Source organism: Impatiens glandulifera, chromosome 8 (genome assembly GCF_907164915.1).
Source record: "Impatiens glandulifera chromosome 8, dImpGla2.1, whole genome shotgun sequence".
NCBI lineage: Eukaryota > Viridiplantae > Streptophyta > Magnoliopsida > Ericales > Balsaminaceae > Impatiens > Impatiens glandulifera.
Window position 1 is genome coordinate 2665266 of NC_061869.1, and position 71245 is coordinate 2736510.

Sequence of the window (71245 nt, forward strand, 5' to 3'; positions counted from 1 at the left end):
ACTGGTAATTTAAAGTATGATATAACTAAAGATGTAGTAGCGCTAGAAGGATGTCCAAGTCGTGAATGCCAAATTTGAGCTGGAAATCGAATACCAGTAAACACTTGTTTATTAGAACATGTTGAAAACGAACTTTCAGTAGGTTCAATGCAATAAAGTCTGTCCTTGAGTAATCCCCTAAGAAATACTATCTTCGTATATCAGTCTTTAATAAGACAAATATTTGGGTGAATTCAAAAATATGTTATTATCTAATAAAAATCTCACGACACTCATCAAATTTTTAGTAATATTCGGAACGTGTAAGATATTACGTAAGGAGAGAGATTTTTGTTGAATTAAAATTTTAGTGGTATCAACATTATAAATATTCAGAGGCATACCGTTTCTGACTTTAATAGTTTGAATACCCGTATAAGGAGTATGTACGTGTAGATTATTAAGATCAGAAGTAATATGGTCGGTAGCACCTGAATCTGAACACCAAGTTAAATTTACAATATTAGACGATGTAACTAACATTGTTGTAGGATTTTTAGAGGGATTAAAACGAGGACACTTGAGAGCACTATGTCCTTGTACATTACATATTTGACAAGATGGATTATAAAAATAACTTTCGGAGCGATGACCAATTTTATGACAAAAATTACATTGTGGACGATTATTGTCTCGGTTCTGTCTTTGGTTCTTTCCGCCTCCATGTCCATAAATATAAATAACATTCGCCGAAACGTTTGAGGACGAAATATTTTCATAATGAAATTTTCTTTTCTTGAATATGAGTCGTTGTTCATGATTTATAAGAATGTATGTCATCTCATTAAACGATAGATCTTGTCCGGAAGTTAGAGCACATATCATCGACTCGAACTTGTCTCTAAGCCCATTGAGTAGAGTTAGTTGCAGATATTGATCAGAAACATATTGTCCGTTAGCGATAAGTACATCTGACAGGTTTTTGATATGTTGAATGAAGTTAAGAAAAAAGTCACTACCTTTCTGTGCGTTTAGGAGTTGACTCCGTAACTGAAATAGTCGACTCTTTGATTGAGAAACATAGATTTTCTCTAGGGTTTCCCATAGTTCTTGCACCGAAGATGATTTTGAGACTTGTTGACGAATCTCGTCTGTCAATGTTGAAAAGAGCCATGCAAATACCCTTTGATTTAAATTGTATTATTTTGATCATCTGTTTCATGAAAATTTTGGGAGAAGTTTCAAGATTCTCTTCTATTATATCCATAAAATCATAACCTATCATGATGGGAGTAATTTGTTATTTCCAATAGATATAGTTATGTTTATCAAACTTTACGTTTCTAAATATTATTGGTAGAATTGAGAAGTGATATTTTTCTTCTATTGAAATTATTTTAGGATTTTCTTTTATAAGCTCTGATACCAAATTTGATTTCTAGAATTAATAAAATAAATAAGAACTAGATGTTGAAAAGAAAGATTGAAATAATATTAGTTTATCTATTTATAATATTTATAATAGTAATAAAAAAGATAACTAATTTGAGAAAACTTAAGATTTAATTATTATATTTATTTAAAAAAAAAATAATTCTAATGGTAAGAATAATTATAAGAAAGAAGAAAAAATAGAACAAATGTATTTTTTTTTTAAAGAACTCCATATATATCTAATTAATTGTATTGTAAAAAAATATTAATGAGATAATGATAAAAATGTAAACAATCAATCAAATTATATAAATATATTAATTAATTAAGTTGTGATACTAAGTAATTACAATCATTATGAATAAGCAAAACTAGCTGGTTAGTTGTATTAATTTCTTAAAATTATATTATTATTATTATATGATTAATAATTATGGCAGTCTACTAGTTTCTGGTTCGTCTAAACGAACTAGAGCGAACCAGAGTTTAGACTCGACACGAAAGCTCCATAGTTGCACTTTCATACCTTCTTTGAGACCGCTACTTTCGACCAAGTGATTCCAACCGTTCAAAAGATTATATACAACTGTCTTCCCCATCGTCCACTTCTTTAGACTCAACTCTTTTTCCAGAATATTTCCATTCGAATCGATAATCTTCACCGCCATACTGTTAAGAAGTGTCTTCTCCTTCCTCTTCTTCTTATTGTTATTGTTATTTTTATTCTTCTCTTTCTTTTTATCCTTTTTTGGTACTTTTGGCGGTAGTATTTCGTCCAACCATTTTTTCTCCGCATCGGATAAGAAGAAGTTTTTAATTTTTTTCAATGGTATCGATAATCGACCATTAGATTTCTTAACATCTGTAGAATACAATTTTCTTTGAAAAACTACTGCCACATTCGACCCTCCCATCTCTTGGATCTTACGGAGCATCCAAATAGGCAACTCGGAATCCTTACTATCAATGATTTCAGCAGCATCATCACTTTCCCTATTTCTCCTCCTCCTCTTCTTCGTACTTTTGTCATCATCGTGATTCTCCCCTGAGTATCGATTTGGAATTTTTGCAAGTAAAAGAAGAGCTTCTACAGCTATACGTTCGTTTTCATCAATACCATCAAGCTCATGCAACAGGGGAGACTTTACTACTGCGGATCGAGAAGAAACACATACACAAGGACGGACCCAAGATCCTGGATTGGGGTGAGCTCTACTTAGATCCGTCGTCCTTTCACATGTGGAACGTTTCTTTCTAGGCACATTAGCCAAAAAACAACCTTGCTTTTCAAATGCCATGATATTATGATAGAAAGAGTGGCAACAGAAAAAATATGTTTTCAAATAATTGGAACTATATTTATATGAAAATCTTGAAAGAATATCTCAAAGTTGTTGTTATGAAATTATAATGTAATAGCCAATTGGATTTTAGTTTAATATTTAAATTTGTTATTAATATTTATTTTAGTTTAATATTTAAATTGGCTGTTGATGGTTGGCCAAAATTTTATTTTATTTTGAACAAGTTAAGTTATGATTGACCTTGTTTAAGTTAAATTTAGAATGAGGAGGGACAGTGAGGGGAGATAATTTGGGGATCAAATCTAAGAATTTGGTGATCTAAAATTTATCATTTTCATAAAATATGTTGACTTTTCCTTCTCTTTATTTATTTGGACTCATTCTATTTCTATGAAATGACCAATTATAATTGTGAAAAATATTGAAACATCAAATCTAAACCGATCTAATATTTAGGGATTAGAATGACCAATTATAATTGTGAAAAAATATTGAAACATCAAATCTAAACCGATCTAATATTTAGGGATTGTCAAATCCTAATATTTAGGGGTTGTCTATTTTTTTATTATTGAATTATGCCCAATCCTAATAATATGATTTGTAATTAAATAAACAAATTTATATATTAAAAAATCAAGATAAATGAAATATTTGAGATTATTTAAATAATTGATATCAAATAATCATTACCCAACCAAATCTACTATTATGAAAAAAAAATGTACATAAAAAAAATTAAATAGCTTAAATTTTGTATTATTATAAGTTTGCCTTTATATTTTTATTAATAATTATTTTTTTTTAAAATGATCCATAAAATTTTATTATAAAATGATAATAGTTTAAATACAATGAGCTCTTCGACTGAATTTGTCAGCTTCCCACTTCGGACCTCACATAATATTAAGATGAAAGCATTGTGAATGATTCACGTTTGATCGTTTGAGATTGTTAAAGGTTCTACGATTTCTCTCCAACCAAACTATCCATCAAAAAGTAGTGGGGATATAACCCAATTGTTTCAGGTCCGCAAATTTAGTTATCTCAATCCACGTTTCCCAAAACGCACCAATAGTTCATGGCATAACCCAATGAATACCAGTAATACTTCAAAGAAGACTCAAAATACTAACGACACCTTTATAATGTAAAAAGAGATGAGGGGTTGTCTCCACATCCTTAAGACACATACGACATCCACTAACTAAAATAAGACCCTTGCACATACATCTATCATCACTTAGCTAGAATACCACCGTGGATCGCACTCCACCCGAAAAAAGTGATCTTAGTGGAAATTTTAGACTCCCATAATTTCTCCAAACACAACTCAGTTTGAACGAACGACTCTATTAAATATATAATTACAATGTCCCACATCAAACTTGTACAAATTTCTCCATCGCATCGTATCCTGGTTCAACGGAGACACCCTTTAATTTGTTGGCTACTAATGATAACAATCTATCATGAGAAGAACTTTCCTCCAATTATAACCTCCTTTTATATCTGATACGATGCGTAAAACCTTGAGAGTGATGATCGTACATATCTTTGATTGTGGCTTCTCTATAAATAATAATAAATGTCAGCACGGAGAAGAGAATAACAAAACTCTTACTCCCACACCATGCATCCTCCAAAAAACGGATAGATGAACCGTCATCCACGGTAAATAAAGAATATTCACGATAAGTTTTCCACATGATTGAAATTTCACTCCATATGCTACATCCCACTAGACGACTGGACATTTTTGTAAACCAACCAGACTAATTCAACCCATATTTTCTTATGATCATACTTACCCATAGAATTCCCTATTATGAACCAAAACGTGCACACCACTTTGATAATAATGCCTTATTAAAAGCACAAAGGTCACAAAACTCAAACCTCCTTCATCTTTGGGCATTTTTATTTTGTCCCAACTAACAAGATGTGAAAATGAAGACTCAGAAGACCCCCATAAAAAATTACACATCAACCTCTCTGTTTTTACTACCACGCTTTTAGGAATCACAAATAATGACATCATGTAAGTAGGCATAGATTCCAACACGCTCTTGATGAGGACCATACGACCTCCCTAAGAGGTCAACTTGCTTTTCTAGATAGGGAGCTTTTTCAATATTGGAAATAATCGGTTCCCAAGAGACTTTAGATAAAGCCTTTACACCTAGAGGAATACCAATATACGTGGCCGAAAAACATCCAATGAAAAATCCCAAAATACCCTCCAAACAAGATCTTCTCCTTGTTGACAAAAAATTAGAGAAGAAAATTTCAGATTTTCCAAGATTAACTCGAAGTCCCGAACAAGCGCCATATAACCATAAAATATTACGAAAGTGCTTGAAATTTCTAAGGGAAGCCTTAATCATACATAGCGTATCATCAGCAAACAACAAGTGAGAAATGGAAAATGGAGCTCTCCTCGATTCGCAATCAACTCCATGTATACGCCTGTTATATTCAACGAAGACCATCATCCTAAAAAGAGCTTTCATGACAATGACAAACAAAAATGGGAACAATGGGTCACCCTGCCTAATCCCCTTCGAACTATCAAAAAAGACTTGAGAACTATCATTCTCAATAATAGTAAATTTAACTATGGAAATACAAAATTTTATCCAACGTATCCACTTTTCGCCCATTCACATCATAGCTATTACATCGAAGATAAAAGTCTCAATTAACATGATCATAAAAATTTTCAATATCAAGTTTGACGAAATCGCATTGAGCACCATTAAAGTTAGTTGAATCAATGCACTCATTGACAATCAACGTCGCATCAAAGATTTGACGCCCTTTAATAAGCGTTATTTGTTTAACAGATATAATTGATTTTAACACTACACGCAACCTATTTGTCAAATATTTTGAAATAATCTTGTAAAAAGAGGTGACTAAACTTATAGTCCTAAAATTTTTTAGGTCTATAGTTCTTGAAGCTTTGCGGATGAGAACAATCAATGTAGAATTCTAACTTTTTTCGAAAGAAGAGAAATGATAAAAGTGTTCAATTTTTACGCCATAACATCCCCTTGAGGAAGGTCCAGGCCTTTTTGAAAAAAGCCAAAGTGAAACCATCGCTACTTGGAGCCTTGTCACTACCGCACGCATTCATAACATCTTCCACCTCTTGCACCGTAAAACGTCTCTCAAGAATACACTTCTGTTCAGAACTAATAGCCACAAAATTTATGTCGTCTAACTTTTGCCTTATCGATAAACGGTTCGAGAAATAGATTCTTATAAAATTGGATATTTTTTGCGGAAATAGTTGGCTCACTCTCATGAGTAACCCCGAGAACCGAGATAGAATTAATCGCATTATTTTTAGTCCGAGCATTTGAAACACTATGAAATAACTTTGTGTTCTTATCTATGCTCACGAGCTCTGATTTCATGTTCCTTGCACAAAGTTAGCAATTCACTAATCAAATGAATTTGAGAGCTAATCTATTACAAATTTTAATATATTTTAGAGAAAAAAAAGACTATCTTTCATTGAATTTTTATAATTTTTTTTAATAAATTTTTTTAAAATTATTATTATAGGGTTGCAAAGGAATGATTGGGATATGGAGTCATTTTAAAATATGATTGACTTTGAATGAGTGATGCCTGAGTCAATCGTCGATTATTATTATGTCTGGATAAAATTCGCGAACTCGATCAGATTGAATTGAGTTCACATTCCTATTATTTTCTAGTGGACTATTTGATTTGAAATAAATAGTAAGACGTTCAGTGAACGCGATCGACCGATACATTTACTCCACAACGTTATTATTATTATTATGAAGATTAACAATATTTTTTTTTGAAAAATCCATAGAAATGGTTGGTGAACTCTTTTTTTAAGATATTTGAACACGTTAAAACTTAATTTTGTGTTATGTTTGTTCGTTTGTAAGTATTTTTTATTTATGTTTCAATTATTGCTCGACAATAGCTAATTTCGCTGTGTTTCCTGTGTTAAGTGATTAGGTGAACATTCATATTTTAAAATAATTTTGTATTATATTTTAGGACTTTTTTAAAAAATAATTTTTATTATAGGAACAATACAAATTTTAATACTAAACAATAACTCATTTAATATTTGAGTTAGTTTATTTGATTAAAATATATTGGTAAAAGAGAAGAGTACGGATAACAACAGCTGTGTTTGAGATATGCCTCTCTCATCTTGACAATAAGTTGACGTTACCATTTAACCCTCTTTCTTCTTCTTCTTCTTCTTCCTCCTATAAACTTCCGATCAGATCTTTCTTTTTTTATTTGGATTTGATAAATCCATGGTGCTTTTCTCTATCTCCATTTGAAATCCTGATAATCCTCCCATTTTTGCATGGCAGTTAGATTCCTAGCTCGCGAGGTATCAGATATGTGCCTAGGGAAGCCACAGCTACGGCCATTGCCGATATCCGCATCAGTCTCCGACGCATTGTCCGCCTTAAGAACCACCGGCGAGAGCAGTGTCAGCGTATGGAAATGTGAACATTCATCGCCGAAGAAGACCGCCAACCTAGATTCTTGTCGGTGTGTCGGCAAGGTTTGCATGGTAGATATCATTTGTTTCCTCTGTAGAGAAGATAACCTTTCTTCCCCCTCGATCGCGCTTCAGGCACCTATTTCTGATCTCATAGGAAATAATGCCAGACTCGTCAAACATTTAGATCCACATTCTAGGTCGGTAATTGCATCTATTTTTCTGATAAATATATGATAAATTTGTTTGTCAATGGGAGCAATCTATTGAATGTTAAGTATATGAAATGATTTTGTATTGGTGCTTCAATTGATGAAATGTTTGGCTGCATATATCTTTCTTGATTTCCCAGGCTATCTGAAGCAATAGATTGCATACTGGATGGAGCTCAAAACCTAATTATTCCGATTGATAACAAATTAAGCAAGTCGAGAAACAAGCAGCCAACCACCACCCTGCACAATGGGCAAGAATTCTGCTGGCTAACCCTAGAAGATGTAGTTCGATTCATACTGAATTCCATTGGAGTTTTCTCTCCAGTATCAGCAATGAGTATTGATTCGCTTCACATAATTGACCCTCATGTCATGACTATCCACTATGAGGAACCTGCTTCCTCTGCTTTGAACTACATATCTCGATCCCTAATCGAGCAGAAATCAGTTGCAGTAGTAGATGAACATATAAGAATTATAGGCGAAATATCTCCCAATACATTAGGTTGTTGTGATAAAACAGTTGCAGCTGCAATTTCGACTCTTTCTGCTGGTGATTTAACTTCTTACATTGATTACGGTGGCCCTCCAGAGGATTTGGTTAGGCTAGTGAAGGTAACATTGAAGGAGAAGAAACTAGAGGGGATGTATTTAATGATGGAAGAAATATCTACATCATCAAGAACAACAGCAACAACTAGTGGTTGTTCTTCTTCGTCGGATGACAAGATTGGATTGGTGAGGAGGAATGGAGGAACGGGTCGTTACCCTCAAAAGATGAGAAGGTCCGAGGCGATAATATGTCATCCTTGGAGTTCATTGGTGGCTGTGATGGTTCAGGCGCTTGCTCATCGTATGAGCCATGTTTGGGTTGTCGGAGAAGATCATTGTTTGTTGGGAATTGTTACGTTTTATGGGATCTTGCATGTTTTCAGGAATATTGCTAGGCATAAACCTGAAGGAGAGACTTCTTTTAGGCTCTAATTGATAATCTAATACCATACTTTGAAACAAACTATCATAAATCTATCTACATTAATGTTTAATCAAATATTTATTCCAATAACAAATTCTATTATATTAATATCAATTTTGTATAACTCTGTTTAATTTATTCATTTGACAAAGTTATTATTTTTTAATTTAAAAGGTTATCAACACCTCCCAACTTCAATTTAGTAAGTTTCTCAATAGATACATTGGGTATGCCTTTATTTATTTATTTATTTATTTATTTAGGTGAGTTTCAATGAAAATATTATTATTTTTAAACAATTTCATTAAACTAATGATGAGAAAGGAACTTAAAACATTTTCCTAATTTTGGGCTTTAGTTCTTTTTAGAATTGAACAAATTTTGCGGAAAAAAATAATGAATCGGGACATTTGATCTCTTATGAATCACTTTTTGTCCATCTTATTTATTTAGTTGGTTTTTTTATAACATGTAGCTTATTTTCATTATTTATAGTTTATTTTCATTATTGTTGAAAATGTTTAATACATTGGTAGCCTATTTCTCTAATAAACAAACTCATCTTTTGGAAGACTATTAAATGTGAAATCCTCCGATCAAACTAGCTGGTGTGGGGTCTTTTTTTTCTGAATTGAATGGCCAATGAAAAATTTATCAGTTTTTTAATAAATAAAATCAACTATGATATATATATGTGGTAATCTATTTAACATTTGTTTACTTTATATTAAAATAAGATATGATTGTGGTATTATATATTTACCTCAAAAACAGTTTAACTTCTATTTTTATATTGACTCAGATAATAATTACAATTAATAAATTTTTGAAATTGTTTTACATACCTATATTTTAATTCAGAAACCAAAAATTAATAATTATTTCCAAATAGAAACATTGAGTTCACATACATATTCAAAGTAAGTTTTAATTTGTAGCTAGTAGGGTATTATAAGCATTTGGTCTATTAATTAGAATGAAATTTGAGAGATAACTCCATCAAGAGGAATTTAAAACTACCATCATAAATAAATTATTAATGATACTTTGTCCACTTAAAAGAAATTTCTTCTTATATATAATTATAAAGTAACAAAATAAAGTAGATGTCTATCATTTTATCATTTATTAATGATAAATTACTATAAATAAGGGTGAGGGTATAGATATTGGACCAAAAAAAAAACATGACATTTTACCAACTTTTCAGTAAAGAAGAGTGCAAGTAGATTGATTTTAATTCAATTTCTAAATTAAGAGAATTTGATAATTAAGTTTTTGATTGAATTAAATGAAAAGAAGAAAAATGTTATCTCAAATTAACACATAAATGAAGTATATTAACTACAATTCTATTAAATTTTTTTAATAAATTATTAAATATGATATAAATTATTGTCGTTTCAGCGTAACTATAAAATTGTACAAAAATACGAGTGTTCACCTTGTTACTAAACATACTCGAAACACAATGAGATTAACCATTTGAATCAATAATAATAAAAAATAAGCTAAAATGCTTACCAACAAACCTACCTACATAAAATTTAGCGTTAACGAGTTCAAATATCCGAAAAAAATCAATGAATTCACGAACCAATTTTAAAGAAGAGATCTCAGCAATAGTCAAAATCATAGTGTTTGGCGGGGGAGAAAATGCATTGACCCACCCGCGATCACCCGTTCATTTCAAGTGTAATAGTCTACCAGAAAATAACTCAATCTAAGTTCGTGGTTTCTATATAACCGATTATTGATTTCCGGCATCAAATTTCATTACACAATTGTTTAGCTTTCCAAAGTCACAAGGTTAGTGCCTCCGCATTATATGCATAGAAAAATACTCTTGTGCATGCAAATTCCATGGATTAATCCAAATTAATAACTCTCACCTTTATAATTAAATTAATTCTTAATTTCAACTACTATAAATCATTGAACATCCAAACAAATACTAACACAAAAACAAATCATGTCGATATCATCCAAATTATGTCTCCTATTTCTCATTACAATATTTCCTCATTGTTCTCCACTCAGATTAATTACACCGCCCATCCCTTCTACCGATCCCGATCCCGATCACCACCACCACCGATCCACCGGCGCCGCCATCGGATGGTCAGGTGGGATCGAGATTGACTTTCCATACCCTGGTGGCGATACCTCAAGTGAAGGCGGTTTTCAGTTTGAATTTTCCTTACCTGGTTTTGGGTCAGTTGTCGTATCTGGAGGCGGTTCAGTTAGCGGCGGTCTTGCGGTTCCTTTTCCGACATTTCCACTGCCGCTAATTCCGGTTCCTTCTGGCGATCCTTTTCATTGTGCGCCGCTAAGCTGCATAAGGGGAGATGCTTTGGGATGTCAACGTAGTTATGGCGTTACTCAATCCAATTTCATGCAAACGCCACAACACGTTTCTCAATTTGCGGCAGCCGAGCCGGCGATTGCGGTTATGGCGGCCACCCCATAATTAATAATTAACTACGATCTCCCCCTTTCCCGACGCTATATATATATTCCAATAATAAACGCCACATGATAAATATTGTTATTTTCTACTCATGATGTACGTAAATAAAGTGGGATGGCTAATAAGTGTCACTTCATTATTATATATATATTGGATTATGATTTATGAGTAGTTATAAATAAATAAATTTGGTTCTATCAGTCAAATTTATTTGTTTATAGGAAATATGTTTGTTTATGAAATGTGCCATACTTGTTAAGTTATTATTTGTTAAGTTCGTAAATATAAGTAAAATATTTTCGAAACATAAGTAAATTCGACACATCGAATCAAGTTAGTATCATTATGAATACGTTTAATATATTATCATGACTTAGGCGAATTTGAATTTTTGTTAGATCATGAACATATTAGACTATATTGAGATTTTAATCCAAAACTCGATATTTTCCCTTTCTTTCATTTTATAGCCATCACTATTTTTATTCATCTAAATATTAAAATAAATTTTATTTAATATCTTGCTCTTGTCTTTATTAATCTATTTAAAGGTAGGATGATCATTAAACTTAAGTCAAATAATTTTTTTATTTAAAATCCAGATAAAACCCAAGAAAAAAAACTCCTTATGAAATAAGCTCTTCAAATATCAATTAAACTATTGGAAGTAATTAAAAAAAAAACATTTATTATAGAGAAAATGTCTTGGTAATTAAAAAAGATAAAAGCTGTGAAATTGAACTCCTATAACCATGATCTTTGAAGATTCACTTGGTCAAATATTCCCAAGTTCTTCTAGAAACAGAAGTTTATTGGAGCTTGTAGTCTTACTATGATTTTTCAAACTCAACTGTAGTACTAGGTTGTTGTAGAAATTGAGTTAAAAAAGAAGAAAAAGAAATTAGCTAAATATTTTAATTAATTATTATGCATGTGTTGAGAAAGGCAATCCAAGAGCTTCATTTGAAGATGTTTGAAATGAGCAATTTGCATTTCAAGTTCATCTTTCTCTTTTTTGAGGCTCTTGTTCTCCTCCTCTATTAGAAGTAGCTGTTGATTCTCTTCCTCCCGATCATGATCCTCCGCTGCAGGATTAGTGTCGCTGCTCGAGGCCTTGAGGTACGCCGGAAACGCACTCGGTTCACACTTCTTGCGGCTGATTTCCCTAAGTAGATGCCTACTACCTTTTTGAAACTTTTCATGATGAAATTCCCATCTTTTAGATGCTGCCTTCTTGAATCCCTTCCATAGAATTAGAGATAGAGTTTAATTAGTTCCCATCAATAAATAATTTAATTCACATGTATTTTTGTTACAAATCTTATAAAACCCTTTACATAATTACATTAACATAATTTTTTCAAACATTGAGTAAGGCCAAGTGACAAGAAGTGTTTTTTAAGAGATCAAGGTTACGATATTCGATTTATGCAACAGGAGGAAAAATATTTAAATTATACCAAAGCAGTCCCAATTGGGGTTCCTACAGACTCGGGGAACAAAATTGTGCCGCCATCAACGAAAGTTGGTGTTCCCAAATTGGAGTGGGCTAAACCAAAACAAATCTCAATCACAATGGAGAAAAGATGGCCAAATGGAGGATCTAATCCCTCCCTCCCTTCTTGACTGGAGGGGACACCAAAGGCCTCTACCCTTCCATCCGATAGAGAGGGAGGGCAGAGCTTTTGGTTTTTCATGTTATCAAAGAGTTAGTTGAACAATGGTTTTTTCGTGTTGTCAAAGAGTTGAACAATGAAAATAGATGGCGAGTGCCTGATCGAATTGACCTTAAGTTAAAGTGAAAGTCGGAACTAGGATTGAAATCTACCTAGACTATTTTTTTTTACAAATTCTACTCGGGCTGCAATTATAATAATAATAATAACAAACAAAATTACTTATATCAGTTATATATACAAAATATTTTGGGTCATTCGACTATAACCCAAGTAGTCCAAGGTGTTGAAATTAGGCTAGCTTCCAACCTTTAAAATAAAATAAAATAAATACTTTTTATAGTGAGATTCCAACTAACTTGGTAAAACCCATAAAAAAATTCATGTTTACCAAAAACATAGCTTAATATTAAATATTTATGTAGATTAATAAGAGTGTTACAAATTATTTAGTGTTCTCTAAACATATTTAATTACATCTTAATTCAAAATGAAAAGCATGTAGATCAATAAAGGTGGGCTTGCTTAGTCAAAAGTAAAGATCAATTGCTTGAAAAGAAGAAAAAAATTCAAATCAATTAATTAAGAGAAGTTGATTAATATTTAAAAAAATAAAAAAGAAAAGAGGTTGATTATTATAACTAAGTAAGTATCTTGATTTTGATCTCTAAATTAACATGATCAAGTTCTTACAGCGGATTTATATACAATGCTAACACAATAGTAAATTAAATTTATTTTGTTTCGTCGTATATTATTATCATTCTAGTCCGAGTAGGTTTTGCGAACAGTTTTTAGCCAAATAAAAAGTGAACTTACATATGTATTTAGTTGGCGGATAAAGCTCGAGAAATTATTGTGCTTGAAGAACCTTGGCAGCATGACCTCTGAAAATTCGTCGGGTGACCAAACAACAAACCCCGTCCCCTCCTCATTCCACGACACCAGCCGCCGTCGGCCGCCAAAACCGCCGCCGCTGCCTTCTTCCTCCTCCAAAAGATCAAAAGTCTTTGACAAAAATGGGGCAGGACCCTTAATTCTCCCGGATTTTCGCGACTGGTCCAGCCCCTCTTCTTCTTCGGCTGTCGACATGGATGTAGTAGTCGCCGGCGGCCAAACGGAGCCAAGTTATAAAAACATTGTTTTTGATATATTGGTTCTTTTGTCTCTCACAAAGAGAAAATGGAGTGCTATATGCTATTATATATTAAGGACATGTTTTATTCCGCCATCTTTTTTAATTATGTAGGTATGACTTCTGGTCTACTTCATAGAATCTATTAAGTATTAACCACCGTTACATAATTAATAATATATCTTCATAGTTAAATTATTTAAAAAGTATAAGGTATTATTAATTTGATCTTAGTACATAGTTTTTCAATGAAATATAGGTTTGTTTGGAAACCCTGAATTATTAAACGAAAAAATATTATTGAATTGGTATATACATAATTAAAAAATATATTTATATATTATTTTATTTAAATTAATATTCAAAAATAAATTAAAAATATATATATTTTTTGCTAGGTCTAAACTCAAATGCAGCATTTTCAAATTGGGCATTAATTTGAGTTTAAAATATTACAGTTGGACGACGTGACATGCCGTTTATGTTTGTTTTAGATTTTTATTTTAAATTGGTTAAATATCAATTGTCAATTATTTCATTTATTTGTTATATTTTAATATCTTATTTATTTCACTCCAAACAACTGCTCACTTAAGAGACTTATTATTAAAATAATTTATTTATTTTACAATAAATTGGGTGGGTTCTTGATAGCTTTATTTAAAAAAAAAAAAAAAAAAAAAACAGTGTCAAATTGAAGAATAAATATATGAATATTATTTAAAAAAATATTAATTGGAAACTGAATTTGAACAAAAACAAAATCAATAAATTTGTTCAAAATATTTATTTTACATTTATGTCATTCTATTATAATTTAAATTATATATTTATTAATTAATCAAATATATATAAAACTTCTTATTCCAATACACATTAAACAAAAATCAATTAACTTTTTCATATCCAAATTAATCAACACGTGCAACTTTAATGATGTAAAGAAAATATCAGCGTGCTTAATTTGACTACTACTTTGGCTTTATTTTTATTTTTTTATTATCTTTGAAAAATAATGTTTAAAAATGACCAATGATATTTATTAAATATAATATCAATAAACCAATTTTATATGTATATTAAAAATATATTTTATCTTTTGATATTAAAAATCACGGATAAAAAAATTTAATTCTAAAATCACTTAAATTTAAGTAGTTATAACAATAACGACTTATACATATATATATAACTTTTTTTCCCGCCAATTTCTGATCAGTATTATTTGAATAATTGAAGATGAATACTAAACCAGTACACAACCACAGAAGAAGAAGAAGAAGAAGAAGACGAGCGAAGGAGAAAATGGCGGCGAGAAAAATCAGCTCAAAGAAACGGTCGTCGGAGACGGCACCGGAGGCTTTGAAAACTGACAAGCTGAAGAGAAGCATCTTCGGCGAGGAAGATGACGTTGATCTGGATCTCTCCAGGTTCATATTCCATATATGTGCATTAACATTAGCAATATCTACATCAGTTTTGATTTCTTATATTGTTTTCTACATTTGATTGAAATTCACAATGATTTGCAGTGATATCAAAGGGATTATGTCAGCGCTGCAGCATATCAGAAGCAACGCGCAGAAGGACGGACAGAAGAAGAATGAAGAGACTATTTCAAGGTATTGATCTGGAAATTCTCTTGTTTATTTAACATAACGAAGTTCTACCTCTCTCTGTACAATAAATGTGATAGATCAAGTGTATGATATTACGGTGATGAAAATATCTATTTCTTCTGTATGAAACATTTACAATCAGTATGTATGCTTGTTGATTGTTTCAAAATAAACAGTTCTAGACGGTTTGCTTTCTCGTGATCATTGTCGTTCTCTCATGTTGTTTGATTTGTGTTGATATGTACCTTCATGATTTCTCTAACTAAGCTTTGTAATTGGATCTGCATTCCTGATACATCTGAATTTGTAGAAATAAAAGAACTGAATACATTCCTGATGATTATGCATAAAAGTTATATTAGGCCACTTTTATTGTTTCCTTGTTGAACTAGGTCACATTATTGTCTCTGTTGTTTGATTGGTAATGATTATGCATATGAAGCTTCTTTTGGTTCAGACATTTTCAGTTCTTTTGTGATGAAAACATTGTCATGAAACACTAATCACAGTTTCGGGTTAATGACAGTGTGGCTTCAGAGGTAAAATGTAAACTGGATGAGTTGAAAACTAAACTTGACAAAGATAGGTAAGAGTCTTTAAAAGTGTAGAAGACTATTCATCTATGATTCTCCATTGATAATAAGGTATCAATCTATCTGTGTTGTGTCTTTCTCAGACAAGGTTTTATCAAGTCACTACTGAAGAGTTCAAAAGAGGTGCATAGATAAAATTGGTTTTGGTTATTAAGATAATCTATTGTATCTATTTCATTTTATATGAATTAGTATGAATGTGCAGTTTGAAAACTTGTTGAAAGGTGAGACCACCAAGTTCCAAAATGTTACTGAGAACTTCAACAGGGAAAAAGCAACACATTTGCAGACCCTGAAAGGTCAATTCTTCTTAAATGAACCAATTTTAGATTTCTCTTGAGTTTCAGTGAAGTTAACTATGAAGTTGTTGTGTTCAGATAGCATTTCAAAATGCGAACAGGAGAAGGAAAGACTTTTTCAGCGATACGAACAACAGAGTAAGCAAATATTGGACTGTTGTATTTGTGAATTCCATTGAGAAGTTAATATCATAATTATTGTTCTGTTACAGAGAAGAAAGAAAGAATCCACATATCTGATCACGAGAAAGCTTGTCTACAGAAAATTGCTCAACTGGAAGAATCATTGAAGAAGAAGAAACAGGTGCACTATTTAACTTTAGTATATATTCCCTTCCCTGATATTAATGGTTTCTTTTGGAACATCAGAATGGAAAAACTTTCAGCACTTTAAGGAAGAAACTAGGATCGTTCATTGGAAACGCTTCAGATGAGGAGTTCATAGGAAACGGCTCAGATGAGGACTTCCCACATGACGATTGACATGATTATTTCCCTTACCAAGGATAAAGAAGGTATTTTCTTAACCAACATATGAACTCATGTTTCTTATGTTAGTTACGTGGAGACTCATAACTCAGTAATAGAGCGTATGAACTCATGTTTGTATGGTCTCAGGTTCACCGCAAAAACAGTATATCCATGTTTGGGCATTGATTAATGAAAGGAACTTTTTATTTGAATACAAATTGTTCTTGATCATATTGCAGGTAACAACACTAAGGAATGCAAAAGAAAAAAGGTAATGATTTTTTTTTGTTGCATGTCACTCATATTATACATGTAGTGGACCTTTTCTTAAATAACAATTTGAATTTGGAAATGAGCATTTAATATGGTGTTACACAAGGAGTTCAAATTGGCTGAACAAATTAAAATGTTTATGTTTACTCATACATTACATAGAACCCATTTGCATATCCTTTTAATTCTTTCATTTGTATCTTTAACTTCCTTATCCTTTGTCCATGTTGCATTGTTTGATATATTTTTTAGACATTGTTTTGATTACTTAATCAATTTCTCAATGTTACAATACTAATTCAAGTTTTCATGGCAAAATAAATTCAAAAGCTGAACTTCTTTGAAGCTTATCATTGTCTTCTCTATTAGAATAGGAAAGAAATCGTAATATTTCCTTTAATTTCTCAACTCCATGCACTTGACTTAACAAATTCAATAACCCGAATTTGTACTTCGTAGAATCTCTTAAATCAAGATGTTAAACTCATGATCTATTCCCCGAAGATTCTATCAAAGTCTAAAGTCAAGATGTTGAATTTGATAAGTTAAGTGCATGAAATTTGGGAGATTAAAGTGAAAAGAAAAAAATTGATTTACTTCCTAAAGTTTAAAGGTGAGTAAATTCAAAACAAAAGCACAAATCTGTTGAGATTATGTTTTACTAATTCTTTCTCATATATAAATAAGTACATTACTTTTAGAACAACACAACTATCTAAAGATGTGATCAAATTAGAAATAGAGACTAAATTTCCAAATCCAATTCCTATCGGCTGAATAATTTATTGATTCCATTTTTTTTATAAAAAAATAAATTTTATAGATTAACTGTTAAGCTTATTGCAATAATCCTACTTTAGATAGGATAAGATTTGGTTGTATTTAATTAATCATGTGTTAATCTTGAAAGTTTTCACAGTCAACAATAATAATTAAATAAATGTTCATAATATTTTAGATCAACGTGTAATTAATAAATTCATGTTTACTCCCACTTTTTTTGTATCCTCATTCAAAATCCACTTTTTGACCACTAGAAAGACTAAAATCTTGTAGATCAGGGTGTTATTAGATCTAAATATTAATATTGAAATTTGCATATCTATATATATAATCAAAGTTATATTTGAGTAATCATAAATTATTTAAGAATAATTGAGTAGAAGGTACATGCCTTAAGTTACACATTGATATTGCATGTAATATAATAGGCTTAAAGGAAAAAGAATAAATAATTAGTCACTAAATTGATAACAAATCACTTATAATCTATTCATACAACATGAATGAGACGAGGAAACATCCAATAACTAATTAACAAAATACAATATGAATTTGACCATTGACCGGTTATATTCAACTCTAAATTAAATAAATTATGTTTATATATATATATATATATATGTATAATGTACCAAAAACTAATTAATCAATCAAAACAAATGAGAAACTTTAAGATATTCTATTATAGTTAAAATTTTGTTTTGAATATAGAAATTTAAGATGTTCCAAATACAATAATTTTTTAATATATATACAATTTTAATTTATAGTTAATATATCTAAATATTTTTCTTAATAATTAAGTTCTTAAAATAAATTTAAATATTTGTTATTTATTTTTCAAATTAAATATCCATGTTAGATATTTGTTTTCTAATGAAATAAATATTGAATAATTATATATATATATATATATATATATATATATATATATATATATATATGAATTTGTTTAATAAAAAAAAAAAGCAAGCTCTAGAATCTAAGTTAGTGGCTGAATTGTTGGTAGGTCTGCAAAAAGGGTATATTGGGAATTTTGAATTTGAATATATAATTTGATTGATTCCCTCTTATTACTTTTTTTATTTCATATTATTATTATTCTGAATTCTCTTCATCTTCTTCTTTTGACTTTTCTGAAAAGTAGGACCCTCATTTTCTCTCTCTATATCTCTCTTTCTCTCTCTCTCCAACCGCCCTCGCGGCTATAGCTACGGCAGCAGTTCTGGGTCCACGGATGACCGGGCCGACGCACATTATCATCCGTATTCTCCACGACTGTCCTTTTTGATTCTTCATTCTTTCATTTCATTTCAGGCCGACGCCATTTCGATTCTCTCTATACTTTTCTCGTAATTAAGGATATCATCGTCAGGAGGATGAAGCCGTTTTATTGAATGCGTCTCTCCAGTAAGTCTTCTTCTTCTTCTCCTTGTTTCTGAATTTGAATCGCCAATGATTGAATTTATTTATTTATTTTATTTTCACCACCAATAGAGAAATAGAGAGATTGCTTGTTTTTCATTTTTTATATTCTCCACTTGTTTATATAGAATTGCCAGGGTTTTCCAGTAGTATTCAGTTTACCTGATTTCTCATTTATGAAGTTTGACTAGTTCTTATAATGATGATTGTCTTTTACAATTGTTAGTTGTGAAAAGAAGAATATAGATGATGGAGCAGGAGGCTAATTCATGGTTAAGGAGAACTAAGTTTTCACATACTGTTTATCATGGATTGGATTCCGCCAAATTAGTCTCAGTTCTTTCTCTAGAACCAAATCATTGTTATGGAAGTGCCAGAGAATCATCATCTTCGTTTTCTCGTGATTTGAAATCAAGCAAAAGTCTAACTACTAAACAGCTTCCACGAAATCCAGCACCTCTTAAGCAAAGATCTGTCTCACCTCATCCTCAAACAACACTATCCGATGCATTTAAAGAAGCTAGATCATCTAACAAGAGATTCTTAACACCAGCTCCTCAAAGAAGAGATTCCAAGAAAGAAATTATAAAGAAGAAATCATCTAAAGAGGATTTGACAAAGTCTGATTCAAGAACAAGTCCACTTAAGAAATTCACTTCAATGAAAGTCTACCAAAGTAAGAAATCATCTTCTTCATGGAAGAAATACTTTGATCATGGTGGAGGAAGAGTTACTTCTGTAGATACAGTTGACGAAACGATGGTGGATCTATCTCAGTTATATTTCGGTCCGAAATTCGCTCATGGAGCTAATAGTCAGCTTTATCAAGGAATATACAAGGATAAACCTGTTGCAGTGAAGATAATTAGAGTACCGGATAATGATAATGATGATGATGAAAATGTCGTATTAACAGCTAGATTAGAGACACAGTTCAATAGGGAAGTCATGTTTTTATCGCGTCTTCACCATGAAAACGTCATAAAGGTAATGAATTCTTATCTTATTCCATTCCACTATTTTCCTTTTTTTCTATAACTAACTAACATGATAAAACAAATTATGGCAGTTGGTTGCAGCATGGAGGAATGCACCAGTCTTTTCGATAATCACAGAATATCTATCTGAAGGATCGTTAAGAGGATACCTTCACAAGCTCGAGCACGATGATCATTACTGTCTTCCGTTAGAGAAACTTGTTGAAATAGCTCTGGAAATCGCGGGTGGAATGGAGTATATCCATTCTAAAGGAGTGGTTCATAGAGACCTTAAACCAGAGAATATCATTATTAATGAAGATTTCCACATGAAGATTGCTGATTTCGGAATAGCTTGTGAGGAATCATCTTGTGATTTATTTACAGATGATCCTGGTACATACCGTTGGATGGCACCTGAGATGATTAAACGTAAACCTTATAACAGGAAAGTCGACGTTTACAGCTTTGGACTCATTTTATGGGAAATGGTAGCAGGAACTATTCCTTATTCGGACATGACACCTATCCAAGCTGCTTTTGCCGTTGTAAACAAGGTATGGAAAGGAAAATGTAAATGGAATGATTTTCTTCTTCTTTGGTACGTTAGATTAATCCGTTTTGTTTGTGTATTCGACAGAATGTAAGACCAGTTTTTCCTGTGAGTTGCCCGGTTGCAATGAGATCTTTAATTGAACAATGTTGGTGTTCACAACCAGAGAAGAGACCGGATTTTTGGCAGATAGTTGAGGTATTACATCAGTTTGAATCTTCTCTTGCCTTTGATGGAACACTAAAACTAGTTGAAAAGAATCCCATATCTCATGATCATAAGAAGGGTCTTCGTCATTGGATACAGAAGCTTGCACCGGTACACTCCTCCAATATGCCTAAACCTAGATTTGCATGAAACCATTTTGTTTGTATCACCCAATTCAGAGTATGTAAATGAAAAGAGATCTCTTTCTTTGCTAGTAGCATGTACAATTAGAGGATTTCACAGTCAAATTACATTCAATTTGCCTATTTGTTATAGATCCACAATAATTTGGTCATTCTTATTCTTCATCATGTTCTTAATTTTTTGTATTGTTCATCTATTTCATCAAATTATAGAAGGACAGATGAATTTGGTCTTGGTCCCCCCACCATATATAATTGCATTAACTTTCTTTCTTCTTCCCAATTGGGTTGTATGTATGATCTTATCATGTTGCAGAAATGTGTTTGTTCTTTAGCAGGGGAAGAAAAGGACAGACAAGCAAATCTTATTGTGATTTAAGGTATGATCAGAAAATGTCTTTCAATTTCATGGTTGGGAAACTGAACTATGTGCAATGAACTACTACTGACATTGCCTGTCTGGTGTGGAACAGTACATGTTTAATAGTAGATTGATACATAAATGCATGAACATCCATAAAAGCATGCATTTAATGGTTTTAGATATTTGTTTTGGCTAGGTAGTAAGTGCTTAGCATTTAGTTCTATTTTTGTTGTTTATTCATCACGGATTTCTGTCCTTGAAATGCATAGTTTCCTTTCATTTTGGTTTTACTAAATTTGGGTAATATACTTGTTTGGAAATGTCAGCTTAGGAACTAGTCGTCGCACTTTTAGTTGTAGACGTAACAACGTATTTGGGAGTTTTCCTTTTTTTGGAATGGGGTGGGATGTCATCTTTCTTGTGAATAGACCAAGAGGGATTACTGAGATTATTAAAAATGTTGGTTTTTCTCGTGAATGAAAGGGTCAATAGTCTGGAATTGTGGGTCATTCTTTTTTTCTTAGAAATATCAAATTTTATTTATACGTGAGAAACATTATAGTCTATGACTAAAATAACATAATGTAAATATCTATGACTCACATAGATGTCGCAATTGTGAGAACCTAATTGAAGGGTTAGGTCAAAGAAGTTGGTGTGACTGCAAAATAAGATATTCACATAATAAGCTAAACATACAAAAAAAATTAACTGATGAACACCATATTTACAATCAACCAAATCAAACTAGTAGGATATTGGAATAGATCTGGAACAACATCCGGCAGGGAGGGCTTCAATTAAAACGGATGAAGGGATGAAGCTTGAGACCACAAAATTGAAAGCGAACAATCTATAAGAAGAAGTTTTGTCATTGTCGTAATCGTGAGAACCTAATTAAAGGGTTAGGTCAAGGGAGTTGTGACGCAAAATAAGATAGTCACAAAATATTTGCGACGGACACCATGTTTACAAACAACCAAATCAAACTAGTGGGATATTGGAATATATCTTGACAACATTAGTCAGACAACCCCTCCTTTGAGCTTCAATCAGACCAGAAGAAGGGATGAAGATTGAGACCACAAAATGAAAGTGAACAATCTATAAGAATAAATTTTGCAAATGTCGCAACGATGAGAACCTAATTAAAGGGTAAGGTCAAAGGAGTTGTTGTGACGGCAAAATAAGATAGTCACAAAATAGCCGACGAACACCATATCTACGATCAACCAAGTGGGATATTGGAATATATCTTGACAACATCAGTCAAGCAACCCATTTTCAACTAGCTTCAATCAAACCAAACCCGAAGAAGGGATGAAACATGAGACCACAAAATGAAATTAACAAAGGTTACCAATCTATAAGAATTTTTAGTTAACAAAATATGTTACCAATCTATAAGTTTTTTTTTTTTTTTTGTCAATACCCTAATCGTGAGAACCTAATTACAGGGTTATGTTAAAGTTTGTTGCTGTGACTTTAAAATAAGATAGAGTCACACAATAATTGACGAACACCATATCTATAATCAAACATATCAAACTAGTGGGATATTGAAATATATCTTGACAACATACTCAACGAGTTTTAATCAAACCCGAAGAAGGGATGAAGCTTGAGACCACAAAATGAAAGTAAACAATCTATTAGAAGAAATTTTGTCAATGTCGCAATTGTGAGAACCTAATTAAAGGGTTAGGTCAAAGGAGTTGTTGTGATTGCAACAATAACCGAGGAACATCATATTTACAATCAACCAAATCAAACTAGTGGAATATTGGAATATATCATGAACAACATCGGTCAAACAACCCCTCCTCAACGAGCTTCAACCAAATCGGAAGAAGGGATGAAGCTTGAGACCACAAAATGAAATTGAACCATCTATAAGAAGAAATTTTATCAATGTGAGTGGATTTATCCAATCCGAGAAGATAACTATTTTTCGAAAAACAAACTATGTTCAACCAAAAATTCCGACAATAGACCAACATAAAACTGAAAGAAAAAGAAGAGAATCAAAGAAAAGAAAAAGAAAATCTCAATTGAAGAAAATCATACAAAAACACACTTGATGTATAGATATCCCAAAAAGAGGAAAACAAATGGACTCCACAATTGGAAAAAGGAAAAAAAAAATGTGTATGAACAATGGGAACACATATTTGCTTAGAAAAATTACAACTCATATTTGCGTCCACAATAAATAAAAGTGGAAAACACCCTTTTCAGTTTGCAAAAGGATTAGAAAGCAAATTCCATTTTCACGCATTTTGGGGCAAATTTGGCGTGAGTATTAAGTCTAAGAAGGCAAAAAAGCAAAGAGTTTGATTCTATGAATATTAAGGGGGGGTTCACATGGGTGAGTACATCTCCACAATAAATTATTTGATGCTATTATTCATAAGAACATTTTAATCTTATTAGGCAAGATATGTTCACCCAATATTTGATGCCACCAAAAGTTAGTATATAGTAATATAACAAATCTATTATCAAACTTGGGGTTTCAACTTTCAACTAATTACATGAGATGATGGGCCTTAATTATAATAGAAAAAATACTAATGTTTATAAAAATCACAATAATTTAAAAATAATATGAATTATGATACACTAAATAAGTTGATTCACTAAATTAAAAAAATGTAATTAATAATAATTCAAAAATATTTATTATATCAAATTAAATTAAGCAAAATAAACTAATATAGATTATAATTAATATATATGAAACCAAAAAAAAATCAAATTGTAACTTGCACTAATGTTGTAATAAATAATGACAATAAATGCTATACATATATAAGCAATACAAGAATGAAATTTTTGATTTTTTTAAAAATTTAGATAATAAATTAATTCTTATTAAATTCAAATACGAGTTGTATAGAAATTAATTAGTAAATGATACAAAATAACGTATACAAAATCGATAAAATAAAATAAAACTCTCAATATAAAAAATTCAACAAAATAAAATAAAACTTTCAATATAAAAAATTCAACTATCATGTAATTTTTTTAGAATTTAACGAAGAAACTCATTTGAATTTTGAACGATAACGATTGAAAGAGAGCAAGTCAAACAAATCATTGAAACGGTGAAAATCTCTATCAAAAATGGTGAACATCAGTTAAAATTATCCTTAGCCAAGGATTTAGTAGGTAACGTCGCAAAATGTTTTACCTAATGAAAATATAACATCTACATATATGACTGAAATAATGAGAAATTCATACAAATCATAAGAGGATACTTGTAAAATATAATTCATATCAAATATCAAATCGAATAACTTTTCATTTAAAAAATGAAAAATAACTACAAATCAAATTATTTCGTTTTATTTGCTGCTAAGAAGATAATGGACAAGAAATTGAGAAAAGATCAACACAGTCAGAGAGTATAAGCAGCAAACAATCCACCAATGATTGTGAGTATTATTCTTACTATAAAAAATCGAGAAAAAAATAGATCTCACTAAATAGGATGTCAGACCGAAAAAACGCAACATCAACTCAAATATGAGTGATGAAAAATAAATAAGGCACTATCTGATACTAAAAAAACTATCAAAGAAGTCAATAAAATTTAACATTTCAAGCGACAATAAGAGGTGGATACTAACCCTAAATTCTTGGGTTCGAGCCCGTCAAGCGACAAGTTATGTGTCTGGTTATATGGTTAAGTGTGTTTACTGGTTATATAGTTAAGTGTGTTTGTAGACTGCATATTTAATCCGTTTTCCTATTTTTATTTTTAAAAAAATTGACCTTTCAACTTCTCCAAAGTTTATTTCTTTGAATGACTTTGAGTTCAAATATATAAAAATAGACCAAGATGAATTACAAAGAAATTGAAAATTTTGTTCTTCTTGCCTTGTCATGTTTTTTCTAGCATTGAAGATGCATTGTTCTCTTCTTTATCACTCAGATTTGAGTTGGTGTTGTGTTCGGTTTGACATATTTTTTTGTCGAATCGAATTTTTTGTCTTAAAGTTTTGTAATCTGAATAATATTCTCAATCGTTAGTGAGTTATTTTCTATTTATACCATTGGATTCCGCTCTATTTCTTAGCAAAATATGTGAAATAATCGAATCTCTAATTATTTTTTTTAATAAAAATTTATTGAAACTGGTCTTTTACTATTTTGTACCATTTCATCATTTGTAAGTGTTTTTCACTATTTTGACCATATATATAGATGAATCATCATTATTTGACAGAATATTTTTCGACGTTGTTTATCAACTCTCGACTAAGATAATTTTAGTCGTCACTCATAATATTCGTTAGAGATTTTCTCGACACCGTTTCATTAATTCGCTCGACTTTCTCTACTTCAACACTCATCGTTCAAGAATTAAAATGCGTTTTTTTTTGTGACCCTAAAAAAATGACTACAAATTTTGTTTTTATAAATTATTTATATAATTTTATATTTAGATTATCAATTGTTTGTTTTAATTTTGTATTATTTATTTATTAATTATTTTATTTATTTATTTTTATTTATGTAAATTAATTTGAACTAATTTATTATAATAAAAAAAGGGTAAAATTAAAATAATAATAATAAATGATTGATCCATAATAATTCTATCTTAATGGGCTTTCAACACAATCGAGTCCAATGAGGCCCAATATTCCAGAATCAGATGCTGAAAAAATGTAAAAATTAGGGTTTTTCTCTCATTCATCAACTCCCATTATCTCCATCACTTCCTGCTTCTTCCTTGATCGGTAAGCCATGGTTGGATTTGACGTCGGTTCCGTTCCTTTTAACTCCGACGGCTGGGGTCCATTAGAATCCTCGTCTCCTAATCTTCCCAACCATGCCACCAACGTTCCTTTCGCCCCTTTCTCTCGCTCCGATAAGCTCGGCAGAGTAGCAGATTGGACTCGCAACTATCAGCCCCGAAACCCTCGTAATCCATCAGAATCCGTATTCGATTTCACCGGAGACGAGTCTTTCGGCGGTGTCGCCGGCGAAGACGACGCCTCTTTCCGTCTAGTTGATGGAAAACCACCTCCCCGTCCTAGATTCGGCCCTAAATGGCGCTTCCATCAGCAACGCAATCAGCTTCCGCAGCGACACGATGAGGAGGTTGAGGCGAAGAAACGTGAAGCTGAGAAAGAGCGTGCTCGTCGCGATCGACTCTATCATCTTAATCGATCTGGTGGTCAACGTCGTGAGGCGGCTGTTTTCAAATCATCTGTCGAAATTCAGCCTGAATGGAATATGCTTGATCAAATTCCTTTCTCTACATTCTCTAAGCTCTCATTCACCGTCCAAGAACCGGAAGATCTTCTCTTATGCGGCGCTCTGGAGTTCTACGAGCGTAATTACGACCGCATTACGCCGAAGAACGCTAGACCACTTGAGCGATTCAAAAACAGAAACTTTTTCAAGGTAACAACCACTGACGACCCTGTGATTCGTAGACTTGCTAATGAGGATAAAGCAACTGTATTTGCCACCGATGCAATCCTCTCAACTCTGATGTGCGCACCCAGGTCAGTTTATTCATGGGATATCGTGGTTCAGAGAGTTGGAAACAAGTTATTCTTTGATAAGAGAGATGGGTCTCAACTAGATTTGTTAGCTGTTCATGAAACATCCCAAGAACCCTTACCTGAATCCAAGGACGATATCAATTCCGCTTATTCGTTAAGCGTTGAAGCTGCTTATATCAACCAGAATTTCTCACAGCAGTGTCTGAACAGAGACGGTAACAAGGTTTCATTCGATGAACCCAATCCATTCGCAACAGAAGGAGAAGATGTTGCATCTGTCGGTTACAGGTACCGTCGATGGAAGCTCGACAACGATATGTATCTGGTTGCTCGATGCGAGGTCCAGAGTGTTATGGAAGTTAACAACCAGAGGTCATTCCTTACACTGAATGCACTCAACGAGTTTGATCCAAAATACTCGGGTGTCGACTGGAGGCAGAAGCTGGAGACTCAAAGAGGAGCTGTATTAGCTACTGAATTGAAGAACAATGCTAATAAATTGGCTAAATGGACTGCTCAAGCACTGTTGGCAAGTGCGGATATGATGAAGTTGGGTTATGTTTCTAGGGTTCATCCCCGCGATCATTTCAATCATACCATATTGGCTGTTGTTGGTTATAGACCTAGAGATTTTGCCTCGCAGATTAATTTGAACACTGCAAATATGTGGGGTATTGTGAAATCAATTGTGGATGTGTGTATGAAGTTGAAAGAGGGGAAATATGTGCTTGTGAAGGATCCTTCTAAGCCACAAGTGAGGATTTATGAGGTTCCGGCTGATGCATTTGAAAATGATTACGTTGAGGAGCCTCTACCCGAGGAAGAACAGGTTCAGCCACTTTCAGAGGTTGAGAATGGTGAAGAAACCGAAACAAGTGCAGCAGCTGCAGCAGCCACAGACATTGTTGATGACAAAGTGATTTCAGCAGCAGCAACTGAAGCAGCTTAACTATTATACATTTTGGTAATGAGCCGAGCTATATCTCTTTTTTTTTTCAAAATATTGGTTTTGAATATCGAAACATTTGTCATGATACGCCAATTCCTGATTTGGATCTTCGGATCTGGGTCATATAAGTAGTTCATAAATGCCATCATACTCTAATTGAAGTGGTGTTTGCAAATTTCAGGGAACAAGAAAACAGTTTGAATGAAGAAGGCGAATGAGTTGGTATGGTAGATGATTTCTTTCTTCTTTTACACCATGAACTTGCATCTGATCTGTCTGTGGTTTTCTTTTCTCTAGGATTTATTTAAACTCTGTTTTGATTTGTATTGTATTTTAAGACAAGATAGACATGGTTGTTGGTTTATTTGATTGAGAATTATGACCATATGTTCTGTTTTTTTTTATTTGTTACAAAATTGTCTATGTTTTTGTGCTTTTTCTGTTGTTACAAAATGAGTCATTTTAAGAAGATTAGACTTCCCATTTGTCCCTGAGAAATGACAAAACACGGTATGATTTTCTTTTTCCCCATTTGCAATATGGCTCGAATTTGTGTCGTTTTCATGCTCTTATACCATCATAATTTAAATTAAATATCCAATTTATCTCCTTCAAAATTTGAATTTTTTTATCATTAATAAATTAGAACACGTAGAAAAAATATTTGCCTTTGAAATGTTTGTAAATATCAACCAAAATAATTCGCACTCTATATAACACAACTAAGAACTAGCTAATTTTGTTTGCTTCCTCAATTTTATCCAACATTTTTCTTAAAGAAAATTTAAACTTATACAATAATTGAAAAAACAACAGTCATCTCCCAAATAGTTGTTGCTCCAAACCAGAATCTCCTTGTTCTTGTTCCTAAAATAATAATAATAATAATAATAAATTCAATTCAATGATTAATATTTAATTTATCATTCATTCTTACCAGTGCTGACAGGAATTAGAAACTTGAACAATGTCATAGTAAAATTGAAAATCATCATACCACATCCTACACCCCCGAAGTATACATTTCCCATCCCCTCTTGTTCAAAAAGCCCATCTAAACACTCCCCATTATCCTTCCTCTTCATATTTTTGTCCTCTTACTTCAAGAAGCACCAACGAGCGAAGATCGTGGCTGTCTTGCTGTTGGGGCATTCCTTGAGGGCAATGTAGAAGGAATTTGAATTGCAGTTGGAAGGGTAAACGTCGGCGCGACACTTAATGAGACCGTAAACATTGTTGGAAACAGAGGTTTTGTAGAAACCGTTGTGGGTTGTGACGAATTTGGAAAGATTGTCGAGGAGAGTTAGGACATGGGATTTGTATGTGTCGGGAAGTGGATGTGATGTGGAGTTTCCGAATTCGGCGCAGCTTGAGACGATTATGTTGTTGGGATCGGCTTGAGCTGTGCATGATTGGCAAGAAGAGATTATTAGGGTTATGAGAAGTATAATTATGTATTATTGTAGAAAATGAGAGTGGATCAATTGTTGTCCCATTTTTTAGCTATGGATGGATCTTGAGAAATGCAGGCCATTTTCATTATTATAACTTTAATGAATGTATTGTTTTTAGTCAAAGAGATTTTGATTGATTTTGAAGTATGGTGGAATTAATACTTCCCATAATCTACAATTGCGGCTATAAGTCAACTCATTCAAACAAAACTTTTTTTTTATGAAGGTTGTTGCTTTCAAAAGTTGTATTCAACCAAATTAAAATTTTAAGTCAAAATCTTAAAAATGATCACTGAAAAAAATCAAAATTTACTATGAGCCCTAGGATCTCTGAAATAAAGGTTACTAGGGAGTTTTCTTTATAACATGCCCTTGAGAAGAAATCAATTTGTTTTAAAAATAATTAAACTATTAGTTTATTATAAATTTTAAAGATTTTGATTCATAAAGTATAGTAAACAATAATTTATTTATTTTATTTGCTGAGTTTAACTATAATCCTTACATATATTCCCGACTCAAATATATTATATTTGAAATAATAGTGATAATGATTTGGGTAAAGATATTGAGGATTTATTAAACAATGGTTATTAAGATATATGTCATGAGTAGAAGAGATTCAAGATCATCAAAAAAAAATGTTTATTAGAGTTATTCATTAGAACAATTATTATCTCGAAGTCGATCCAGACAAGTATTTGAATCTTTCAAGATCTCTGAAAGAAGGGTTATTAGAATCGATGAGTAAAAGATGGTAGGATATATGTGAAGAATAAGATGGATTGATGATTTTTTTACATATTTTGTGTCATATGTTAGAGTTTGTTTGAGTGATTGTAAGTTATATGACTATTGAAGATACCTTTATAATAATAACTTGTATTTGACATGTCACTATAATGTTACAGTATTATAAAATATATAGGTAAATGAATTGTTTTTACCATTTAAAAAAAACAAATAAAAATAAATAGATATAACACTAAAAGAGGCAAACCTAGATAGACCTTAAAAAAAGGCTTATAGAAGAATCCAAAAAACAGTCATCATCACAATGGTTGCAGGTCCAAGCCATAATCTCCTTGTTCCTACACCACCTACAAAAATAAATTTAAATTCCTCATTAGAAATAAACAATTTAATTTAATCAAATTTTTTACTTATCATTTGACAAAATTTAAACACAACTTTTAAAAAGAATGTTCTTACCCGAGCTGACAAGAGACGGATTTGAGACAAAGTTGTTCGAATAAAATTGATAATCATCGTACCACATTCTACACCCAGACGTATACATTTCCCATCCTCTCTTATTCAAGAGCGTCCATAATCCCGTAAGCAACCCATCCAAACACTTCCCACAATCCATTCTCGTCATATCCCTATTACATTCCGCCATTCCATACCTCTTTCCCGCGCTCCCCACATCCACGACTCCCACTTTATACATCATCGGTTCACTCGAAGTATTCCTCGCTATTTCTCCCATCAAAGTCTCTCCTTTCGCAATCACCGCCGTCTCATCCAATTCTTCGTTTGAAGTCCCCATCGAGGATCCCTCATCCAACTCCTTTCCCGTGAAATCCTTGTCCTCGTAGCGAAGGAAACACCACCGAGCGAAGATCGTGGCGGTCTTGCTATTGGGACATTCGTTCCGAGCGATGTTGATCGAGTTTGTAGTGCAATTTGCGCAATTTGAGGTTGAAACGTCGGCTCGACACTGAATGAGGCCGTAGACGTCATTGGATACGGAGGTTTTGTAGAAACCGTTGTGGGCTGTTACGGATTTTTCGAGCGAGTCGAGAAGAGTTGAGAGATGGGATTTATAGGACGCGGAAAGGAATGAGGAGTTGCCAAACTCGGAACAACTTTGACCTAGGCTTGTGTTGTTGTCGGCTTGAGCATTAATGCATGATTGGAAAGAAAATATCAAGATTATTAAGAGAAGTTTGTATTGTCCCATTTTGTAGAAATTGATCTTGATTTTTGAAGAGAATAATATTTGGTTATAAGTACTTAGTTATTAGATGTGTTTGTTGTTAGTCAATGGGATTTAGATTGTTTTTTAAGTTTGATTGTTCCTTAAGCTTCAAATGTTTCAAAAGTCAACTTATTCCTAAAAGATAAATATAAAAAAATGTCAAATTTCATTCTAAGTAAATCTTTAATGTGTTATGAAATTTGAACATCACCAAACACGTTAAAACTTTAAACAAGGCTTAAAGTTGACCTTTTGTTATTTATTTATTTATTTTATGTAATCAATCACGTGATCGTTTAATGTTTTTTTTTTTCAAATGATGAATCCTTGCGATTTTACATGACAGTCTGGGCAAGGCTGGTCTGATGAACTTAAAGCTGTCAGATATAATTTTTTAATTTTTTTTTTAATTTTCTGAAAGAGCTAATCTTTATTAATAAAACTTGAGGCACATAAATCCTCCAAAAATAATATACTCTAGTTCTTCATTAGGATTACAGACCTAATTGCTGTTTAAACCGCCAAATTTTACAAGATTGTCATCCCATTAGCGAGTCTATTGTTATTGTGTTTAGGGAAAAAAAACTTGAAAAACGGATATTTGGGTGACAAAACTCTCAAATTAGCAATGATTTTTCGAATAATCTATTATATAGGTTTTCCATTTGACGTGCATGGATCATTCTACGTAACTGTTTTTTTAACTCTTGAAATAAAAAGGAAAGTCTATCTCACAAATCAAAACTATTAAAATTGGTAAATTGTAAACTCATAAAATCTATAATTTATATGAAAAAATATTAGTTATATATTATAATTATTTATATATCTAATTAACTATTTTATACCTAGCCAATTTAAAAAAAAATATATATTTAAATATAAAATAAATAAAAATAAAAGTAAATAACATTATAAAAAATTTATTTTTACAAAATTAATTATATTAATTTATTTATTTTAATAAATAAGATTTTTTTTAATTTATAAATATTTAAAAAAAATTCATGTAAAATCGTATAAAATCGTAAAATCGAAATTATTTATAAACTCGTAAAATCTTATTCTCGTAAATTTAAAATCGTAAGAGTTTACTTATTTAAAAGTTTACTTAAAATTAGACTCATTAACTTAATCTAAAATCGTAAAATTTTAAAATTTTAATAGTCGACTTCAGATTAGCCCACATTTCTACCACTTCTATCTAGAAATGCAAATTTATTTTGAACAACATATTATTATTTTTATCAATTTTAATTTTTAATGTAGAGAGTTTTAGTTTTATATATGTGATCAATTTTTCATCTTAGTTGCTGCTGAAAATAAAGTATTTGAAATCTGTTTATTATAAATGATGTGGATATACAATGATAATGCATAAGCCTTTCTTACAGGTGGGCTTTAGCCTTTGTGCTAATAAACTAATCAAAGGCCCGGCCCGTTGGATAATCTATAACTTTTTTGGAAAAAACATATTTGGAAAAAATATCTCATATATATTTAATTTCGAATAATCTAATATTTATTAAATATTATGTAAAAGATATTCCAAAAAAAAATAATATATATATTATATTCACAGTATATACGATTATTCTAAATAGTGATAAATACTATTAGGCAGGATGATTATTGTGTAAAAATTTGTCTAATTTTTTATTATTAATTATAGGAAGTTAGTATCATCTTATTATAGTCTATTTTTTCTTTAATTTATTAGGTTTTAAGTGTGAATAGAACATAAAAAATTTCATTTTTAATTGAATTTTTTTTACTTAAACTACTTTCTATGTTAAAAATTGGTCTTTATTCGTTTCAAAAATTTACCAGTGTTATATTCTCTTTATATTCTTACCTTTTCCAAAATAGAATTTTTTAATGGTTGGAGCATAACTATGATTTTTTTTTGCAAAATACTTTATTTTGATAAATTTTCTAACTTTGTTTTTTATCCATTGTTTGTCTTTTTAACATTCTTTTGCACACTAACTTTCTATAAAATTAAATTAGTACTTTTAATAATTTCATTTTAAGGTTTTACATATATCCATGCAGTCTCATGCACAATATTCCTTTTCATCACATCATAGCTAGCTTATGAACCTAAAAAAAATAAAGTAATTCATTAATATTGGCTTGATATGAATTATTGAAATGACAGTTTATTTAACCAATTACCATATACTTACCAACAAAGAATATATAACCTATCTCCTCATAAGATCCGGATAAAATTATGTTTGATATTTCTTGAAACATAACCTAAAATTAGATATTGTTTCGTCAAATCTCTTTTCAATTATCTTAAAATGTCTGCAAATCCTTGGTGATCTTCCAAATATATGAACATTACCTAAAATTAGATATTGATTTCGTCAAATCATTTCTTAATTGTCTTGAAATGTCTTCAAATTCTTAGCGATCTTCCAAATACTCACGTGATATTGTTATAAGATTCATTTGTCAAAGTATATAGGAGTTATGGCTATAATTGTTAGTTGAATTAATTATAGTAGGTTATTTCAAAAGATGTTTCATATTATAACAAACAAAAATAATAGTCTAACTCCAACCTCGTATTCCATGTTTTAGCCCTTAAGTATTTTGAAATACTCAAATTGGAGCATAAAGTTTATTTTTGTTCAAAATGAGACTCAACTATATTTTTAAATTTTAGACAAAAACGTATCTCAAATATTTTAAAAAATCAACGGTAATATTAACGTTATTGCATAATCATTCATTTCAAGAAATATCAACTTAAGTAAAATTTTATTTTTCGCACAAATTCACAATAAGTCAAAATATGAAACGCTCAAAATAATTGTTTCTTTTTAAATAATTTCATTTTTTTTCAACCAAATTTCATATGTATATGGATATAAGATAAATATTAATTTTTACAATATTACAATTATTTCAGAGAACATGGTAATTTGATTTTTTTCTAAAATTTAATAAGTTTTGGAAGTTATTTAAAATTTAGATTATAAACTATTTAAAATTCTAATTTCTTATCATTTTGGAATTTAATTTCACTTTGGAGAATGTATATAGGTAGATTTTTGTTTAGTGGACAATTATAAATAAACATTTTTATATAAAAAAATCATTAAATGTGTCATTCTTATAATTGAATACATCAATTTTCAGCACACATCTTGAAAAAAAAATATATAAGATCATTTTACTCATCAAAATAAATAATAATAAATAAATAAATAAGTCATAAATATGGTATTATATATATAATCATTAATTAAATGTCAAATACTAAATAAATAAAAAAATTATAAGTTAATATGGATTCATTAAATGTTGTAAATCTTATTTCAAATTATTTTCTTAAAACAATTTTGTACAATTTAGTTAATCTAAACGGGATTATCAAAACATTTCAATATCACGACTCTTCGTTTTAATTTAGTGTTATAAATATAACACCTCTATACCGTTTCATATTATCTTCTCTATTTGTTCGATTCAAGATTATCGGGCTCATTCGCTAAACTCGTTCAGGTATATTTGATTTTATTAGACGTGATTCTTCCGTTTCATATTATCTTCTCTATTTGTTCTATTCAATATTATCTGGTTCATTCACTAAACTCGTTCAGGTATGTTTCAATTGAATCTTAGTCCTATTATTTATTTATTTTGGAAGAGGTAACATGAAACCCACCTTGTATTTGTTAAAGAAAAAGTGAACTAACTCCACCTGAAATTGAATTCAGGGTTATTATTTAATTAATTAATTTTGATGTGGGTATTATTTAAAAATTTAGAATTCAATTAAGCTTTTTGACTAATAATAATAATAATTTATATTTAAAAGAAAGAATTGTTGGTCTCGGCGTGTGATGTCAGAATAAGAAACAGTCCACAAGAAAAAAAAGAAAAAAAAAGGATCATAGTGCTATGAGAGAGATATAGAGAGAGATAGGGAGAGAGAGATTTCTGACACAGCGCCACCCTCCATTGACGACCACTGAGCTTGTAGCGCCGCCTCCGCCGCCGCCGACCAGAACTAGTCCTTGTTTGTTTCCTCTGTGGTCCAGACAGATTCCAAACCACAGTACTCTGTTATTAGCCCTAATCGAATATATTGTCTCTTTCTTTCTCTCTCTCTCTCTCCCTTACGTCCATCCGTTTTCATCATCACCATATTAGTATCCATCCATTCAAAACCTTGAAGATTTGTCTGTTTTTTTCCATTTCATTCTTGATTTTCATGGCTCTGTTCTTGATGGGTTGTTGTGATCATGAGATCAGATTGAGGATTAAAACATCCCCATGCAATTATTAATCAAGGTAAGTGGATTAAGAACAGAGTTCATTTATGAAATGGGATTAGTTCACTTTTATTAATAAAAAAAACTAGTCTTTTCTTAAAAATAAAAGTTGGGTTATTAAGATTGTATGTTTTTTTATTATCAGATTTTTGTTTGAAAAAGAGGGGATTAGAGAAGATGGATCAACAGAGTATGTTGCAGGACATGAATCAATCGCGCCGACCAAAACAACCACCACAGGAGAATCAGAATCAGAATCAGCCTCACCAGCCGCCACCGCCACCGCAGAAATGTCCGCGTTGCGATTCACTCAATACGAAATTCTGTTACTACAACAACTACAGTCAAACCCAGCCGCGTTACTTCTGTAAAGGTTGCCGGAGATATTGGACTCACGGCGGAACACTAAGGAACGTTCCCGTCGGCGGCGGTTGCCGGAAAGGGAAACGGGCACGATCATCTCCTCCTCACTCTGTTTCATCATCACCATCGGCGGCCGCGATTACATCTATGCAGCAGCAAGTTATGCCGTCTCTGATTACCAACTTTGATCAAACGCAAACGCAAACGCAAAGAGGTCATTTGGGAATTACATCTCCATCTTCATCTTCTTCACCTTATTTTCCTACTTCTGGTGGTGGTGGGTTTTTATCTTCTTTGGCTGCCATGAATATGAGATCATTATCACCTATGATGATGAATCAACATCAAATTGGAATTGGAATTGGTGGGCAAGGATTCAACACTAATACTAATACTATTCCAAGTTTGACCCAAAATCAGCATAATAGTTTCAATCAAATGCTAGTTCATGAAAGAGAGACATCAAACATGGAACCCATGTTCATCCATCATCAACAGCAGCATCAGCAACATCAGCATCAACAGCAGCAGCAGCATCAACAGCAGCAGCAGCAGCAGCAGCAGCAGGCAAACAGGGGATTAGTTCCTCCATGGGCGTTGAATAACCATCAACATCATCAGAATCTTCAAATTGGAAACCCTAGTTTCTGGAACAGTAACATTAGAAATACTGGCAGCAGCAATAGTACAAGCAGTTCTATGATGAGTTCATTAGGCCCAAATCAATGGCTTAATCTTCCAGGCTGTGGAGGTGGCAGTGGCCCTGATAGCTCCAGCTCCATGATTGATAAGAAACCCTAGAATTATTATATGTATAGGCAATGGCCTTTTTTTTGGAGTTATTTAAATTTATGATCCTGTACTCTTTTCTATGTTATAGGGAATTTCCTGTAATGGGTTCAGTTGGGTTAGGTCTTAGGAGTCTCAGGGGGGTCTTTCATTTTGAGTTTTAACGGTGGCCGGAGCCGGTGCCGGTGCCGGAGGTCTTGTTTATGCTTTTTTACAGTTGATATACTACTTTTATCATTTTCTACTTAATTGATAGTGAATCATTACAATTTTTTTTCTTCATTTTTTTAATAAAATTCAATTTTAAAATAAAAAATGGTAAGAGAAACTAATAAAACTTGCCCATAGAAGCTTCATGAAACATAAATCACTATTCACCTCAATATAAGATATAATTAACAAAATTAACAAACACAAACTTTATAATCATGTACTCAATGTTACATTTCATTTGTATTAGTGATCATTTAGTATATAATGTATTTATTTATAAAAATGTATTAACTATTTGTTACATGCATTTTAGTATTAAAAAAAAACAATGTTAAAACTAAACAATTGGTATTGTTTGACTACCTTATATTAAATTTCGAATGTTGTAAATTAAAACGTTTTAAAGTGAAAATAAAACTTGAATTATTTATCTCTAAAATATTTATAATCATTCAAAAATTTGTATCAATAAAGTTTATTTCATTCTAAGTTGTAAGAATATCTCAACACATAATTATTTTTCTTAACAAAATAATATGATCATTTTTGTGTATTAATTTGACATTGTTGCTTTTCACTAAGCAAATTAAAGAGTGCCTTAAAGATTGGGTTATACTAGTTAGCTAGTCACCGCTGACACTAAACTCGAATCACACAAACAAAAAAAGAAGCATAAACAAATAAATGATAAGTAATGTTTTACTTTTTATTACATGGATTTATTTTCTCACAAGTAAGACTTATTTTTAATAGGATTTTTATAAGCAAGAAGCTTGATACATTATTTATATACATTAAAAATAGATGATTGAGTTATTTAAATATATGTGCAAGTCATCACATCATTTTATGAAGTTTGTGTTCAACATTAGAGCCTTTTTAAGACAATCTAATTAATACAAAATTTACCATTTAAGAAAAGTAAAAATAATGTGACTTAGGTTTCTTTTAAGTAAGTCACGGCTAATAGACTATACTTGCAAAAGTGGTTTATGTACTATATTTGGGAAATGTGTCCATTCTAAAATATAGTAGGTTTGAGGGGGCAAAATAATTTATGCCTATTCATGTTTGAGTGCTACTTCACTCAAACATTTGTATCCCATTTCCTTTTTATTAAAACATTGTAAATATATTTTAGCTTTTCAATTTAAAATTATAATATTTGTTGTTATAAGTTTTTATGTTTTTAAAATTAGCACCAAAAATTAATTTCTAAATGACCCGTTTTTTATTTTATTTGAGTATACTGAGTATCACTCTTTGTTCGGAGTGCGACTGATCTCCGATCCAAATTATTAGTTTTGAGTGTCTTTTTCGCGATAAAGAAATAGATATATTCGTTTTACCCTGTTTTTTTTAAGATTAGTCCTGTCAGATGACAAAAATCCGAAAAAAGGATCACATTTTTTGGCACTAGGTTAGATAGAGCAATGTAAATGCCAAGCTTTAATGGTCTCACCTTGTCTTTCTCACTTGTGTGTTTTTATGTCTTGCTTGTTTTATTTTTCATTTTTATCTATCACGAACAATCTTTTCATAATCGGCAACAAAATATTTGGTCAGACAAACACGAGTACTAAACATAAATGTTTTATTAGTAGTTTGTTTTCAAATAGTCCTAATGTATCAAATGTTTTTCTCAAATATTCAATCACCATCACTTACATATACATTTTAAAAAGAACCTTAAAATTTCATTTCTTTTTAAAAAGATATTCAAAGATAGAAGTTGATGTCATGTAGCCTTTAGGGCGAGGAGAGCATTAAAAGAAGAGGAGATGTGAGTGTCCTTGCAATTGCACTTCTATTGCATGGATTCACATTTTTGGAATATTTTATAATTTTATATATTGACATGTTGCTTCTCTTTTTCTCTCTTAACATAAAAAAATGTTTATCTTAACTATTATCAAATTTATAAAATACTTACATAACAAAAAAAATACAAAATCACTATATAAGCTAAAGTGAGAAAAGTTTTATTTTAATCCAAAAACTTTACATTCAAATTACCATTAATTAAGAATACTAACTTTTAAACTAAAAATTATTAAAATAAAAAATTAATACTACATCACTAAAGTTATAATCTCGAGCTCTCTTATGGTGTTAAGGAAATTATGGATTGAAGGGTAAGAAATGTCATCATATTTTAATTAATATTTTTTTAGATTATATTTAGCTTGAATGAAATAGGAAAAACAATAAGTAATTGGTTGTTGTTGAATTCTAAGTTTGGAATTATGTATCTTGTTTTGGTTTGAGTTGTTTTCAATCATTTTTAAACAACTCATATATATATATATATATATATAACCAATCATATTAATCAAATTATAAAAATATTAATAAAATTTTATGATATAATTTAATTTTTCATAATTGACCAATTAAAAATATTAAAACACTCTAATTTAAGAAAATAATATTTGTATTTATATATTAATATATTTAAAGTTTTTTTTATCAATTAATTCAACTTTTCATAAAAAAAATATTTAAATAATGCAATCCTAACCAGGTTTATAACTCTCCAATGGACCTCCTAGACAAAAAAGTATAATTGTTTGGGTTCTGTTTTTTTCTTTCTTTATGTTTTCATTACTATTTAGCCATATAAAGTGTCTTTCTTGCTTTTTGTTGTTCCATCTAGGACTTTCATAAAAATGTTATTTTTCTAAAAATATTAAATGGAACTAATTCACATTAAAAATCCAACCATTTTAAAAACACGGATATAAGTTTATAATTTGATATTAAAAAAAAACTGTAAATAATTTTACTTTTATTAAAGTGACAATAGTCATGAGAATAGAATATTATGTTAATTTCTTAAAAAAACATACTCCAAGATTATTGAGAAACAAATACATAATAATATATATATAAAAGTGTCAATAGTTCTTACTTCTTAAGACCATATTTCAAAATATTCATCAACTAACACTTATTTAAAAAATCAATTTTAAATTTATGAATTATCATATATTTTTTTAAGTTAAAAAATTTATATAAAAAATAATTTAAATTCAATTTAAGACATTTTAAGTGAAAATTAAACCCGTCGCGTATATATATATATATATATATATATATATATATATATATATATATATTATTAATAATTTACTTATATTATTGTTTCTTTTTCAAGAAGTAAGAATAAATAAATAAGCATTAAGAATTAATTAAGAAAATAAACTAATTTATTAAAATAATTAATTAAATATGATTCGAATAAGATAGGTGAGTAAGAATCTGATATGGGTGGAATTGTGAGCTTGCATTGCACGTCCCTCCGACCCCTTTTTCTCCCACCATTCCTCCTTTTGCTTTTATATAATTTATTTATATTATTATTAATTGTTTATTTATTTTTATTTCTCAAAAAGGATCGCATAGAGGAATAATCCAGTGTTTAGCTTTAACACAGCATTTCCTGTGTTTGCGATTTCATGATGACTCATCTTTTTTTTTATACAAAATAAATTTAAAAAATTTAAAAAATGGGACCTTTATACCATTATATTTGTTCCTTAGGCATCATTTTTATGCAAGCATGCACAAGTGGCGGGACCCATAATTTCCATCAAGTCCCACCATTAGTCAAAATTGAACTCTTCAAGTCAAATTCAAACAAAATTATCAAAAACAAATATTAATATTATTATTAAAAATTTTATATGGGATTATGTTTGTTTGGATGGTTTCGAGTTTAGGGTTGGGTTTGGGTTTGGGTTTGGGTTTGGGTTTGAGTTTAGGTTTGGGTTTTAGTTATAACTTTGAATTATTTAAAAAGTAATATTTGTAATGATTTTGAGAATGTGAAGTTTTTGTATAATTTTTTTAAAGGGTATTAATATATATTAATATAAAGTAAATATAATTTTTAATGTTTAGGTTAATGAATTGAGTGATGTAATTGATAAGAAGATGAGTGAAATAATATTTAATTACATGATGTTATTTAAATAACTTCAACCGAACAAATCCTGTGTATTTATGTTATCTTCATTGTTTTTGAGAAGAAAAAATTTAAAATAATATCTCAATAATAACAACTTAAAAACAACATATAGTATTGAATTGTTTGAAAATAATAAAATGTCTCAAAGCTATACTTATTTAATTCAAAAGTATTAAGATATATTATTAAAAACAGAAATAATAATTTATATATTTTATAATTAGATTGAAGAATCAGAATAAATTCTAAGGGCTTGCATGTGATGTGTGTGGGAATTATGATGTTGGTGTGTGTGGAATTGGTGGACATTAAATAATATTGACCCATGACAATGAAAATGACACTTCCAATGGTGTTGCTTTACCTTAAGACCAAAGAAAATTTCATAATTTAACTATTTTTGTTTTTTCAAAGGTTAAAATTGGCATTTATAATATAACTATACTCGGATATTAAACTTGTGCTAAACACACGCGCCAACGATGGAATCAATTATTAATTTTAGAACATTTTTTTATAGGCACTGACCGTCACATTATCATAATTGACATTATTGTTACTATATATAATGATTTATGTACCTAAACTAACTACTCATGATGATGAGTTCTTTGGACATATCATATGTAAATGGGTAGTTGTTGTCTTAATGTTGTGTGTGGGGGCAATCAAAGGAATGATTATGAAACTTGAAAGCTTCACATCTCAACTAATCTTCTTCAACTATTTTGGTCACAATTCTTTCTTTGATTACACTTTTTTTTTTTATAAATAATAATAGTTTAATCTACTTTCCACGAATCATGATGATGATGACTTAAATAAATTATTAAGATTACTTCTCAAATGTTCTATAGTTTTGTGATTGTGATAATGTGTTTTTTTATAAATGAAACTAGGCATATCTAGCTATATGCATGCTCTTTTGTAGTGTTAATTATATTAATGTACCTCTTTAAAAGGTTGTTTGAATTTATATTTAAATTGTAGTTTTAAACTGTAGATTTTTTGGATATCATTTTAATTGACTAATTTGTCCTTACAATAGCAAACATGTAATTCTAATGAATAAGCATTTTAATTTGGTGACTTAGAGAAGAGAAAAAATAAATTAGGTTGAAATACAATATCACATTATGAGATCTTAGAATATTTAAATTTTCAAACAATTGATCATAAATAAACCCTAAATCTTCTTCTTTCATTTCAATATGTGTTTGAAACTTTCAAGATTCCTTGCGTTTCGTAGGAATGAGTAATTTCTTTTTATTAGGATTATGAAACTTTATGCTTCTATACTTATTTTTGTAAAATTGGTTATAATTTATCAAAATTATGTTTGGATCATTCTAAGTGATTGTGACTTAATAATAAGAAAATATTTGTCAACTTACTATTACCATGCATTACGAAGATTACCAAATGAAGCTAATAACGTCGCAACTAGAATTATCTCATACTTGCAAATATTCAGATTGGAAACGGACTAGAGACATTATTTTGGACCAATAAATTGATCGAAAACAACTTGTTGCTACTTGCATTCCCAAACCTCATCACAAATGGATCAACTAATCCATTGTTTGTGTGTAATATTATTATTGAAGTGCCTACACGAGTAAGGTGACATTCGAAAAATAACTAAACCTAGATCCATCTCTTATTGATCTCAATTTTGCGTCAACCAAGCAAATTTTAGACGGTAAAACACAATATGAAATAAATTACTTAAAATCGACTTAATATAATTAAATACTTAAAATATATATATTTTCATTTTATTTATTTGATCTTTATTTTTGAGAAACTTAACTAATACATCTCTTAAAATTCAGCATTCAATCTTTATGACTTAATTTTTACTTTTATAAAAGTAACTTAAACTAAACAAATAAAGAGTTTCATTGAAAAGACACACGTTAATATTAAGATTTGTTTCAATATGTTAATTTTAAATAAAACAAAAAATATTAGTATTTATATTTGTCAATAAACATAAAACTTATATAAGATAAATACATATACTAGAGGATGATGAATGTCCTCAACAAAGGTCTCTTAAAACTAACATAACCAGGTGACCCATAAACTTTATCGAATGTTTTAGTTCACATTGTTAAAAGGTTTTCGACCATAAACAAAAACAAACAACTTTAACGTGTACATATTGATAACGAACCGTGTTGAAACAAACATTTGTACATGTCACACTCAATCTTGAGAAATGTTTCCTTTTAAACGGTAGAAACTTAACGAAACAAAAATATCATCGCCATCGTGTCACCAAGAATAACATTGTATCGATAAAAAAAATGTAAATCAAAATAAATAAGGGCAGGTGGGAAGGGGGTTTGTATATAAAGGTTTGAAAGTTGTTGAAGGCATCTAGTTTTATTTATTTATAAAGTAGAAACAAAAACAATTGATTTTCAAAAGGCCGATATTGTTTAGTTTTAATTTATACGGGCTTAATATCGAAAGAACTTTAAACCTTTTATATTTTTGGGCCCAGTCTAGCATAAATTGTCATGGAAACAAATATTCAAAGGCTTTTACAAGTCATTTTCATAGCTAGAGATACTTTTTTATTATCATTCATTTTTATTAACACTTGAAAATTAATATTATGATATTATGAATTTTGAATATGTATCTTTTGTAATATTAGATCAATTTATAAGAGTATCACTTTTAATATATATATTATATGTTGACCAAAATCAAATAATCTAGATTAATCATCATTTATAAAATAGAAGAAAAAAACAAGACAATAAAATATGAATAATAAAAAAAAAAAAATCGTTTGTATACAAAATCAAACAAAAAATTCATACTAAAAATCATTTCCATAACAATTTTTTCTTGTAAAAAAAGTCTTTTTCAATAGTAATAAAATAAATGACTTTAGAAACAATATCGTTATTGTTTTTTTATTTCTACATGGGAGTGCAAAGATTTGAACTAATAATTATGAGAATATGAGTTCAAACTAAGATATGAATGTCCAAATACCGTTACTCTAACATGAGACGAAAAAAAAAAAAAAATAATCATCCATATGATCATAATTAAATTCAGAACACTAACATTAACATCAAAGTAAAACTCAACAAACAAAATAACAAGATCAATAGGGAAAGTGCTTTAATTAATAATATTAAACCACCCCAAATCAAACTACTAATATCTTATTTAATTGATTGTTCAACTCATATCATGATCATAATAATACAACCAATCAATCTCTTATCATAACCCAAATATCAAAGAAAGAAAAAATGAATCTTTGTTACATGATATGCTCTGTCAATCAAAACATTTGACACATGAGCTTATCCCCAACTAATTTTACAAACATAGATCCAAGATTGACAGCATCAATGAAATGAGGAATGCTGATAATGCTAAATTAGAGATGGGGCTGAGTAATCATGAATAGCTGAAGAAGAAGAAGAAGAATGGTCAAGCCAAGTTGTATTATTCCAGTAGAGATCAGATATTGATGGGTTGATCTGGTTTTGGAACCCTTCTCCAGCTAGTGTCTCCTGAAAACCATAACCCATTGTTGGATAATTGACTGAATTAGAACAAAACCCTATAATATTGTCATGATGAAAACCTCTCATGACATGATTCGTGGGTAAACCATAAAGAACAGCAGCATTAGGATCCAAGATTTGAACAGATGATGATAAGGTTTGTGGAGGTTTGTTGAGGAATTTCTTGTTGTTCTTGTTCTTGTTCTTGTTTTTGCAAGTGGCAGACCCATGGGGGACATTTCTCAAGATGCCTCCTCTGGTCCAGTATCTTTTGCAGTCCCTGCACAAGTGTCTTGGTTGGGAGAGACTGTAATTGTTGTAATAGCAGAATTTTGTGTTTAATGAATCACATCTAGGACACTTCAGGATTACTTTTTGATGATCAAGATTAATATTATTATTGCTCTTGTTCTTCATATCTTCTGATCTCTTATCTGCAGGTTTCTCCATTGTTGTGTTTGATATTGCACCAGTCATAAGATTGAAGCCCTTCTCATGGATCATGATTGAACTGATGAGTTAATTAGAGAAAAGAGAGAGAGAGATGGGAGTATGGAAAAGTGAGAGAATTCCTACAAATATATTAAAATAAGGTGGTCTGTCACTAGTAGTGTACGCAATGAGAAAACGTGTCTAAAAAAAAAAAAAGTTTTATTTAGTGTCATAAATGATAGGTAGCACATGAAATGAATTTGAAAAATGAAATTAATTTCTACGGTTAAATTTCAAGTTATATCATAGGTTGTCACATTATTTTCGACATTATTTATGACACTAAATTTATGTTTTTTATTATTAGTTCATTATTCCTTACCAAATATAGAAACTATGGATAAATATCCACCTATACAAATTAAGGTGTGAAATGATTGATCACAAGTTTAAACATAATAAAACTAAAAAAAAATCTCACTCAATTAATGTCATAAAAATTAAAATTATAAGAATAATATTTAGTCACAAAGTTATTTAAAAATGTCAATTTTATTTATGTAATAACTTTTTCTTTCTTTCTTTTTAAATATTTACGTCATAATATATTATATATATATATATATATTTTTTTTGTTTCTACTATAGTACAATAATTAAAAACTAAATCGGAAAAAAGAAACATGCCAACAAGAACATGTTTTTGTAGTTTTGTAGCTTATGTGATGAACTTAACCTAATGCTCATTGATGACGATGATCCAAATGTTGAAGGTATAATTGAGAATTTTTCTCTAAACGTGAATGAGTGTAATTTCGACTATAGAATGTCATTCCAACTTGTTTTCTACTCTTTTGACTCGAGATTATTGTTTTGCATTTATTTCATAATAAATCTTATAGAAAGTGGCTTGAAGCATATTATATTAAAAATTGTTTCTTTATTTCTTCAATAATTAAATCTCTTTTGTAAACCGGGTGATAAAAAAGTTTGAAATCATTATATGAACTTAAAAAAATGTATCATATTATTTCTCAACTAAAATCACCTTTGTTTATGTGAAGTTCTTTATTTATCTTTGAAATAGGTTTGAAATATGATAAATTAATGAATAAATTATAAGAGATTATTGTTACAATCTCTTATAAATCTAATTAGAACAAAAAAACACTATGAAATACTAAAAAACAGTCAAATGTGTTGTATTCTATGAAGATTATTTTTTTTTTCTTTCAATTTTTCATAATTTCGTAATTTTAATTTTATCACAACACAAATTATTTAAATAAAAAAGCCATAGAGAAATATCATCAAATGAAATACACAAAAAGCTAGTAAATAAAGGATATTTATGCTCCCAATCTATCATACTTGGATCAAATGATCCAATCTCTTCCTAAAGTTAATTTTTGACTTGATAATATCTTAATTAATATCATTATAATGTTATTTGATCTTGTTTGATTGAAAATTCTTATAATTATATTTGTGTTTTAATTTTTAAAAAATGAAAATTAAAAGACATGATGATAAAGAGAGATTCTCTTACAAAAGCTATGAAACAAAAAGAGGGTCATGCTTTGTCGACTCATCCATAATTCATTCATTCATATATATATATATATTTAAATTATTATATTTTAAATTATTGTTTTTATAAATTTAATTATTTATATTTTGATATATATATATATATTTAAATTATTATTTTTATAAAATAAAAGTAATAATATTTATGCCCTAAATTAATAGTGAATGGTTCCTTACAAAAGTACTTGCTAATTAACCAAATTTCAGTTTCTTAAAATAAAATTTTGATCTCAATTATAGGACTAGAACCAGTCACATGTTTATACTATAGAAAGAAAACCAGTAATGTATATCCATCCATACATTCACTATACAAATATATTATTATTATTTTTTTTTGTCTTCATGTCAGACTTGAACTATTAAAGGCTGAATACAAATACCCAAAACAATTTAAGACAGAAATGTGTCACATTCATTTTATTTATTTTAATTTGGAATATATTACATGATTAAAAGTTATAATAATAATAATATTAACACAATAAACAGACAATTTTGTTCAATCTTATATACAAGTGAAGAAAAAACATATATTAAGATGGAACAAAATTTTAGAAGTCTAGAAAAGAAATAAGACTTTGGACAAGGTAAACAATATTAGGGGCAAACTATTTTAGGAAATGGCTATTGTTTTCATTCAGTTTCTGCAAATATTTCAACATTTTGTTGACATTAATTCTCATATTCATTAACCTAACGCATTTGTTTAGAAAATAATATATTTTTTATCGTTTATATCGAAGAAACGAAGAAATTGAAACGTACATTCGGGTAAATGGGTAGAAAAAAATGTGTCATAGCCATTTTTTTCTAGGGGTTGTGGCTTTCACGTTTTGTTTTGTAAGAAGTTGGAATCTACGTAACATTTTCATGGAAGGTAGCTGATGGACTTTTCTTGCCCATGGATTCTTCTGTGGGGCTCGCACATCAAGTTTTTCTATCTTTGTTTTTTTTAATAATTTTTTACTTTTTATTTTCATATTTATCACTAATTCTTAACAATTTTTTTTTTTTTTTTTTTTTTTTTTTTTTTTTTTTTTTTTTTTTTTTTTGTAAAGACTCATAATTTAATAATTTAGTATTAGTGGGATACTCTTGATACAAGATGTTGGGGGCACAGTATTTTTCTTAATATAGAAATTTGCAAATTTTATTTTATTTTTTAAAGTGAGTGAATATATTATATATATATATATATATATATATATATATATATAATGATAAAATAATAAAAAATAATTTTAAATTAAATATATTTTAAATATTTTGTTTAGTAAATGAAGTGATTTGATGAATGAGAAGAAGTGTGAAATAAAGTTTAATTAAGTTGAGTTATTAAAAATAATCCCAACCAAAACAAACTTATTTGGTCCGAAACCTTTGGTCATTAATTGTGGTTTAAAGATATTTTAAACTGAATAAATATTATTAAATTCGTTAATATGTATATAATTTTAAAAAAATATATAAGAATATTTTTTTAAATAAATACGTATTAAAAAAAATTAAGTAAATGAAAAAAAAAATTACTCAAACACAACTCCGAAAACTGGAATTTCCAAACATGGTCAAGCAATACACATAAATTCTAACATGTTTTATTTTATGTTTCACATTGTAGAAACAAAACTCAACCGATTTTTTTTAAAAAAAAAAAACAGAATTGAACTAGTCAAACTGTAAGTAGAAGAGGATATTTTATACTGAATCCAACTAATACGATTAACCATGATTAACAATAATCTGATTTCTATACAGTTTTTTTTTAAAATTATTATTGCTATTTTCTTTTAAAACAAATTTTAGCTATCTTTGTATTACAAATGAGTAAAACCAACAGACTAATAAACGATTCTAAGACCGATGTTAGTGGTTTGGTTGTTAATTTCGGTGTACATCTAAGCTTAATCGAGTTCAACAAATGACATGTAATTCTGGACATTTTCTAAACTCAAAAGACCAATTATGGACTGAACCAAACCACTTGTACCTTAACGACTTTCATATATAAGATATCATCCGCGATAAACACCCAAACGTTTACATAAGAAAGTTTGCACGAGTCTCAGCAAACAAAAAAGGGATCAGAAACATACTTGATGTTCTTCAATTCACATAAACACACACACACACACTCATCTTCACTAGATGTGTCTACAAAAAACTTTCAAACCCAACTCTGAATTCATCTTATATATATATATAGTTGTATGTATGTATGCTGCGACTACTACTACTTACAAGAATGAAGACGGACAGATGTACTAGTGAGCATCTTCATCGCTGCTTATGTTGTTCGGGTATGATTCCAGATCCAAGTTGTTGTTGTTGTTGTTATTGCTGTTACTTCCATCTCCTTCAGATATCCTCCATCTATATATACACCCAACACATGATGATGATGATCATGCAACAAATTATTAGAAACGAGTAACAAGGACAAACCTTTCAAGGACGAATTTCCCTTCTTTGTATTTCTGCGATTTATCCTGTGCTTTCATCTGCACGAAACGCGTGCAAACATCAACCATGTCAACAAAATTGGACACCCAATATGTCTGTTTGGAGAATTAGAAGAAGAAGCTTACATATTTCCAACCAAGAATCTGTCCACAGTTACAGCAATATATATCTGCAACAGTATGAGTTCCAGAAAGCATCACCCTCTCTTCTCCAGGCCCAACTGTTACATTCACACTGAAACAGATATACCATGTAAATCAGTCCCATAAAGACAATGTCTTAACAGATTGAATAAAAGACATACGCATTGTTGAAAAGATAAGCTGTCCCATGGCCGCAGCTGAATGTCTGCTGTAAAACAACAAAGATTAGAAGGTAGATGATGAACCACCATGTGTAGAAAATAATAAATATGTTGATTAGCTAGTTCTAGAATTACAGAGTAAAATCCAGATTTGTAGAATTGTAGCTGATCTCAAAGCTTTATTCATTTGTCTGAAACCTGAGATCTAGTCTTCTAGTTCTAGATCATAATCAACAGTTTACATGAACATTGAATTCATATCATCTAGGTTAAAATCTCAGTTTAATCTATCATGCCTAGAACAAAATTGGAACTATTTTGACTATCAATTTTAATTAACAGCCAACAATTAGAAGAATATATGAAGAAGGAAAGAGCATACCCGAGAAAGAATGTCATCAGCCACGGCAAGAGGACTGCTACAGCATTTGCATCTGTAAGATTTGCCTTCGATCTGTACCAGGAACACTCTGCCCATTATTTCTTGCTCTAAGATTCAATTGATCTTTAAGTCGTCAATTCCTTCTTTCCTTTCCAGGTGATTCCTTTGAACTAAAACCCTAATATGATCTTTCTTTCTCTCTCTCTCTCAATTTGCGGAAACAGAGTCAAATGGCCAGAGGTGCTCGAAGTTGATGTTGCGTTAGAAATGGTTCAGTCATTTTTTCTCTTATCCGGATCAATAATTTTACATTTATTTTATTTTATTTTATTTTATTTAGCATCTTATCTTCCCCTTTGTTTACACAAAATAATTGTTAAGAGACAGAAATTAATTTTGATACATTCAAATTAAAGAAAAATATAATTAATAAAAACCAAAGGAAGCATTAGTTCATAATCATAAAATCATACAATTTACAAGAAGGTAATTTTTTTTATAAGTGAAAAGAGTTAGATTTAAAAATCAAATAAGTAACAGTGACATAGGTCCGATAGTTTTCATTAATTAAAAAAAAAATCAAACTTATAATTTTTAATCTCTATTAAATTATATTTCTAATATCATTTTACAGAGTGATAGAAGAGTAAATTAGAGAAGAAATTAGATAGTGTCATCTCATTAGTTGAAAAAATGTAAAAGTGCGAGGAAAGATGGTTAGTTCGATGCTACTCATACAAACAATGCATGTATCCACTAAGACAGTGTCACTTGTACAAATAGAAAAAAAATCAACAAATTAGAAAGGAGATGCTTCACTTTTTGTGTATATGTGTCATTTTATGAGTGAGATAAATGCACTACATATAACACCGAAATAACTAGGAAATATAGTAGAGAGAGAAATTATTCTATTTTTTCAGCGAATCAGATTACGCCACATCTTTTCTCTCCCAAATTTTCTCCCACAATCATTTCTCTGTCTTTTTACCCAATAATCTTTAACAATTCACATTAAATCATTTAAATGTATGACAATTCATCTTTTCTGTCCTAATCCAACGCCCAAATGACAACAATTCTCCATCGGCCTTCCTCCCGTCGAAACCCTACAAATCGAAATTTGTCGCCGCTCCTCGCCATCAGGCTCTCCGCCGTCGTTCATATCAGCTTACTACTTGATTCCCTTCGGTTTCGGTATGTATGCGAGTAACACACTTTTTTTAGAATTCTTGTACTCAATAACTAGTGTTACATTTACATTTTTAGTAGATTTTTTCCATTAATTGATTAAAAAATTATCTCACTTCAAACAAAGAGAGCTATAGAAACTATTTTGTCTATCCATAGAAATCAAAATCAGCATCTTAATTAATCTCTCCATCAAACCCTTAATCAAACAAAGAGCTATCCACATCAGCCTCTCCTCTCACCCACATCCTACAAATCGAAACCATCTGCCGCCACTCCTCTCCATCGGCCTTCCTCCCGTCGAAACCTTCGACCCTACAAATCGAAATCATCCATCGCCGCTCCTCCCCCATCAGCCTCTCCTACTTTTGATACCCTACAAATCGAAATTCGTCGTCGCTCCTCCCTATCAGCCTCTCTTACTGCTGATACCCTACAAATCGAAATCTGTCGCCGCTCCTCGCCATCAGCCTCTCTGTCGTTGTTCATATCAGCTTACTGTTTGATTCTCTTCGGTTTCGGTATGTATGTGAGTAACACACTACTTGAGAATTCTTGTACTCAATAGTTAGTGTTACATTTACATTTTTAGTAGATTTTTTCCATTCATTTATTGATTGATTAAAAAAATCTCACTTCAAACAAAGAGCTATAGCGTCTATTTTGTCTATCCATGGAAATCGAAATCAGGTTCTTAACCTCTCTATCAAACCCTTAATCAAACAAAGAGCTATCCCCATCAGCCTCTCCTCCCACCCACACCCTACAAATCGAAACCATATATCGTCACTCCTCTCCATTGGCCTTCCTACCGTCGAAACCCTACAAATCGAAATCCTCCATCGCCGCTCCTCCCCATCCGCCTCTCCTAACGCTGATATCCTACAAATCGAAATCCATCGTCGCTCCTCCCCATCAGCCTCTCCTACCGCTGATACCCTATAAATCGAAATCTGTTGCCGCTCCTCGCCATCAGCCTCTCCGCCGTCATTCATATCAGCTTACTGTTTGATTCTCTTCGGTTTCGGTATGTATGTGAGCAGGGGATGAAAAATTACCTGGGGCGGACTCCAATTTTTTCCGCAAAACAAATCCTTATCACCTCAAATTTAACTTTCTATGCTCTGCTATTTTTTCATGTAATTGGTACAATAAATTAATTAATTCAAACATATAAAATAAAAGATGCATGAACATTTACTTTATGAAATTATGAAATAAAACAGTACATTCAAAATATTTAGCATACACATTATTCAAGTTGTGCCCTTCTATTCTTTTTAGAATAAAATCTCTTAATTATTATATCATTATCAATGTTTTCAAACAGTCCTCATTCAATATAGATGATCATAGAATCTGTTAAAAAATCTTCTTTCATCTTGTTACGAAGAGTTGTTTTCACGAGCTTCATAGCTGAAAATGTTCGTTCCGTTGTTGCTGTAGAAACGAGAATAGTTAAAACAAGACGAATCAACCTGTCAATTAAATAAATATATTAGTATAAGTAAACAATATAGCTATATTTCATAAATTATAACAAATGATAAAATTACCTATCAATAAAATTGTAGGTTTTTGACTTATTTGTCTCAACTAATCTTCGACATAATTCAGAAATAGTTGATAAATTTTGAAATCTTTCATTGACAGGCATGTCAAGCTCATAGTGAGACAATTGTGTTCTCAAGTGGTGCAAATCTTGTGCATTAAAATCTAGATGATAAAATTTCTCAGCAAGTTTATAGATGTGATCAACATTAATAAGTTTAAAGTTGTCTTTAGGTTTCAAAGCACCACTGAGCTTAAGAAGTTCGACTGTCTCGTCCTTGAATCTACTATTGAGTTCTTCAATTTGAAAATCTATTGCAGCAACAAATACATCAAATTGATAGTGGTGCTTAACTGTAATCAAATCCTTTTGTTGACAAGAACAACTTCTACTAGATTTGTTACGAGCTTCCATCTAAGGTATCTCAATGTCATACTTCTCACAAACTTCTTCCACGTAACTAAATAAAATATCAAACCCTTGTTCTCTTAAAGCATGAAGCAAAGTTCTAGTAGTTGAAACATGGTCCATTGCATTTAAAATATCTAGAGATCTCTCTTGCAATGCTCGACAAAGTAAATTTGTTAATCCCATTATCTTTTGCATTAAGTGTAGAATGAATATGAAATCAAAAGACTTCATCACAATCAACAAACCACTAGCTTCACCACGAATGGAGTTAGAAGACCCATCATCCACCATATTTTCTAACACGGTAATCACAGAGCCATACATATCAACCATGCTACAAAGTGAGTCAAAATTAGAACTCCAACGAGTCTTCCCTGGCCATAATAAATTTCCAATCTGATTACAACCTCTACCGATATCACGTTCACTAGTAGCTACCATATGTGCAATTTTATTTCTTTGAGCAGAATGTAACTCGACATGACGTTTAGGAGATGCATTAATAAGATGACATATGGAATTCAGTTTTGAAAAAAATAACTAAATAGATACCTCTTTTTCGAAAACCGCAATTAATGTTAGTTGAAGCCGATGAGCAAAACAATGTACATAATATGCACATGAACAATCTTTCAAAAAAAGATCATGTAATCCATTCCAAGAGCCACGCATATTGCTAGCACCATCGTATCCTTGTCCCCTCATGTTAAGGATATGCAAGCCATAACGACCAAGAGCATCAAATATTTCTTTTTTAAGTGTTGCAATGGTTGTATCAGCCACATTTAAAATGGCAAAGAACCGTTTCCTGGCAAATCTTTGTTCTCACTTGGTTGACAATAACATTCAATACATCTTTTTGAATATCCGGAGAAGTATACTTTGCATTCTTTAGACTTTTTCTAAGATAGTGTTTCCAATACTCTCATTCAATTTTCCCATAAATTTTATCATCTTGATAAAATTTTCACGATTATTAGAAGATGGAGACTATCATGCCCGTTCAATGCACACGCTTGCAAAGTGAGCCACCAAATGTTTTTAATAGTTGTTGTAAGTCGTAATCTGTTCTTTTGTTTTTCATCTAAAGATTGTGCATTTAGTACTTTGTCAATATGACAATGGATATTCATTAGATTATCAAGATATTCAATTGCACTATTATGTGGTGAAGTATTACATCATATATTCATAACAAAAGCGCATTTATCCTCATCATTAACTCGCTTCCGATATTGAATTCATCTGTTGTAAATGCAGATTTTCGGGGTTGCTTATGTTCAAACAAGAAATATGGGAAACAAAAAACATCATCTTTCAAATGAGAGTATTTTAACCAAGTAAATTTCTTAAACCAATGACTTTGGAACCGTCGATTTTGATTTCCAAATTTGATCGACGGGTATTCATCCTTAATAGGTTGATATGGTCACATCTTGATATAAGCTCGTCTAGTTTCATCTCTTTGATTAAAAGGATATTTCCACATCGGAATACGTAAAGTTGGATCAGGTTCAAGAGAACTTTACATCAACATCAATTCTAGGAGATTTGTTAGGTTCTTGAGAAGGGACATTTGAGATATTGATAGTTGATTGATTACCCCCTTGATTTGTACATGACTGGTCTTTTGGTTTAAAAAATGAGTTAATAGTTTTTCCTTGAGCTTCCATAGTTGATAGTTCAATTATAACCCTTACAAAATTTAAATAAAACACACATAATATAATGGTTATTTTGTTGTTCTTTGAGGACTGTTAATGGAATTCAGACATAATCACACACTCACACTCACACTCACACTCACACTCACACTCACACTCACACTCACACTCACACTCACACTGTCACAACTCACACATAAATTGTTCTTGATTCATACGATAAACTAATTAAAAAATAAAATGCATAGAAAGAGGTGAAGAACGAACCAAACCGAGAGCAAGCTGATTGAAGAAGATGACCGGAGGCCGGAGTGAATAAGACCATTAGAAATTTGGAATCGAACCAACAAGATGGAGGGTTATGGCAGCGTCAATCGCACGGCACAAACAACAAATTGAGGTTTTGTGAGCTTTCGGCCTTTCCCCTTTTTCAATTTTCAATTGATAAAATTTGCCCCGTTTATTCACTTAATTTGCCCCGTTTTTTTTAATTTAGGTGGGGCTGGAGTCCACCCTAGCCGAAGCGCTTTTTTTAATTTAAGTGGGGCTGGAGCCCACCCTAGCCCAAGCGTGGCTCCGCCCCTGTATGTGAGTAACACTTCTTAAGAATTATTGTACTCAATAGTTAATGTTACATTTAAATTTTTAGTAGATTTTTTCCATTCATTTATTGATTGATTGCCTTCGGTTTCAGTATGTATGTCAACACACTTCTTGATTGCTTCAAATTATAATAGTACAGATTGTAAACTACAAAATTGCCTTTTTGTATTCATGCTTGTATTTTTGAGAATTATTGTTCTCAACAAGTTAGACATTTTATTTTTAGTAGATTTTTTTCATTATTCTACTGTTGTTCATATCACTTAGAAGTTCTAGTTTTAATATGATGTATCGCACGAATAAATTTAAAATGATTTTTGCACCATTTGTTGGTGTGAATCATCATTATCAATCAACATTATTTGATGACGCACTATTAGAATATGAGAAGGAAGATACATTTGTGTGGTTATTTATCTAGTTTTTCCGGTATATTCTCAATAAATATAATATTTCAATCATTACAGATCAAGATAGTGTCATTTACAATGCTGTCAAATTTAGTGAATATTTTTTTTCAAGTTGATGGATGTAGAGGATTTGTTGCTTGGATGGATGAGAACGTGTATAATGAAGCAACAAATCTACATTCTTACCGGATCTCACCTAAGAAAGCGTCATGAATAAGGCGTTGTGAATGAATCTAATCGTTCGTCTATAATTGTCAAAAAAATCAATTTTAATCCATAAAAAAATAACAGGGATAAAAGTCCATTATTTCAAGCCAATAAATTTGATTGCCTCCAATATTGCTTCAAATAACAACAACGTATTAACAATACAAGAGTTGTTGTGAAACTGACTTCTCCTCCTTATAACACATACAACATTTACTCATTATGATAAACTCTTTACGTTTAAATATGTCATTCGTTATGATACCTTTATTGAGTCTCATAACAAATCCCAACAAAACTAGATGTGTTGACTTTATTAAATAATGTATAACAAGTGACCAACATTAAATGTATCTATATCATGTCATCGCATAACATCACGAATAATCGAGTTGACATCTTTAGAGCCTACTCGTTCCAATAATTTTGCATGGTCAGTGATTCTAGCACCCCTAAGGCGTCTATTCTATCTAGTCTTGCTAGATAAATTATTAGAACGTGGATCAAATATGCCCTTAACAATAGCATCTACTATGCCAATAGATTAAGCACTGAAAATTTTGTAGCAAAACACTTGCCCACACACCAAACGTTATTCAAAAACAAACTAAAGTTTCATCACGCTTTCAAAAAAAATCACATAACAAAAATACCCTCAAATTACTACAACAAACCTGACGATTGGACAACTTAGTGAACAAATCTGACCAATCTTGATCATAATTACTCATAATTAGTTTAGCCCAAAGAATTGATGTTCCCACACATATTTGTTATACCACTTAGAGAGCAAAGTTTTAATAAATGTAACTAGGCTTGTATGTGACAGATTTTGTTGTATCTAAGATGAGCCACAATATGTACCGCTCTTTAAATTATGGGTTTATTTTAAAATCGAAAATTATATAGCAACACACATTCCCTCACACCAAACGTTATTCAAAAACAAACTAAAGCTTCATCACCAACGATAAATATTGAATGCTTTCGGAAAAAAAATCACATGACGAAAATATCCTCAAATTACTAAAACCAACCTGTTGGACAACTTAGTGAACAAATCTGACCAATCTTGATCATAATTGTTCATAATTAGTTAAAATTTAATTCTCCCACACATATTTGTTGCAGGAGTTAGAGAGCAAAGTTTTATTAGATGTAATTAGTGTTCTATGGAAAAGTTTTGTTGTATCTAAGATAGATGAGTCACAATATGTACCCTAAGATGAGCCACAATATGTACGGCTATTTAAACTATGGGTTTATTTTAAAATGAGGAGTGATATGAGGAAATTTGAGAGAGGTAACTGTCATCACATGAATGCACTGATTAAAAAAAAAAGTTTGAAGAAAGAGAAAAAAAATAAAATTTATTATTTTTTCAAGGAATCAGATTACACGTTATTATTAGAGCCCAAATTTATATGTTCACGTTTAATCCCTCAATTTGAAAAGTGATACATATTGTGGTTCATCTTAGTATTCAACATTACCCCCTCTTTTTAATTAATTTAACTTTACATCAACTAACCACTCCACTAACGATGAGAAAAAGAAGAATCTAAGGAGCCCACATTAACTTTGCACATAATTCTCTATTTTAATCACACATTTTTGTTATAAAAAATAAAACATTATATAAATAGACATTAGAGTTAACGGACTCTTGATAAATACTAACCGACCTTTCAAATCATTTTATTATTCTAGATCTCCCCATTTTGTTAATAATTTGGTCCAAAAAGTTTTAGATTTGACTTTTAGCATTTAAAGGGAGTTCGAGATACAAAGAAGTATGCAGGGAAAAAATTTACGTCAACACTGGTTATCATATTCTTTCTCTAACCAAAATGAGCAGGAATGGAAAATGTAAACTTACTAAGATTAAAGCGAAATTCGAAAGAAGTTTCAAATAGTCAAAAGATATCTAGCAAATATTTGAAGTTTCTATCAGTGGCCTGATTTATAAAGTGTCATTGTTTCCATATAGTTTCTTAAACACAATCTATACGAACGATTAATACAATAAAAAAAAAAACTCAAAAAAAAAACTCAGCAAAACGTAAAAACGATAGGAGATTAAAAACATGAGAACTTCTAGAACTATTTATCTAAATAACAAAGCTTTGAACAAATCCAAATCATCCTGTGACACACTCACTCATTAACAAAAAGAAATTGAAACACTACTGTCATCCTTTGAACTATGGGTCCTGCTTTTAATCATACTATATATCATTTCTACTAACACTTTGTGGCGATTTTTTATTATTAAAACACCTTATTCTACAAACAAATCACCAAAATTTAATATAATAATAAAGAAGATTTAAAAAAATTCTAATTAATCATAAAAACATATAATAATAATAATAATAATAAAAAGCAACACAAAACATCATATGAACGATGAACATTCTAAACAACATACAATATTTTACGAACAATGAACAATGAACATTGAACATACAACTAAGTTTCTCAAACAAAATATTTTTGGTTATACAAACATACATTTACTCGTTTGAAAAAGTGGTTAAGGAAAACTATGAAAAAACTAGTTTTTAATATTATTTTTAATAAAATAATTTTTGGCTTAAAACCTGATTTTATTCTAATAACCAAAGATTAAACAAACATTAAAAAGAAGACAAATAGTTAATTTTATTGTAAACAATCTACGTTACAAATAATGACCACTTGAAATTAATCTTATAAGTTTATTAATAGACCTGTCAATAACGTTCAAGCTATTATTATATATTAGAATAGAGTGGTTATTTAAAAATATTAAACACCAATTTAGAAACCACTTTGAATGTTCGTACTAACTTTAAAAATATATCAAAAAAAATAAAAAACAGAAAGCGTGTCGGCTGCCGGCTAAATGTGACACGTCTATCTAGAAATCCCACAAAAACAAAACAGCCGCCATTAGTCGGTCCATGCCAACTATTATTATTTCTTTTATCGAAAACATAAATTATAAAATATCCCCTTTCACATATTTTTTTTTAAAGAAATCTAAAAAAAGAAACAACAATTTATATATCCTGTATATTATTTTAAAAACAGTGATGAAAGGTCGTTATTTTCGATTTTTTTTGTGAATTTTGAATATGTTAGTTAAAACTAATTAGATTAATTAAACATTTGACAAAAAAAAAATAATAAAATAAACTGATTCATTATATAATATATATTGATTATAACTTATAAGATGCATGCAAAAGATTAGACTAGGGAGGGATAATCTGCTGTATTTAGTTGCAGCGAAACTAAAGAGGAGATTACAGATGGAGCGTTAGATGTTTATTACAGACAAACAGCAACCATAGATCTATCTCTTAAAAAAAAAAACTAAAAAAAGGAAAAAAGACCATCTGCGGATATTCAGACATCTGACGGTTACCATTGATCCATGTCATCTGCATCCTCCAAACTACTACTGAGCTCTCTCACTTACAATCCTACCTCTCTCTAAGAAATTAAAACGGTAGTTACTACTAGTAAACGGCGTCGTTTAGCGTTTACCGTTACCGTCACCGGCGGGGCGGGCGTCAAGCCTCTTCCTCCGGCGGAGGAAAGTTCAGATCCAAATTCAGAATTTTCTGATTATTATTATTATTATTATTATTAATGATAGAAGAAGAATCAGAATCGCTCTCTGATTGGCCGACAATCGCGTTGAAATAAAAAGAACCGGTCGTGTTGGTCGGCGGTGGGAGGAACATAGCGGCGGTTCCAAGATTCAGATCAAGACTCGGCCAAGATTCCGACACGACAGGGAAAGAAAACCCTTCATTACTAGCGGTTTCAACGGTGCTGTTCTGACTAGGACTCAATTTACATGGAATCTCAACAACAATTTGTTCGGGAAACGGGAAATTAGTCCTAGCCTTAGAACCCCGGAAATCTCTAGCGGCGGCGTCATAAGCACGAGCCGCGTCCTCAGCAGTGTCGAAAGTACCGAGCCAAACACGGGTTTTCCGATTTGGGTCCCTGATTTCAGCTGCATATCTTCCCCATGGACGCTTCCTTACACCTCTGAAATGAAACTCTTTTTCATCTTGGCGGCTTAATTGAACGGATCCAGTACCCTTTTGCTTGGGCGCCATTTTTGTTCAAGAAATTACAAGAAAGAGAGAGAGAGAATGGAAATGGTGAATGGATATTGAGAAAAATGATGAAGTTAATATAGGCAGAATGAAAGAGAGAGGAAGAAGGTGGGAGACAGAGAAATGGAGTTTGCGGGATTTTTGACTCATGAAAGAGGGATTACCGCCGCCGCCGCGTTATTAATTAGTTAAAGAAAAAAAAAATAAAGATTCCCACGGCGCTGATATACACGTGGCATGCTTGAGATTAATACAGGTGTGTATTATGTTTTATTTAACCATCTTAGCCACCACCTATTAATAATTAATATAATTGCTTCCTCTTCTTAAACATTCTTACATAATGAAAATTTGTCAAGAGCAGTCATTTGTTTATTGTATTTTTATTTGAAAGAAAAGAAATTCATAATGATAAATAAAATTGATAAAAGAATATTAACTATGTGTTTTTCTTTACCATCATAATTTGGAGTAAATAATTTTGAAAATGAATTAATTATTATGTGTTTTTGGAATCATTTCATTTAGATTTTAATATTGAACTTAATTATTAAAACAATACTTATGTAAAATAAAATTATATATTTTTGTTTACAATTTTAAGTTTGGCTATTTGATTAAGAAAAAATAGTACGGAGAAGAAATGAGAAGAAAAAAAAAGAAAAATAATAATTTATTAACCAATTTGTATAAAAAAAATAATAATTTTTTATATTGTGTTTTTGAAATGTTTATTATTTTAATAAGAAAAATTATTAATTTAAAAATATATATTTGTGTTATTGTTATTTAACTAATTTGTTTAGAAGTGATATAATAATAAATATTTTATTTTACATTAAAATTGCATTATTAATAGTTTGTTTGAATTTGAAGTTATTTAATAAAAAAAAAAGTAATTATTCAAGTTTATTTGTTTAAATTATGAAAATATTTTTATATTTACTATTTAAATTTGAATAAAATGATTGATTTTAATAAGAAAAGTAATTTATTTATTTATTTGCATAAATAATTTAATCATTAGTAAAGGATTAAAAATGATAGGTATAATTCTCAAATATGTTATGAATTAATTATATAGTAATGAAAATAATAATAATTAAATTGCACCGATTTGTAAAGAGACATGAAATTTCCAGATGGCTTCACGAGAATAAACTCTTCACTCGGTGCTGACTGCTTTGTTTTGTGTACGGGGAAGTTATTGTTATGGTAGTGCCATGACAGTGATACATTATAATCTTGTATTTAAAACTGACACGTTAATTAAATCAATATTTATATCTTAATCGACATGCAAACCAGCAGACACAGACACGTCTTACCTCACCGAGTCGAGTGTTCGGCCATTGAATGACTTTGAATGACTTTGGACTTGTTTGTTCGGTTGGTTGGGAATATATCTCAGCATTTAGATCTGGATCGGTTTGGGTATATTATAATAAATCAAATTTATTTAAATCATATTGAGTGTTTTTGATTTGGGAGAAGATATGTTGTTTGAAAAAACAATTAAATGTATTAATATATATTAATAAAATAATTTTTTTTAATATATGAATATTTAGTATTTTAGTTAATTATTAAGTAATATAGTTGATAAAAAATAAATACAATAATTCCTTCAATCGGTTATCAAGATTTTTTTCAAATTACTCTTTTAAGATTTAAAAAAAATATATTAAAGTAAGAGTATTTTAATATTTTAGTTAATAAAATAATTAATTTAATTATTAAATTAATATTAATGTGATAAACGAAATTGTTTTCATTGATTTGGGATTATTATATTAAACTCATATATAAAATTTTGTTGAGTAGGGTTGATTTTGAGGAAATTATTACATTTGTTTTTATAAAAAATTTAAAAAATATTAATATATATATAATGATAAAATAAATTTTATTTATTTAAATATAGGATATTTTAAACTTAAATTGAATAATTGATTAATGAGAGAGTCGATAAAATAATGATTTTTTAGAACGCTAGTTGCGATTCTCCTTCGAAGTGCGACTAATCCCCGAAGTTAAGCACATAGCCAGTTAATCTACTCAATTAATTTAATTAAACGAGCTGAATTTATCGTTTGACGAGCTCGAGTCTAAGACCTCAGAGAGGCTTGGGACATGGGGTATGCATCTCATTTTACTAATAAACTAGAATAGTTAGTTTTTTTTATTTAATTATTAAGAAATATTTTATTGTTTTTTTTAATATTGTTGGATTAAAAAATAAGTTAATTAAAATTTTGTATTTCAATTTTAAAATATTAGTTGATTAATTAAGTATTTTTTTTAAATATATATATATATATTAAAATGATAAATAAAAATTAAAAATTAAATTAAAAATAAATAAATAAAAATGTTATTTAATAAGTTATGAAGCTCGTAAGTACTCGAGAAGAACGATTAATTCGCCGAAAGACTCTATCGGCTTTTTGAAATGAATCTAAAAAATATCATAATAATAGCATTATGAATAATACGCATCGGACGACTACGATCAGTAAAAGTTCGACGATTTATCTTCAACCAGATAGTCCACCAAAAAATAATTGGGAAATAATTGAGATGATAACCCAATTATGTAAACATGTCATATTAGTTGCATCAATCTGAATTTCTCAACAACTATCTAAAGACTAGGGTATCAGCCAATAATCTTAGTGATACTCCACAAAAAATTAAGATATTAGTCACCCCTCGATAATACAAAAGTAAGTGATTTTTCGATTCAACCTCCTCGTGACACATAATGTAATCACTATAAATTTACACACCCAATTTATAAAATTAAAATAATTATTTTGATTTATTTTAAAATAAATAAAATAAAAATAATTAAACTCAAGGCCAAAACATAATTAAAATAATTAAATTTGATTAACTATTGTGATACATAAAATATAATCAATTAAAGAAAAGGATCAAAATAAAAAATAAAATTATTTGGGATAAATGTTGAACTTATTTTATTTTAAAATAATTTAAAATAGTTAAACGATCAAAAATAAATAATTTAAGATGAGATGAGGTATTCATTTCATCCCTAAAAAATATTTATTTAACTAAAAAATATATTAAAAAATTGACAAAATATTTGTCAAATTTATTTTAATATTTTATGTATGTAAAAAGATCAAAATCGAAATGGTGAAAGAAAAATCAATTTCAAATAAACTCTTAAAGTTTTAAAATAAAAAATAAATATGTAATCGAGTGTAGTCGAATTACAAAAATCCAGTTACAGTCGAGCCTTTGGATGAACGTTGAATTTTCATCCAACGCACAAAAAGCGTCCGCGTAGCCCGCTAAAGCCGAAGGAAGGCGCGTCCGCGAAGTAGGCGACCTGTTAACACTCTTTAGCTGAAACGCGACGAAACGCGTGAATCGCAATAGAAGGTTGACGGAACACAGACGTAATGCTCTGCGTCCGCGTCTGTACTCAAAACGACACCGTTTTGAACCCGGTCATCTCCTTCGTCGTGATCGCCGGAAAGATAAGAACATATCCATCTTTTATTTTTCAAAGATGGAACTTGTTAGATAAATTGATACCGGTTCAAATAAACCTAACTTAAACAAACTTCCTATGCAGGAACAAGGAACCGGACCGGATGAATAAGAAAACCAAATAAAGAAACCGAACCGGTCAAGGAACCAAACCGATCAAGCACACTTGGAACGTGACTAAACAAAGGAAGGATCGGCCAAAGCTCAAACAGCCGATCAATCCACAAGACCGGAAGAAGTCCGGTCACTTCACTATCAAAAGATACTCGGCCAAGTCAAATGGCCAACCTAGGCCAAGTCAAAAGGCCAACCTGCACAAGAAGACACTTTGGGTATCTGCTGAGAATGATACCAAAGGAACAGACTGAATACTTCCATATCCATGTAAGTCTGAGGAAAGACTGCAGGCTGCAGAAGATAGTACTACCGGATCCTTCTACTTCGGGATAAGTCAGAAAGGAGATCTTCAAAGTACAGACAACTGTCCAAGCAGACAGTGCCTACATTGAGTAAAAGACAAACCCAGCAGGTTTGCTTTACAGACCGGCAGGTCTGAAACAGGATGCCAGGTCTCAGATTGACTGTCAGGTCTGAGGAGAAGACCGGCAGGTCTGAGACACTGAATCACTGCACCTCTGATTAGCCAATCAGATTCAAGGCAGTGAAATATGACCGTTGGCATATTTCACCTATAAAAGGAGGCAGTTGAAGAAGAGTAAATGCGGGACAAGTAGGGACAAGTAGGGACAAGTAGGGACAAGTAGTTACAAGAGTTACAAGTTACGAGTGGCCAGTTACAAGAGAGACATACTGTGGGACACACATTGAGATAACAAGAGCTAAAAGCATTTACTGTAGTGTGGCACTCTAAGAAAGCCTAAGTGTTAAAAGAGCCTAAGTGTAACTACAATTTCAGTGTAAATTGTACGAGTGTTATCGAGCAGGAAATAAGTCTCGATCGGATTGTATTTGTATTCCTTAGTGAATATCCTTCTCGCGGTTTCGAGAGGAAGGGGTGACGTAGGAGTTTTATCTCCGAACATCCATAAAATCCGTTGTGTTATTTACTTTCTGTTGGCTTTATTACATAACCGACTAATCTAACAATACAGCTCAAAACCGAATCTACATTAACTACACCAAGTATCCAGATTGCCGAAACCGACCCACCATCCTTTAAATCTCCATCATCCGAAACCGACTCCGCCTATCACACAAGCATACCGCTTCAACCTGAAAGCAAACCTCTTCTGCGCTTGAACCTAGTTCAAGGGTTTGTGACAGGTTGTGTAGTATTGAAACCCCGGTGTTAATCTCTAACAGGATTAACCACCACCCTACGAGTGAGAACCGCTTACCGGTCCAACCCCCGGTCCACCAGCGGCGATCTAGATCCTAACAATTGGTATCAGAGCAGTTAGTTTCAATACTCAAGCAAGCATGTATCAAGATAGGCCTCCAATGCTAGAAGGTGATGACTTTGCCAACTGGAAGGCACGCATGCACCTACATCTAGTCACCTTGGATGATGAAATGGAATCCATTCTGACCGAAGGACCGATTTTCATTGATAAAGAAAGAAAGGAATGGACGGCTGAAGATAGGAGAAGGAACAATCTGGACAACCATGCAAGAAACCGGATCTCCAACAGCGTGGACAGAAACACATACTGCAAAATCAGAGATTGCAAAACCGCAAAGGAGACATGGAACACGGTCATCCAGATCTTTGAGGGAAATGAAAGAACAAAGGAGAACAAAATAATGGTAGCTACACAGAGGTTTGAAAGCATCAAAATGAAACCAGGGGAAACTATGAAGGAATACAGTGACAGGTTCACTGGTGTATTAGATGAATTAGCAAATCTGGGCAAGAAGTATGAGAACAAAGAGGTCATTATGAAGGTTCTGAGATCTCTTCCGAGCGCTTGGGACATAAAGACTATGGTCATGAGAGAATCAAAAAGCCTACGTAAGATGAAACTATATGACGTATTCGAAGACCTTAAGGCATATGAGTTCGAAATGAATTCCAGAACTGAAGAGGAAGTCTCGGCCTCGACGTCAACCAGAGCACTCATCACATCTACGGAACCGGCTGCACCTGCCCCTATACCTACACCTGCACCGGTACCGACTCCTGCACCTGCACCGATCAGAACCGCCGAACAGTTCACTGAGGACGCCATGGCAATGCTTGCACAGAAGTTTGGGAGATTCATGAATAGAAGCCAACCTACAAACAACTACTATGGCGACAAATCCAATGTAAGATGCTATAACTGTAACTGTATGGGACATTTTAAGTGGGAATGCAGGAAACCAAGGAGAGACACCCAGAAACCGGACTACCAAAACAACCGGAACAACTATCACCAAAATGGTGAAGGGAGTGGTAATAACCGGAATAACTATCAAAAAGTCGAAGGGAGTGAGATACCGAAAGCACTGATAGCCGACGATGGAGGAAGTCTATGGGCTCACAGTGACAGTGACGATGACCTCACATGTCTCATGGCAAATGAGGAACAGGTATTTGACTCTCCCTGTGAAGAATTTACTAAAGATGAGTTATACAATGCATTGAATGACATGGTAGAAGAATATAAGAATCTATTGACCATGTTACCTAAACAATTCAACTTTAGAACTGAGCCTATAGTACCTATCCTAGTAGAACCAGAGGTACCCATCATAACCGAACCAGAGGTCATTGATACCCACACCTTAGAAACCGAATCAGACCCTAAGATCGAACAACCTAGTGAGCCGACCAGAGAGCTAACCGAAAAAGAGAATGTCCGATTTGAATACACGATGGCCGCCTATAGGAGATCTAGCGACATAGTAAAGAATCTGAATAAAGAATACAGGCATCCTCGTTGTAAAAATGGTCTAGGATACACAGAGAATAGATCTAAAGACCGAAAACCTATGTGGAGAGCAAAGCTTACAAAAGGAAACCTACCCTTTATAAAATTCCTTAAGAGCACCTGTACAGCTGAAGAAGAAGAGACCGAATACTATAGGGAAGAAAAGCTAAAATACGACTATGTTAACCCAACCGACTCATGGCTTGACCTTGAGAAAAGGAAAGCAGAAATTCCCAAATATAAGAAAGACTTCCCTGAACCACGAAGGTCAACCTATAGATCATCAAAACAAAGATCATCATCATTTAGGTCATTTGCAGGAAAACCGAGAAACACCAGACCAAGTGTCAGAAGAACAGTTGAAACTTTAGCAAAGAAGACCGTACGATTTATCAAAGTCTGGGTACCTAAGGGACTAACCACATGTGGACCCAAGTAAATGTGGGTACCAAAACAGTTGTAAATATGTACATTTTGCAGGACCCAAAGAAACGGCTAGGAAACTCCGAATGGTTCTTGGACAGTGGTTGCTCCAGACACATGACCGGAAATAGCAATCTGCTAACCGACATTAGATCAGCAACCGGTGCTCTAATCACCTTCGGTGACAACTCCAAAGGTAAAACTGTGGGCAAGGGTAAGATTGTCCATGGTAACCTAACTATCGATAATGTACTTCTCGTTGAAAACCTACGATTTAACCTACTTAGCATTAGTCAAATGTGTGATGCTGGATACACGGTAGAATTCCTTAAACATGCATGCTTAGTTAAGAATTCTCAAGGAATAGTACTACTAACCGGAAACAGGATAGGTAACATCTACAAGGTAGACTGGAACAATAGAGTAGAACATCCTATATGCATGATAGCTAAAACTGATCAAACCTGGCTATGGCATAAGAGACTAAACCATCTAAATATGAAAACCTTAAACTACATTCGTGGTAAGAAACTAGTTGAAGGGATCCCAGATATAGTATTCAACCAGGATAAGGTCTGTTCAGCATGCCAGATGGGTAAACAAACTAGGTCATCATTTAAAAGCAAAGGAAATCTACAATCTAGCCGATGCCTAGATCTTCTTCACATGAACTTATTTGGACCAATTCAGGTCATAAGCCTAGGAGGTATGCTGTACACCATGGTAGTTATTGATGACTACTCTAGATATACATGGGTAATATTTCTACCATCTAAACGTGAAACGGTATCAAACCTGATCAATCTTCTTAAGCGTTTGCAAAATGAAAAATCAACTAGTATAAATTGCATTAGAAGTGATAGAGGTACCGAATTCACTAATAGCACATTAACTGCATATCTTGATGAATCCGGCATTAGACACGAGTTGTCTAGTGCAAGGACTCCTCAACAAAATGGCCTGGCCGAGAGAAGGAACCGGACTCTCAAGGAAGCCGCACGGTCCATGATAGCTGACTCCGGCATTGCCCAGAAGTTTTGGGCTGAGGCTATCAACACTGCATGCCATACACAAAACCGGTCTTTGATTAACAGATTTCACAACAAAACACCGTATGAGGTTTATTTTAACAGAGTTCCTAAACTTAAATACCTCAGGATTTTCGGTTGTAAATGTTATATTCATAACAATGGTAAAACCCAACTTACTGCTTTTGATGCAAAGACCGATACCGGCATTATGTTAGGATACTCCTCAGTAAGCAAAGCATATAGAGTGTATAATAATAGAACTGCAACCATGGAGGAAACAATTCACGTTGTTTTCGATGAATCGGTTGAAAGCAACACTGCTTCATGCTTTGACCTACACAACAGACTGGAAAACAACGATATTCATTCTGATAGCGAAGATGAGACTCCGGTCTTCAGGCGGTTTGTCCATGACCTAACGGGTAACATTGATACCCAGCCGGATCAAGCTGCTCTACAGCAGGAAGCTGACACCTCGGTCCAACCCGAGGAAGCCGGTCGGTCTGACAATATCGGTCAGCCTACCGACATGTCTAGCCTTGATCAAACAAACGGTAATCTGGTAGACACCCCTGAACTGAATCTCAGAAGAAATAGTAAACATCCTCCTGAGCACATTATAGGTGACCCTTCAGAACCTGTTCGAACTAGGAGTCAACTTCTGGAAGGATATTTTAACTCTGCTTTTATATCCCAGATTGAACCAAAAAGAATAGATGAAGCATTGTCAGATCCGGATTGGATCTTGGGAATGCAAGAAGAACTAAACCAGTTTGAGAGTAGTAAGGTCTGGTACTTAGTTCCTAGACCGAAGGATCAGTCGGTCATAGGGACAAGATGGGTATTCAGAAACAAGCTCAATGAGGACGGTTTGGTCACGAGGAACAAAGCCAGATTAGTGGCTCAAGGTTACAAACAGGAAGAAGGTATTGACTTTGAAGAGTCATTCGCTCCTGTGGCCAGAATTGAAGCCATTAGGATTTTTCTTGCTTTTGCTGCTTTCAAAAATTTCAAAGTTTTCCAAATGGATGTTAAGAGTGCATTCTTAAACGGTGAACTACGTGAGGAAGTGTATGTTGAACAACCACCCGGTTTCAAGAATGCTGCACTTCTAAATCATGTATACCGGCTAAACAAAGCTTTATACGGTCTAAAGCAAGCACCTAGGGCCTGGTATGATACACTAACCGCATTCCTAGTAGAGCATGATTTCACCATCGGTTCAGTGGACAAGACCTTGTTCAAATTTGAAAAGAAGGAACATATCCTACTTGTTCAAATCTATGTAGATGACATCATTTTTGGTTCCACTGACCCCAAGCTTTGTGACAAATTCTCAAAAATGATGACTGACAAGTTTGAAATGAGTATGATGGGAGAATTAAGTTTCTTCCTAGGTCTTCAGGTTAAACAACTCAAGGAAGGAACCTTCATAAGCCAACCCAAATATACCAAGGAGCTAATAAAGAAGTTCGGGATGGACACCTGCTCCTCGGCTGCTACTCCAATGAGCTCATCAGTTAAGCTGGATAGGGATGATGAAGGCCAATCAGTGGATCAAATTGCATACCGGGGGATGATCGGCTCCCTGCTCTATCTGACAGCGAGTAGGCCGGACATCCTGTTCGCAGTCGGTGTGTGTGGGAGATTTCAGGCAAATCCAAAGCAATCCCACTACACAGCCGCAAAAAGGATACTGAAGTATCTAAAGGGCACACCTGATGTCGGTCTGTGGTATCCAAAGGACTCATCATTCAATCTAACGAGCTACTCAGACGCAGACTATGCAGGTTGCAAGATTGACAGAAAGAGCACAAGTGGAACATGTCAGTTCCTTGGTGACCGACTGGTTTCATGGCACAGCAAGAAGCAGACATCGGTGGCCACGTCCACTGCAGAAGCTGAATACCTGGCGGCCGGAAGTTGCTGTTCTCAACTTCTCTGGATCCAACAGCAGCTGAAGGACTTCGGTATCATAGCCGAAGAGTCCCCGATCTTCTGTGACAACACAAGTGCCATAGCGATTACCTACAATCCGGTTCTCCACTCCAGAACCAAGCACATCGACATAAGGCATCATTTCATTCGAGAGCACGTCACGCTGAAGCATATCAGGCTGGAATACGTACCGACCGATCAACAAGTAGCCGATATCTTCACGAAGCCTCTACAGGAAGCTAAGTTCTCTCAATTCAGACTTACTCTCGGCTTAACCGACATCAGTCAGATCCTTCCTAAGGATGCTTAAAAGGGCAAACCGGCTTCGACAGATAAAACAGGTAGTTCTTCTTAAGCTGTTGATTTTTGAATTCTCAAGATGCCCATGGAAGAACCGCCCAGTCCATCAGACAGAGTAAACCGACCGGCTACTTGGCGAAAACGCCAACTAACCGCATCGGGATGAACAACTGATGACTGACCGGTTCGGAAGCAGGTCATCATAGATTATTTGAATTTCACAGATGTGGAACAACTACCAATGTTTGTAGATATCTGTTCTGAAATGTTGCCTTTTCAAAGAAAACTGGTCGCGCCTAAAAAGACGTGAAGATCTTTTGATATCTTTCATGGTTCAGGCCTATGACCGACACCTAGACTGCAAACATGCCTATTTTCATGCAAATTCCTTTATCCTGCAGTTAATACATGTCATTCTATTTAATGCCTGGACAATAGGTTAGCCCCTAAACTAGTATTTAAGAGAGGCTAACACTTACCACAAAACTCACAAGTCACAAGAACATCCTCTCACTAAGGCAAACTAACCATGTCTCAATTCCCAAACGTCCTCCAAGTAGATTTTGAATCCTGTACCGGTACCGAACACTATGAGGTGTATCGGATGATTAAGAAACTGGAAGACACTGGTCTCGAGCATTTTCTGGATGACAAGCAGATCATCTACCCTGAATCAGTTATGGAATTCTTCTATAATGCCAGGGTATTCCGGGGGACACCCCACTTTGAGACCCACATCCAATCCAAAGTTGGGGGGGTAATTTTCGACTTCACCGAGCAGGAATTTGCTCGGTGCTTCAGTCTGCCTAAACAAGGTATCACTGATCTCAACCCTCCAGCCGACATTAAGGCTGAGGTTTCCTTAGCATTTGCCCGGTCGGATGAGCCCGTCAATGACCGTGGCTCTAAATCTCTCCTGAGGACTGAGTACCAGCTCCTCAATGATGTCATAGGTAGGGGCATCTTTGGAAGAGATGTCACCAATACCTACTGCGTGGCAAGTTTCAACATGATGGCCGCAATCATCACCGGCACTCCGGTAAACTGGTCCCGGGTGCTGTTCGACACCCTGGTCTGGATGATTAACGTCCAGTCAGTCAGTCTCATTCCCCAAATGAGCACCCTCCTGGTGGAACTCGGTGTTCCAACATGCCCTGGCGAAGGCCTGAACCAGGCTCAGGTGCTAACTAGGGAAATGACCGACTCCTTCTACAGTCGGTTTGAGAGAGAATGGAGGAGGAGAAACTTCAACCCTCCTCGCTAAATCACTTCGGCTGGCATCCGGTCGTTTTGCTGCATGTACCAGATGTGTCATTAACTCACTCAACTTTAACCATA

At 31.8% G+C, this 71245-nt stretch overlaps 10 protein-coding genes across 11 annotated transcripts; 5 read left to right on the forward strand and 5 right to left on the reverse strand.

Annotated features, from left to right (window-relative positions):
* Window positions 1-7041: 7041 nt before the first annotated feature.
* LOC124912342 (CBS domain-containing protein CBSX5-like) lies at window positions 7042-8462 on the forward strand. The gene is made up of 2 exons (XM_047452952.1): window positions 7042-7427; window positions 7580-8462. The coding sequence occupies exons 1-2, from the start codon at window positions 7087-7089 to the stop codon at window positions 8424-8426; spliced, it is 1188 nt and encodes a 395-aa protein (XP_047308908.1). The 5' UTR covers window positions 7042-7086; the 3' UTR covers window positions 8427-8462.
* A 3344-nt stretch (window positions 8463-11806) lies between these two features.
* Window positions 11807-13656, reverse strand: LOC124911724 (heat stress transcription factor B-4d-like). The gene is made up of 3 exons (XM_047452232.1): window positions 13384-13656; window positions 12349-12570; window positions 11807-12130 (listed from the first exon to the last, which is right to left on the reverse strand). The coding sequence occupies exons 1-3, from the start codon at window positions 13654-13656 to the stop codon at window positions 11807-11809; spliced, it is 819 nt and encodes a 272-aa protein (XP_047308188.1).
* Window positions 13657-14993: 1337 nt separating this feature from the next.
* On the forward strand, window positions 14994-17062 carry LOC124911113. Its single transcript, XM_047451557.1, has 9 exons — window positions 14994-15129; window positions 15232-15321; window positions 15845-15904; window positions 15995-16034; window positions 16117-16210; window positions 16289-16348; window positions 16423-16514; window positions 16580-16725; window positions 16921-17062. Exons 1-8 carry the CDS (start codon window positions 15005-15007, stop codon window positions 16691-16693), a joined length of 675 nt encoding a protein of 224 aa, XP_047307513.1. The 5' UTR covers window positions 14994-15004; the 3' UTR covers window positions 16694-16725; window positions 16921-17062.
* A 1818-nt stretch (window positions 17063-18880) lies between these two features.
* Window positions 18881-21194, forward strand: LOC124911465 (serine/threonine/tyrosine-protein kinase HT1-like). The gene is made up of 4 exons (XM_047451951.1): window positions 18881-19147; window positions 19389-20149; window positions 20232-20696; window positions 20780-21194. The coding sequence occupies exons 2-4, from the start codon at window positions 19409-19411 to the stop codon at window positions 21047-21049; spliced, it is 1476 nt and encodes a 491-aa protein (XP_047307907.1). The 5' UTR covers window positions 18881-19147; window positions 19389-19408; the 3' UTR covers window positions 21050-21194.
* Window positions 21195-26105: 4911 nt separating this feature from the next.
* LOC124911304 (eukaryotic translation initiation factor 3 subunit D-like) lies at window positions 26106-28327 on the forward strand. The gene is made up of 2 exons (XM_047451772.1): window positions 26106-27898; window positions 28065-28327. Exon 1 carries the CDS (start codon window positions 26168-26170, stop codon window positions 27881-27883), a length of 1716 nt encoding a protein of 571 aa, XP_047307728.1. The 5' UTR covers window positions 26106-26167; the 3' UTR covers window positions 27884-27898; window positions 28065-28327.
* A 653-nt stretch (window positions 28328-28980) lies between these two features.
* Window positions 28981-31303, reverse strand: LOC124911727 (cysteine-rich repeat secretory protein 38-like). Its single transcript, XM_047452235.1, has 2 exons — window positions 30550-31303; window positions 28981-29285 (listed from the first exon to the last, which is right to left on the reverse strand). The coding sequence occupies exons 1-2, from the start codon at window positions 31301-31303 to the stop codon at window positions 28981-28983; spliced, it is 1059 nt and encodes a 352-aa protein (XP_047308191.1).
* A 3815-nt stretch (window positions 31304-35118) lies between these two features.
* On the forward strand, window positions 35119-37043 carry LOC124912292 (dof zinc finger protein DOF3.2-like). The gene is made up of 2 exons (XM_047452889.1): window positions 35119-35632; window positions 35759-37043. Exon 2 carries the CDS (start codon window positions 35791-35793, stop codon window positions 36775-36777), a length of 987 nt encoding a protein of 328 aa, XP_047308845.1. The 5' UTR covers window positions 35119-35632; window positions 35759-35790; the 3' UTR covers window positions 36778-37043.
* A 7076-nt stretch (window positions 37044-44119) lies between these two features.
* Window positions 44120-45029, reverse strand: LOC124912681 (dof zinc finger protein DOF4.7-like). Its single transcript, XM_047453331.1, has 2 exons — window positions 44571-45029; window positions 44120-44496 (listed from the first exon to the last, which is right to left on the reverse strand). The coding sequence occupies exons 1-2, from the start codon at window positions 44992-44994 to the stop codon at window positions 44444-44446; spliced, it is 477 nt and encodes a 158-aa protein (XP_047309287.1). The 5' UTR covers window positions 44995-45029; the 3' UTR covers window positions 44120-44443.
* Window positions 45030-48554: 3525 nt separating this feature from the next.
* Window positions 48555-49911, reverse strand: LOC124911831 (protein yippee-like At5g53940). 2 transcript variants are annotated; one of them, XM_047452355.1, is made up of 5 exons: window positions 49665-49911; window positions 49283-49329; window positions 49104-49212; window positions 48961-49016; window positions 48555-48888 (listed from the first exon to the last, which is right to left on the reverse strand). In XM_047452355.1, the coding sequence occupies exons 1-5, from the start codon at window positions 49758-49760 to the stop codon at window positions 48780-48782; spliced, it is 417 nt and encodes a 138-aa protein (XP_047308311.1). In that variant the 5' UTR covers window positions 49761-49911; the 3' UTR covers window positions 48555-48779. The 2 variants fall into 2 exon arrangements, with proteins under 2 accessions (XP_047308311.1, XP_047308312.1); XM_047452356.1 differs by having other exon boundaries at window positions 49283-49326; window positions 49665-49910.
* Window positions 49912-58942: 9031 nt separating this feature from the next.
* On the reverse strand, window positions 58943-59909 carry LOC124912379 (ethylene-responsive transcription factor 4-like). Its single transcript, XM_047452991.1, has one exon. The coding sequence runs from the start codon at window positions 59818-59820 to the stop codon at window positions 59263-59265; it is 558 nt and encodes a 185-aa protein (XP_047308947.1). The 5' UTR covers window positions 59821-59909; the 3' UTR covers window positions 58943-59262.
* Between the last annotated feature and the right edge of the window lie 11336 nt (window positions 59910-71245).

Excerpts from the sequence above, each read along its gene's own strand:
- LOC124912342 (XM_047452952.1), top strand. The coding sequence starts at position 7,087 with ATGGCAGTTAGATTCCTAGCTCGCGAGGTATCAGATATGTGCCTAGGG. Across the intron at positions 7,428-7,579 it reads CATTTAGATCCACATTCTAG|GCTATCTGAAGCAATAGATT; the intron begins GTCGGTAATTGC and ends TTGATTTCCCAG.
- LOC124911724 (XM_047452232.1), bottom strand. The coding sequence starts at position 13,656 with ATGTCGACAGCCGAAGAAGAAGAGGGGCTGGACCAGTCGCGAAAATCC. Across the intron at positions 12,571-13,383 it reads TCCGCCAACTAAATACATAT|CTCTGCCCTCCCTCTCTATC; the intron begins GTAAGTTCACTT and ends AAAAACCAAAAG. Across the intron at positions 12,131-12,348 it reads CCCCAATTGGGACTGCTTTG|GGATTCAAGAAGGCAGCATC; the intron begins GTATAATTTAAA and ends ATTCTATGGAAG.
- LOC124911113 (XM_047451557.1), top strand. The coding sequence starts at position 15,005 with ATGGCGGCGAGAAAAATCAGCTCAAAGAAACGGTCGTCGGAGACGGCA. Across the intron at positions 15,322-15,844 it reads AATGAAGAGACTATTTCAAG|TGTGGCTTCAGAGGTAAAAT; the intron begins GTATTGATCTGG and ends GGTTAATGACAG. Across the intron at positions 16,515-16,579 it reads CATTGAAGAAGAAGAAACAG|AATGGAAAAACTTTCAGCAC; the intron begins GTGCACTATTTA and ends TTGGAACATCAG.
- LOC124911465 (XM_047451951.1), top strand. The coding sequence starts at position 19,409 with ATGATGGAGCAGGAGGCTAATTCATGGTTAAGGAGAACTAAGTTTTCA. Across the intron at positions 20,150-20,231 it reads ACCATGAAAACGTCATAAAG|TTGGTTGCAGCATGGAGGAA; the intron begins GTAATGAATTCT and ends AAATTATGGCAG. Across the intron at positions 20,697-20,779 it reads CTTTTGCCGTTGTAAACAAG|AATGTAAGACCAGTTTTTCC; the intron begins GTATGGAAAGGA and ends TGTATTCGACAG.
- LOC124911304 (XM_047451772.1), top strand. The coding sequence starts at position 26,168 with ATGGTTGGATTTGACGTCGGTTCCGTTCCTTTTAACTCCGACGGCTGG.
- LOC124911727 (XM_047452235.1), bottom strand. The coding sequence starts at position 31,303 with ATGGGACAATACAAACTTCTCTTAATAATCTTGATATTTTCTTTCCAA. Across the intron at positions 29,286-30,549 it reads TCCGTCTCTTGTCAGCTCGG|CTCAAGCCGATCCCAACAAC; the intron begins GTAAGAACATTC and ends AATCATGCACAG.
- LOC124912292 (XM_047452889.1), top strand. The coding sequence starts at position 35,791 with ATGGATCAACAGAGTATGTTGCAGGACATGAATCAATCGCGCCGACCA.
- LOC124912681 (XM_047453331.1), bottom strand. The coding sequence starts at position 44,994 with ATGATCCATGAGAAGGGCTTCAATCTTATGACTGGTGCAATATCAAAC. Across the intron at positions 44,497-44,570 it reads CACGAATCATGTCATGAGAG|GAGACACTAGCTGGAGAAGG; the intron begins GTTTTCATCATG and ends TATGGTTTTCAG.
- LOC124911831 (XM_047452355.1), bottom strand. The coding sequence starts at position 49,760 with ATGGGCAGAGTGTTCCTGGTACAGATCGAAGGCAAATCTTACAGATGC. Across the intron at positions 49,330-49,664 it reads CTGATGACATTCTTTCTCGG|CAGACATTCAGCTGCGGCCA; the intron begins GTATGCTCTTTC and ends GTTGTTTTACAG. Across the intron at positions 48,889-48,960 it reads GGGAAATTCGTCCTTGAAAG|ATGGAGGATATCTGAAGGAG; the intron begins GTTTGTCCTTGT and ends GTGTATATATAG.
- LOC124912379 (XM_047452991.1), bottom strand. The coding sequence starts at position 59,820 with ATGGCGCCCAAGCAAAAGGGTACTGGATCCGTTCAATTAAGCCGCCAA.